The sequence below is a fragment of the Apodemus sylvaticus genome, chromosome 8, assembly GCF_947179515.1.
Source record: "Apodemus sylvaticus chromosome 8, mApoSyl1.1, whole genome shotgun sequence".
In the NCBI taxonomy this organism is placed as follows: domain Eukaryota; kingdom Metazoa; phylum Chordata; class Mammalia; order Rodentia; family Muridae; genus Apodemus; species Apodemus sylvaticus.
In genome coordinates, this window is record NC_067479.1 from 83463042 (window position 1) to 83535130 (window position 72089).

General features: G+C 42.0%; 2 protein-coding genes and 3 pseudogenes across 2 annotated transcripts; 1 reads left to right on the forward strand and 4 right to left on the reverse strand.

Moving 5' to 3' along the window:
• The first annotated feature begins 5389 nt into the window (after positions 1–5389).
• LOC127691704 (glutaredoxin-related protein 5, mitochondrial-like) lies at positions 5390–6082 on the forward strand. Its single transcript, XM_052191736.1, has one exon. It carries the CDS (start codon positions 5405–5407, stop codon positions 5861–5863), a length of 459 nt encoding a protein of 152 aa, XP_052047696.1. The 5' UTR covers positions 5390–5404; the 3' UTR covers positions 5864–6082.
• Positions 6083–18098: 12016 nt separating this feature from the next.
• On the reverse strand, positions 18099–18946 carry LOC127691070 (protein TMEPAI-like; annotated as a pseudogene).
• Positions 18947–32419: 13473 nt separating this feature from the next.
• On the reverse strand, positions 32420–38569 carry LOC127690783 (uncharacterized; annotated as a pseudogene).
• Positions 38570–41275: 2706 nt separating this feature from the next.
• On the reverse strand, positions 41276–41824 carry LOC127690785 (protein TMEPAI-like; annotated as a pseudogene).
• Positions 41825–51729: 9905 nt separating this feature from the next.
• On the reverse strand, positions 51730–54985 carry LOC127690988 (uncharacterized). The gene is made up of 4 exons (XM_052190557.1): positions 54832–54985; positions 53843–54005; positions 52602–52733; positions 51730–51922 (listed from the first exon to the last, which is right to left on the reverse strand). Exons 1-4 carry the CDS (start codon positions 54971–54973, stop codon positions 51730–51732), a joined length of 630 nt encoding a protein of 209 aa, XP_052046517.1. The 5' UTR covers positions 54974–54985.
• Positions 54986–72089: the final 17104 nt, after the last annotated feature.

Sequence of the window (72089 nt, forward strand, 5' to 3'; positions counted from 1 at the left end):
GAGTCGCCCCTAACAGTTGCTACAGCACTTGTAGTTGTTTTGAAGGCATGAAATGTTCATGAAGAACAGCTGAGGCTTGGCAGAGTGAGTGGCCATGGAAGGCCATTGGTGAAAGTGCAGCCTCAGTTGCAGTTGATGGCCCTGTATTGAAGGGGTAATGAGAGAGAGAGAGAGACAGAGAGAGAGAGAGAGAGAGAGAGAGAGAGAGAGAGAGAGAGGGAGGGAGAGAGAAGGGAGGGAGAGAGAGAGAGGGAGAAAGAGGGAGAGAGAGAGGGAGAGAGAGGGAGAGAGAGGGAGAGAGGAAGAGGGAGGGGGAGAGAGACAGAGACACACACAGAGAGACAGTGATACAAACAGAGACAGAGAGACAGAGAGACAGACAGAGACAGGCAGAGAGAAAGAGAGAGGTGGGAGAGGGAGGGAGGGAGAGGGAATGGGAAAGACTGAGACAGACACAGAGTGAAATAAAGCAGACAAGCAGTAAGAGACTCAGAGACAAAGAGTTAGATTGAAAGACAGAGACAGAGACCTGGACTGGCATGAGGTTTTAAAACTCCAAAGCACACCTATGTGACATACCTACTCCATCAAGGACATATCTCCTAGTGTTTCTAAAACAGTTCCATAAACTAGGTAGCACACATTTAAATATATGAGCCTTTGAGGGCCATTTTTATTCAAACCACTCCATTTATGATAAAGCTTTTTTAATTTCTCAAGCTGACTATGGAGTTATTAGAGAAATACTGTTGTGTTTCAACTATTGTTGTTCCACACGATCATTCACAGAGCAGTACTTTATAACTGTAGTGAAATTCATGACTATAAAGATACAGCATGGATACTTTCTTCATCATGGCATTGGGATCCACAGAGTTTGACACACTATGCACATCAAAAGCACAATTCCCTGTGTAGCTCTGCCTGGCTGGGAACTAATTATGAAGTATAAGCCACACGATACTTGAAGATGTCCCCTCCCACCTGCTACATCTCGTGTTATAGGACTGTGAGCCACACATGAATACAGTAGGTTCTTTTGAGAGAAAAATTAGAGACTATGTTTAATTCATAAGAACACATTAATTTTACTCAATACCAGCTTAAACTGTTGGAGTCAATGTATACAGTATATAGACTTAGCAAAACAGCAAATTAAATACAGTAACAAAAAGATAAATACCAAAACTTCAAACAAAAGCAAAGAAAACTAAATACCCCAAACAATCAAAATTCTAACCCAAAACCAAACATAATAATTAAGTGAAGCAGCATTTTACTGCTGCAGATTTTAAGCACAGTCCTACAGGCTGTTGTTGCTGGCCTTCGAAAAATTGTACAAAGGCAGTCAATGGTGATAAGAATCTCCCCAAGATGAAAGTAGGCATACCTCAGTTAGGGGAGGGAGGTGCTGATGGAAAGTCCTTCCAAGGCTATGCAAGAGACATGTGACAGATGGTACCTCAAAGGTTTTCAAGATCACATGACTGATCACCTTGAAATAATTCTTGATGACCCAGGACCATCAAAAGTTGACCTTGTCTGGCTCCCAGACAAGGGAGCTCAGCAGATCTTGATGTCCCAAGCACCTCTCTGAAACCCTCCAAACCTGCAAACTCAATGGACTAGAGGCTAGACAAAATAAAGGCATCTTCACATATAAGAAGTCAAAAAAGAAAAAAAAATGCAACCTGAGATGACCATGGTTGCAGGGATGAGATGCAATGGTGGTTCACTTGCTTTCCACACTCAGTGCTCTTGGTGAAGAGTTGTGTCTGAGGGAGATCTTGACATGGTCTTTGCCCCATTCGAGCTCCTGTTGCAATATTTCAGACCTAGAGGAGGAAGAGAAAAAGGCCTGCTGAGAACTTGCCATGTCAGCTCTCCAGCAGACACCAGGTTTACTCAACAGTGCAATGCAGTAAGACCTTTCAGCTGAGGTCATGTCCTATATCCCCAAAGGAGAATGGCCAAAGAGGACCAGGCCTGGATGTTTTGCACACCTTTAAAATATTGCTTGATAGGAACTGTGAACTACACATGGTGGTGGACTTAAAGTAAAATATCACATTTCTCCAAAAGTTCATTCATAGTATATTGAACTATAACTGTGGTACAATGTCTGAATTGAAAATTATTAACAGGCCTTCGCAGAAGCCTACCCAGCACTGAAGTAAAGGCTTTTATTATATCTACATTGCAGAATCCTGACTGGGTTCCACAGTCAACTCATACATCTGTGAATCTCCAGAGAATCCATCTTCCAGGAAATCTATGCACGCTGAAGAGATACTATAATCAGCAAGTGTGTGCTGCATGCAAATCTTCCCAAGAATAAGCATTGAAGTTTAAAAGGGATATTGATAAAGAAAAAAAAATGAGATACCCCTGCTATGTTTATGGCTCCTTTAGGATTATTTGTGGGGAAACTTAAGGGACAAGTGTCTCTCCTCATACCAGAGAGCTCAAAAGGAAAGAAGGAGTAGAAAATCACCAGAAACTCCATGGATCACAATTATTTCATGGACAGAAGTTCTTTTCAACTGAATTATAACAATAATCTTAGGCTCTCCTAGCTGACTGAGGCAGAGAACCATGAAGAAGAACAGAGACTCCCACCAAAAAATAAAACACTTTTCCAGGTACAGGAAATTAACTTGGGTCCTGACAAGTCATCTCAGAGACATCTAAATGACTCTGCATCACACAAGCCTTGCACACACAAACACACACACACACACACACACACAGTCCTTAACACACACAAGCACATGTATTCACAGAAAGTATTGTACTTCATTGCTGAAACATGCTTGCATTCCCAGGTAATGAAAATAAAAGACATTACTGAGTATACTGCTTCTCCACCATTCGAAGTTCTCCCAGCACTCCTCCAGGATCCTTTTATCTCAGAGCGAATGATTTTGAATAACAGCAGTAACAGAGGGCTAGAGAGAGAACACAGGGTTTGTGCTTCAGACTCTTAAGTGTCTGAGGCAGCCCTGTTCTAGCACTTTACCATATATATGGTCCTTTGGCTTGATACAGATGCAATACCAAGGAACTCAATCATTAAAATAATAACACCCTGGACAAATTCCATGGCCAGGGAAACCTGAGTCAAATGTAGTCAAAGTTGGAAAGAAAATGATAGTAGGCAATAAAGAAAACAATCTGCAATGCTGAGAAGATGCACTGAGCTGCCTGACCTTCCAGGATGCAGGCAGGATTCGCCAAGAGCAGACAAGGGACACAATAACTAACCCAGCCTTTTTGATTCTCAGGAACATAGATTTTGACACAGCAGCCTCTTCCATTTCTCCATGTACCACAGTCTTTTGTTTTCCTTCAAATGATTTCAATACACACAAATACTTTTTCCTCTACAAACCCTTGAAAATCTGACTTTACACCACTTTTGTCTCCTTATTTTCTAATGAGCTAGGTGGAGAGGCCTGATGATGGGCTGCCGTATCTGAAGTTTCCCTGATGCAAAATAAAAAGGGAGAGGACTTTTCTCATTAACGGTGTTTTCTATTTTTATTAAAGATATTTACTTACCTAGTGAATATATGAATATATACATATAAATATATACATATATGCACAGACACAAGTGCAGGTCTTTACACACATGCACACACACACAAACACATACATACAAAAATACATGAGTACACACTTGTATATACAGGCACCTACAACAAGGACCTACCATTACTCAAATACACAACATGAATATGCTAAGACACACCTGGGCAAAAGCACAAACACATACAAACATCCCTGCCCCGGTCCCACACAGATCTATAAAAAGACTGCTATGTTTCAGCACATTTACTAGTGGAACCTAAGCTGTGTACAAGGCTCTTAGACTAATGCAGGCTGTGTTGCCCAGCCAGGACTTATTTCCTTGTCAGGAATTTTTTCCATGCACAAAATTGCTGATGCTACAAGTATGTTATAAGTTATGCAGAAACACACTGGCCCATGGAAGTTTTAATGTTCTATCATAGAGGGTTCCAAGATCATCTTTAAGCAAGCTCCAAGATGAAACATATTGTGCTCTCTAAACCTACCTTGGCTACTTCTCTGAAGACCCTGGTAGTACCAATTAACACAGTTCTCCACGGTTATTATCCAGGAACTTTACAACACATTATAGTTCATGTGTTTAAAAAAATCCTGAATGTCAGTCAGAGAGGCAAGTGAATTAATAGGCAATGATTTTTCTGAAATGCATCACTCTGCAAAATGATGAGAGGGAATCTGTACTGAAGCAAGCCATGCCTGTGATATACTCAGCATAACAGTATCAGCAGAGGGATGCACCCGGATTCCATGAATCATCTTGGTGAAACCAATAAGAGACACCATGAATTTCTAGGGGGTCATTTAGGACAAGGAAGACAAAGAATTTTCATTTTTAATTTTAATATATTTATATAGTTTGACTTTATTTATTAGTAATGACTTTAATTAAGAAAGAGTTAGATTGGGGCCTTGCCTTTTGTCTTAGGAGGGGTTGTGGCCCAAGACCCTCTGAGGGAGGAGCCACAGGGCAGAGCAGAGGACCTAGTTCCTAGATAATTCCACAAGTAGCATCCTGAGGCACCACTCCATACCTTAGATCTGGAAGGGGTTGCTGTCAGGGTGCAGGAACTCCTATGCCTACAGTGGCAAGCTAATGGTGGCAGACTGGGATGGGAGGAGAGGGGAAGGCAGGAGGGGAAGAGGCCTGGAAAGCCCCTGATCCCAGGGTCTGTGTGGCCTCTGCCACAGCTGATGCCATCCACAAGGTAGGGAGACAAAGAGCACTGTGTGAAGGTCCCAGGGCAGTGGAGGGACCCAGACATGGAACTTCAGGAAGACACTTGGTCTCTGGGGCTACTGGATTCTGAGGACCAGCAGATGGCTTGGCATGAGAACCCAGGTGGTGTAGCCTACTGGTCCCTTGGCTAACCACACTGCTTTCCCACCAGGCAAGGCAACCAACTTTTATGACACCTGAATGACTGAATTTGCGCCCCTTGACCTACAAGTGCCCCAAACATTCATGTAACAATCAGAGTCTGGTGTTCAGGTCCCTAAGGGTCCTTTTAAATAGGACTGCCCAGATCCTTGGAGCCCTATTTTGTCTCATGTCTGCAGCTAGCTGTTGTTGAAATTTGCTTTTGTGTGCTACATCCTGCTCTGGCTCCAAGAGTACTGTGTCTGCCTTGTGGTTCTTCCTCACATGGGTGGACCTCCAATCCCAGGGTCTGGAAGTTGTGATGTATGAGGAAAAGACTAGGAAAAGTCATCTGAGGTCACATAGTCAGATTTGGGAAGGGTGGGCTGAGCTAAATATGAAATTATTCACTTGTAAAATTTGGACATGTGGGACGGTGGACAGCGAGCGGGGATGAGCGCGTCCCTGAGCTGGGCGGCGGCGGCTCTGCTGCGCTGGGGGCGCGTCGCGGGTGGCGGAGGCCTGCCCGGAGCCGGTGTGCGGGCGGCGAGCTCGGGCAGCCAGGCGGAGCAGCTAGACGCGCTGGTGAAGAAGGACAAGGTGGTGGTGTTCCTCAAGGGGACGCCCGAGCAGCCCCAGTGCGGCTTCAGCAACGCCGTGGTGCAGATCCTTCGGCTGCACGGTGTCCGCGACTATGCGGCCTACAACGTACTGGATGTCCCGGAGCTGAGGCAAGGTATTAAAGACTATTCCAACTGGCCAACCATCCCGCAAGTGTACCTCAACGGCGAGTTTGTGGGGGGCTGTGACATCCTCCTGCAGATGCACCAGAATGGGGACCTAGTGGAGGAACTGAGAAAGCTGGGGATCCGCTCTGCCCTGACTGACGACAAGAACCAGGACTCCAAGTGAGGGCTCCGGTCCTCGCGGGCACAGCGCCCTCTCCATCCTCCGGGCGGGAAAGCCTTACTGCGTGGTGGTGTCCTGTTGCTGTGCCGCCTGCCCTGGGCCTCCTGGCTTGCAGTCGGGCAGGTGCTTTTACTTTAGTCTTTGGCTCAGAATCCCCTCTGGTGAACTTAGAACCACTGCACTGTAAATCAATGGCGTGACCCTGTGTGGCTGTAACCCTAATCTGTTCTTACGCTGACATCATTCTCTGCCGGCTTCGGGAGTCAGTCCTGATCATGTAGTTTGGGTTGTAGGCCCCTGATGTTTTTGTAACTTCCTCTCTAAGGGAAATGATGGACAGAGAAGAAAAAAAAAAAAAGATTTGGACATGTGGTTTCTGATTCTTTAATAAGGCATTGTTGGGTTGAAAACTCCCTGGTGGCTTACATGGAGCCCAGGTTTGTTGAGTAAGAGCCACCCTGGCCACCAACACCCTCCTCCTTCTTCCTAGTGATTCCAGCCTGATGAAAAGAAAGCCCATGAATAGGAACAGTGGGACAAGGAGTGTGTCTGACACCTGGAGGAAAAGGCATTGGATTCCTCCATGATAAAAAAATTGATGCTTACAAAAAGAAGAAGAAGCAAAAACAATAAAATGTTTGCATAAAAATATACTGAATGGAGTAATGGATAAAGAAAATGTGGTATATTTACACAATGGAATACTACTCAGAAATTAAAAACAATGATTTCATGAAATTTTTAGGCAAATAGTTGGAACTGGAAAATATCATCCTAAGTGAGTTAACCTAATCACAAGAGAATACACATGGAATGCAATCACTGATAAGTGGATATTAATTAGCCCAGAAGCTCTGAATACTCAAGACATAATTAGCATATCAAATGATTCCCAAGAATTAAGGAAGAAGAGGGCCCTGGTCCTGGAAAGGCTTGATCCAGCATCATAGTAGAGTACCAGGACAGAGAAATGGGAGGGGGTGATTGGAGAATGGGTGGAGAGAAGAGGGCTAATGGGACATATGTGGAGGTGGGAACTGGGAAAGGGGAAAGCATTTCGAAAGTAAACAAAGAATATACATATATCTGTATATATATCTATATTCTTTGTTTACTTTATTTGTTATACATATATATTATATATATATATATTATATATATATCGAAAGCCACCATGTTCTTCCTCTTTATGTCCAGATGAACATTGTGACAATAACTAGAGACCAAATGATACAAGGAGCTCTATCTAGTAGGTGACAGAATATTCCAAGATGCTGGTCAGACAGCTTAAGCAAAGCAAGAAAGTTTCAAGTTCAGGGAGAGACCTGGGCACAAGGGACTATGTTACAGAAAGACTGAACAAAACCACATGTGAATACCTGGCCTCTCAGCACATTCACCAATATACACATTTGTATTTCACGTGCACGCACACACATGCATGAAAGCATGCATGCACACACACACACACACACACACACATATACACATATACTCACTCACATGCACATACATTCGCACACTGTACAGAAATCATAAGTGAGCTGGAATCTATAAAGAGACTACAATGGTGGAGGAGCAGTTGAATGTAGACTATGAAAAGCTGATGTTTCAAGTGAGATTCAGGACTCAGCTATCCATGCATTGGGGACTAAAAATGCTTAGGGAACACACATCTTAGACTATGTTGAGTTTGTTAAATTTTAGTTTTAAAGCTTCACATCCCTCACACCAACCCTCAACCTGAGAGAAGTCTTTCACACATCCTTGTTCATCCAGTCAGCTCCACAATATAAGCTCTTGGAAAGAACTCTAGCAACTCTGACAGAAATCAGGACTGTCAGGATGCTACTCAGGCTCTTTCAGTGTGAACCAATCTCTAGGCAGGATAAAGAGAACATCCTGCAAATGCCCTCAAATGACTCCTACAAAGCAAATGAGCTAATGACATGACTTTTTCTATCAAAGTTCTGTTCTACTACAAGGGAGGCACCCACATAGAACCTTTCTAACACAATGGCATGTAGGTGTGAAATGTGTGTTCAAACTATACATCATAATAAACTGCAGCTTTAACTTCAGCAGGAGGATCTACTTGTCTATTGTCCAGTGTCCTACAAGAGGCTAACTCCACAGAAAGTCTTGTAATTAATAGGAGAAATGAACAACTGGATGAGACATAGTAGAGCGCCTAGATAAGTTTCAGGATGCTTAAATGGAACTGACTCTGTTTATGATTAAACAGGAGAGCAACCTGCCCGTGATGCTTCATTCATCCTACCTGCTGCTGCTTGGTAGTAGGTCATAAAATATCTTGAAGGCTTTTATACACAAAATGTTTGTTAACTTGGTGTCCTCTTCCAGTGCAATCTGCTCCTGTAGCACATGTCTGTTCTCAGTCCACAACATCTTGACTTTGTGCTTTTGATGGTTATATTCACCCAGGAAGTGTTCATTCCTCATCCTGAGCCGAAAACAAAATGTGGTGACTCCCAGGGAGCATCCATCTTCCTCCGATACCTCCAAGTACCAACCCCCTTCAAGGGGCCCTGATCTCCAGACAGTCTCAGTCTACAGTCCAGATTAGCCATGAAATATCTCATGGAGGAAGTTCAAATGCAGAGGACAGCCACATTACAGAAGACACAAGGTAGTTCTGAAAACACTGACTGCAATAGGAGACATGTATCTTCCAGAAGAGGACATGGGCCCCATGTGTACTAATGTCTTCATGGTGTTAAAAACCACCTGTAGTTAGAGAGCCAGTCTTCTTTAGGAAAGGATAATATACCCAAAATTTCCACAATCTTTCTTTGTGTCTCACGTAAACCAGATATATAAATCTACTTTCACACCCAAAGAAGCTCAAGGTTGATTGATATCCCCATCATTGTGAAAATCTTTTCTATCTCATGAATTCTGAAATGGAAAGTATAATAGTTTGAGGGGAGGTAATGCTTTGAAGGAGGCAGGATTCCTTTTAAGAGGTATGCAGTATATATAACCTGAGTCCTCACTTTGTTTCAAAGACAAGAATGGGCAGACATACTCTGTGCCTAATAGTTGGGTCATGACCATGGTAATCACTTACCAGTACATTTGATTTTCTTTACTTAGCTCCTTGCACTTGGATAAGGCTACACTGAGCTCTTGTGGCATTTTCTTGAGGTCGGTCATCATTTCGTGGTATTGCATATTAAGCATGAATGACTCAAAGTTTTTCCTGTGGGAAGGCAGGGCACAAATAGCAAATATTCCCATGAACTAAGGATATAAGTATCACATCACTTCAAGCTTAATGGTCAATTATTCCAGCCCATATAAGCCACATCCTTCCTCCTTGGTACTGGTTCTCCCAGGTGCTTATTAAACTTACTACTCTTTGCCTGGGTACAGTAGAGCCAAGGAAGTAAGAGAAGGGAGCTGGCATGCTTTAGCTCCCTGAGAGGTCTTGAAGGAATGGACTAGCTCTCCAACAACTTTCCAGGAGCCTGTGCCACTGGTCTGGGTCCCCCTTAATCCTGTGATGACTCTTCTTCTGTTTTCAGATAATGAATGGTCAGTCATTGGTTCTTTTGTGCATTAATTTCCAAAGGACTTAATCAATATGTATAGGGAAAAGGCTTTATAACATACACCAGAAGTTTTCAATGTTCTCCCAAGGTGAACACAGAGGTCACATGCTGTGCTGCTGGAAATGAGGCTCCCTGGCCTCATCACTACCATTACGTAGAAACTGAGTCAGACAAAACCACCGCACACAACACAAACTCCACAGATCATTAGTGGAAAACACACACACACACACACACACACACACACACACGCACACGCACACGCACACACACACACATACACACACACAAATACAATTAGAATGTCATATAAATACAATAATGTGGCATCATCTCAGGGTATCATGAACAAAACTGGAGAAAAGCAGACAGCCAATCCAAACACAATGAGAGGCAGCACCTGGGACCATGCTCCTGTAGCTCTTGACTGGACGAATTGTACCCAAAGCAACTCTAGGTCAATTACAAAAGTGATTTACATAAACACACAGTACTTAGCATCTCCCACAAACAAACACCTGTCCAGGCTTCTAAAAAATGCAGGAAGAGCGCTCGCATACTACTCCTCTTCTCCCTCTAGACTGTTAATCATGCCACAGGCTTCGATATACTTTTGGAGCAATCAAAAGAGTCTGTGACCACATCTCCTCTGAACTTCAAGTTCTGTGTTGAACATCCAATTGGCAAAATAAATTTGACCATGAGGTTACTTTGGAGCTATGGCCTCCTGTGATAAGAGAAAACCTGGGGTTAACAGAGAGGGCCCAAGATAGTCAGCAAAACCTGGGCACAATGACTACCTGTCATTCAAATCCTGGTTAGTGTAATGGGCCAGGTTTTCCTGGAGTTCGTTTCTCTCATTTTCCATCTTCTGGAGATTCACTTTGAGCTTGTCCAAATTCTCCATTCTCTGCTCCTCCTCATTGATGTTGGACGGTTGTGATGATGCCTTCCCAACAGACCCTGTAGGTAGATCAACACTTTTAAACTTGTAGAGATGATAAGACAGGGAATAGAGAAGCCATGCTTACTCCCAAACATAAGACCAAGGAAGAGGAAATTCTAGAGACACAGTGAATCCCTGAAAGAAAAGGAAATCATCTTCAATGTGGACTGCTCAGCTATGTCCATGTTTCCAACCACCTTCACTAAACATAAGCCTCACTCACTACTGCAGGCCCCCTAGCAGTGAATTATATAAACAGGCCCAGGCAAGAAGAATTAGAGGGCATTGGCAGCTCTTATCAGACAATGTAGACCATAATGCTTGGCACAAAGAGAGTGACCATAAACACCAGCACCTAACATCTCCCACAAGTGAACACCTGTCAGGGCTTCATAAAATGGGTGATGCAAGCACAGTCACTATACTAGCCCATATAATGAGTCAAGCTACATCATATTTTTGCAAAACCAAAGAGTCTGAGACCTTGATTCATGAACAGGGGAATATCTCTCTCTGTCCTTGGCATCACATATTCATATAACCTATAGTAAACTATTTAGGATGAGGGTTTTTTTTTAATTTCTCTAATCACCAACTCGCTATCTTGACAGCAACCTTGTACTATTCTCATAGAGCTTCTCCCTGACATAATTTGTCATTCAGGCAGAAATTAAGATCTCTCAGCAAAGCAACTGTAGGCGTGTCGATTCCTGCCTCTGCAAACCAATCATCTGAAATTCTTGACTCTGGGTCTGCTTTTGAGTAATGTTGAGGATCCAGGTGAAAAGCCCTATTCCTGGAAGGACCATCTCAAGCCCACCTCCTCCAGGAAGCTCCCTGACCCTTTCCCAGGACTCACTGTGCCTTCCCCATGACCATTTCCTCCTTCTTAAATTCCAGCATGACGGAAGAACAGCCTCCTTCTGCCTCTTCTGCCTAGGCCTGATCTCTGTCTGTATTCTATTCTCCCTTCGAAATATCCTGCGCAGCATGGACAGCATGCCTGCTTCTGAACCCATTAGGCTCTGAAGGAATATGCCACAGGCAGTTGGTGTCACCACAACACTGGTGACATCACAGAAGATTCTAGGATTCTCCTGGATACAAGAGATTGTCCAGGGAAGTGACTACTGATGATGTCACGAGGAAGTACTATGGCCTACCTGCTAACTAGCTCTCCCCATATTGGCCAGTTTCTGAGGTGCTCTTTCCTGGGGTGGCTCTTTTGACCCAGGAGATAGCCCATGGAACATTCTTCTTCCAAAGCTAGGGATTTCTCTCTACTTCATTACAAGTCAAGCACTTTGGATGGGGAGACTTTGTTAGGGCCTTGGCATGGGCAGCTCATCTTCAGTAGGACCTAAAGCTCTTGGATACTTGGATGAGGAAGATTCTTCTCCATTATAAATCTATTTCCGTGGTCCATTCATGTAACATTTTGTTTAACTTCCCAGGTTGTCTTGTTTCCCAGAGGCCACAATCATTCTCCTGGAACTTTAATTTTATGCAAGTTGGATTGTATTTTTATTGTGCCCTTGCCTAGGCAGGAGACATTGTTTCAATATATAAATATATGCTTTTTGTTGAAATCTGTGTTTTAGAATCCTGTTTTTCAAATGAAACTCCTTTGTTCTTATTAATATGGTAACTCATTTACAAGGGACTATCAGGTTGTAATGTTTATGTCCATTCATTAAAAGATAAAATCCAGCATTCTCCATTTCTCAATTACAACCAGACAAAGTAGGCTTCTGTTAGCAAAGTTCAACAGGGATATTGGATTGCTGCTCTGTAGTCCTACTAACCCTTCCCTTCTCCAGTATCTACCTGTCTGAGTCCTAGTTCCAGGCCTGAGGCTCTTGTGGGTTGGACTATGATCCTGCACTCAAAAAATATCTAAGACTGAATAGGATGGATAGGGGTTAGAAAGAACTCAGGTCCGGTGAAACCCAATCTAATGGGTCTATAATTTCAGGAGGAACTCCTTTTGGTATTGTCAGCTGTGGCTTTTGCCTTCTTGATCTCGGTGTGCCAAATCTGTGGTAAAATACCATCTAATCTTTGAGGTGTAGGAGTGGAAACATCATGTAAGTCCTTTCTAAATTGATTGTTTTTTTTGACTACCACCTTCAGCCATGTAGAATCACTATAACAAGGTTCAAAGGTGTCTGTAGAGATGTTGGGGAAGTCAGAAGTCCAGTCTGTCTCTCAGATAGTCAGATGAATATCGTTTATGGAGAACTGGAGGGCCTAAACAATGAAAAAGAAATAGAGTATGGCTAACTGATGATCTCTGAGCCTGGAATAAAATTGGAGAGGCATTCCAAACAAATACTTTAAGCATGAATCCCTCCCTGTATTTGGATAGAAGAGGCCCAAATTAAGAAGGAAGCCCATCTACCATTCCATGGACTCTCCTCAGAGTTCTGTTGTGTGCCCATTAATGAACTTTCCTTTATTTCTATGGGACCAGAATTGTGATGTCTGCATGCACAATGAAGGTTCCATCTATTCATAAATCATTTACTGGTAATTGACAAGTTTTGGCTATGAACACTCAGCTATTGTCTGAAACTATTCCAAAAGAGTGGTAAAATTCCAGTACCTGGCAAGGTTTTGAGCATTTTGAGATTAGTGAATATACCTTTTACCTAACCAGAGAAAGTATCATTGAAAACAAGCATGTACTCTTATCCTCTGCTACCAGACCACATATCACTGACGTCAGTTTCCCACAATTGACCATATCTCTGGCCCCTCATATGTAGCCAATTCTGGGAGAATTATCTCTGGTTACCTTTATTTTACTATAAATCTGACATATTGCATATATAAATCAGGTCAGGATATCAAGTCTAATTATAACATATTTTGTTCTGAGAAATTGAAAAACTATTGTGTATAGTAGTCAGATAGCTGGTGAAGGTTAGTTACCAGAGCCCTGCAAATATTTTCTGGCAGAGTGAACCCACACACCTGTGGTCACAAAGCAGCTAAAACTATCCAGTAGATAAAAGATAGCCTTTTCAACAAATGGTGCTGGTTCAACTAGTAGCTAGGATGTAGAAGAAGGCAAATTGATCTGTTCTTACCTCCTTGTACTAAGCTCAAGTCCAATTGGATCAAGGACCTCCACATAAAACCAGACACACTGAAAGAAATAGAAAAAAAACTGGGGAAGACCCTTGAGCACATGGGCACAGGGGAAAATTTGCTGAACGGAACACCAATAGCTTATGCTCTAAGATCAAGAATTGACAAATAGAACCTCATAAAATTATAAAATTACAAAGTTTCTGTATGGCAAAGGACACTGTCAATTCAACAAAACAGCAACCAACAAATTGGGAAAAGATCATTACTACTCCTCCATCCAACAGAGGGCAGAGATTCCAGAGAATAGAATAACTTTTTTAAAAATGGGGTACAGAGCTAAAAAAAGAATTTTCACCTGAGGAATATCAAATGGCTGAGAAGCACCTAAAGAAATGTTCAACATCCTTAGTCATCTGGGAAATGCAAATCAAAACAACAGTGACATTTCACTTCAAACCAGCCAGATTGGCTAAGTTAAAAATAACTCAGGAGAGAGCAGGTACTAGAGAGGTTGTGGAGAAAAAGGAACACTCCTCCACTGCTGGTGGGATTGCAAGTTGGTATAACCATTCTTGAAATCAGTATGGCAGTTCCTCAGAATACTGGGCATGATATTACTGGAGGACCCTGCTATACCTCTCCTGGGCATATACCCAGAGGATTCCCCAGCATCTAGTAAGGACACATGCTCCACCATGTTCATAGCAGTCCTATTTATAATAACCAGAAGCTGGAAAGAACCCAGATGCTCCTCAACAGAGGAATGGGTAAAGAAAATGTGGAGTATGTACACTATGGAATAGTACTCAGCTTTAAAAACAATGAATTCATGAAATTCTTAGGCAAAATGGGATTACTTGAAAATATTATCTTAAGTGAAGTAACCAAATCACAAAAGAACACACATGGTATGGCATCACTGATAATTGGATAAAAGCCCAGAAGCTTGGAATACCCAAGACACAATTCAAGGTCCATTTACTGTGGCCTATTTGTTGATGTTGGTAGGGATGGCTACCGGGTATTACATAACCAGTCAGAGGGCTCATCCTTGGAATACTAATTCTACCTTTCTCATTGTGGCTCTTTGAACACAATTCTTTATTTACAGCTGGAGCCTTGTGAAACCACTCCATCCCCATGGCATGTCAGCTGCTGTTGTCATTGTTTGGTCTTATTTGAGCAGCCCTATTGTTCAGATTTCTCCCCCCCCCCTTGGTAACAGTTTATTTTCAAGTTGGAAAAGGCATCTGTAACTGAGTGCCTCTTTGGGAGGTTGGGGGGTTCTGACTCAGCTGTAACCCAGAGGGACAACACAGTTCCCCTTCAGCAGGGAATATTTAACTGTTCACAGTCTGTCTGGACAGAAACATCCATTGGCTTGCGTGCAGGAGGCCCTGGGAACCTGGCTTACCTCCACAGTGGGGGTCTCTGAGACCGGGGTCTCTGGGGGACACACGATAGCTGCTCTACTCAGGCTGAAACTCAACATTTCTCCAAGTCTCAACACACTCTAGAAGTTTTCATCCAACAAGCACTGATATATAAAAATAGTGCAAAATCTTAATATTTATACAAATAGCTTTAAACCCCTGATTTGTAGGATTTTTTTCTTTACAAGGTAATATACATTTTCAGAGTTGGCACTCAAAAATTGCCAGTTTTTTCCTCTTCTATTTCAGAAACCAACTTTCTTTTTGAATAAGTCTCTTATTCAAAGAGGGGTGATCTGGGAAAGGGGAAATCATTTGGAAAGTAAACAAAGAATATAGAAAATAAAAATATTTAAAAAAAATAAAAAAATAAAAATAAAGCCAAAACCATACAGTGGAAAAAAGAAAGCACCTTCAACAAATGGTGCTGGTCTAACTGGCAGTCTATATGTAGAATAACTTAAATTGATCAGTATTTATCACCCTACACAAAACTCAAGTCCAACTGGGTCAAGGACCTCAACATAAATCTGTAAACACAGAATCTAGTAGAAGAGAAAGTGGGAAATACCTCGAGCACATTGGCATAGGAGAAAATTTTCTAAAAAGAATACCAATGGCTTAGGCTCTAAGATGAACATGGGACCTCTTGGAATTGAAAACCTTTTATAAGGCAAAGAACACTGTCAATAGGACAGCATGGCAGCTTACAGATTGGGAAAAGATCTTCATTTATCCTACATTCTACAGAGGACTAATATCCAAATATATAAAGAATTCAAGAAGTTAGATTCCAAAACACCAAGTAATGCAATTACAGTTGGAGTATAGAGCTAAACAAAGAATTGTCAACAGAGGATTTTGAATGGCTGAGAAACACTTAAAGAAATGTTCATCATTCTTAGTCATCATGGAAATGCAAATCAAAACAACCTTGAGACTCCACCTTACACCAATGAGCATAGCAATGATCAAATTTTAAGGGACAACACTTGCTGTTGAGGATGTTGAAAAAAGGAACACTCCTCCATTGCTGTTGGGATTACAAACCTGAACAACCACTCTGGAAATCAATCTATTGGGTACTCAGAAAACTAGAAATAGTTCTACCTTAAGACCCAGCTATACCACTTCTGAGCATATACCCAAAAGATGCTCCATCATACCACAATGACATGTGCTCCAGTGTATTCATTGTAGCCTTATTTGTAATAGCCAAGAAGTGGAATCAATTCAGGTGTTCCTCATCACAAGAATGAAAACAGAAAATGTGGTTCATTTACTCAATGGAATACTATTGAGGTATTAAAAAACAGGGATATCATGAAATTTGCAGGCAAATAGATGGAACTAGAAAATATCCTGAATGAGGTAACCCAGTCCCACAAAGACATGGATAATATGTACTTACTGATGAGTGGATATTAGCTAAAGAGTACAAAATATCCACAATAGAGCTCACAGACCCAAAGAAGTTGAACAAGAAGGAAGGCCAAAGTGAGGATGCTTGAATCTCACTTAGAAGGGAAAACAAAACAGACATTGGAGGCAGAGGGAGTGAGGAACCTGGGTAGGAGAAAGGAGGGAGAGGGGAGCATAATGGAGAGTAGGTAGGAGGAGCGACAAGAAAGAGGCTAAGAAGGCCAGAGAATGAATTGAAATATGTCGATGCTGGGGGGGGGGTTAGGTCTAGGAGTGGATGGCATTTATAGCAAGTCCCAGAGACTTGGGACTGGGGAGGCTCTCAGGGCTCAATGCACATTACCTTAGCAGAAATGCCCAATGCTGGTCATATAGAACCTGAAGATACCAACTCCAGGACCCACAGTGGAGGCATGGGGAAACTAGCTTACCTACAGAAATTTTGACCAAAAATTGTTCCAATCTAAAAGAAATGCAGGAACAAAGATGGATCAGAGACTGAACAAATGCCTGATGAACAAATGCACCAACTTTGGATCCATCCCAAGGGCAGGCACCAATACTGACACTATTACTGATATTCTGTTGTGCTCGAAGAGCCTAACATGGCTGTCCTCTGAGAGGATCTACCTAGAAGCTGACTGAGACTGATACAAGTATCCATGGTCAAGCACCAGCTGAACAGTTAGGAGAAGGAAATGAAGGGATGGCAACCTCACAGAAAGACCAACAGTGTCAGCTAACCTGGACAGTTGAGAACTCCCAGTGACCAAGCCACCTTCCAGAAAACATAAAGGGGCTGGGCTGAGGCCTGAGGCACTTCTATAGCAGAGGGTTGTTTTGTTTAGACTAGGGGAGAGGATGTCTAATCCTATAGAGACTTGATGCCCCAGGGTGGGGGATGCCCAGTAGGGTCACCCTCTCAGAGGTGAAGAGGTGGCATGGATGGGGGAAGAACTCTGAGAGGAGAGGCTGGATGAGGGGCAGCATTTGGGATGTAAATATATAAAATAATTTACAGAACAGAAAAAGAAAAAAGAGGGAATTCAGTTGTATCTTTTGAATTATGTGAACACTGTTTAATTAGCATAAAGTCTGGCTGGATCTGGCATTAACAGATTTGATGTTTGGTGGATTGACATTGGAAAGTCATTGAACATTGTATTTAATATGTTCAGGCATGTTTAAGGCACATGCCAGTGAAAAGGAACTGAAGTACAAATTCAAATTAAATAAATATAACAAAAATACTATTAAAAATCTTCCTTTTCTCCCACATACAGAATTCTCTCTCTCTCTCTCTCTCTCTCTCTCTCTCTCTCTCTCTCTCTCTCTCTCTCTCTCTTTCTCTCTGTCTCTCTCTCTCTCTCTGTGTGTGTGTGTGTATATAATATTGCACATCTTAATCAAAGGTTTTCTGCAAATATGTCTTTAAAGTTAAGTAAAGCCATCATAGACAGAAGAAATTAAGCATTCACCCATGGAGCTCAACTAAGAACAGTGAAGAAAAGTCTAGTGGAGCATTTTCTCTTTTGCCTTCAAGACACACAGTACTCATCAAAGAAACATGGTATCCTTTTCCTTTTTCTTTTGCAGGCTTCTTGAACTTCTGCTTCCAGACCACACAGAACACATAAACATTCATACAGAGACAGGAGAACTACCACATGCCACATGGCCTGTGTCCCCTGACTTCCTCTCTCTTCTCTCTTAGAAAGTGCGGAATATTTTCTGTGGTTTTGCCTACAGGTGCCCTGGTCTCACTCCTAGAGGGGGTGACCTTTCTGTTTCTCCTTCTCCTCTTATCTCACTACATTGTCATCATTCTGGATAGCATGGCAAAATGCAGGCAGACATGGGAGCACATTAAGGGGCAATGTGAGGGTGATGGAGCTGGGCCCCATCTAGCAGGGAAGATGACTACCTGCTACCTTGCTGGTGCTGGGAGGAGGAGCCAGGGTAGTGACAAATGACCTCACTGTAGGTGGGAGGCGGCCCCTCCATGCACCCACCACTGCTATTGCAGGTGGCACTGATGGATGCCTCTGAGTTACTGAGTTACTGCTGGGAGGACAGGGGCCTCCCACATGGTGCTGTCTATAAGGTCACTGTGGACAGTGGTTGGGAGGTTCACAGATTCCTGGTTCAGCTCCAGCTGTTGCTCAGGGTCCTGTAGCTGGAGGGAGCAGGGGCCCTGCTAGAGTGGAGGCTCCTCCGATCACAGAGTGAGATGGTGGGGGCAGGGTGATTTCCTGCTGCAGGTAGGGGTAGGTGGGCTGGAATCTGCTCCACTGGACAAAGGGAATCAAGGCAAGGCAGTCAGTGGGCCGAGGCCGGGCATAGACCTGCAGCTCCTGCATTCTTCCTGTCAGCTTACTCTCTGAGGGCCAGAGGCACCCTTCTGAATTCAGTCTGTCATCTCTTCCCCTGGCCTGGCTGTGTCAGCTGCTGAAGGAGCAGGCTGACAGCTTGTAGTGGCTCAGCAGGTACATGATCATCATCACCACCATCACCATCATCATTATGAGGATGACCAAGATCTCCATGAACTCCAGCTCCTTGATCTCCATGCTGGGAACAGAGAGCCCTGGCAGTTGCACACCCAGGAGACACTGGGCTGCCTGGTGGCTGTGGTGGCAGTGGTGGTGGTGCGGTTGACCCCCATCAAGCAGTCATGGGCAGCATAAGGCATGAGGTGCAATGCAGAGGGTGCAGGGGTCAGCCCTGTTTGCCCTGCCAGGCTTGGGCCAGGCGAACAGAGATCAATGTGGTGCAGGCTCCTTTCGCTGCCAAGGTTCCATGGCAAACTGGGTACCCTGGCCGAAGAGAGGGAGTCCCGGGGAGGCATGCCCTGGATGTGCCACTTGCAGCATGCGGGTCACTGGTGGGTGGCCAGGGCACAGGGTTGCCAGGCTAGTTTGAGCACCAGGCATTCAGCAGATGAGCACCTCTTCCAGCTCATTAAAGACCAAGGACATCGTTTGCCTTGTTGAGATTTTGTCAGATATTTTTTTTATGGCAAGTTTTTAAAAAAATATTTTTAATTGGATATATTCTTTATTTTCATTTCAAATGTTGTCCCCTTACCTGGTTTCTCCCCCAGAAAATCCCCTAACACATCTCCCCTCACCCTGATCACCAGTCCAGCAACTCCTGCTTTCCTGCCCTGCCATTCCCCCTATTCTGGAGTATTTAGCCTTCTCAGGACCAAGAGCCTCTCCTCCCTTGGATGTCCAATGAGGCCATCCTCACTGGATATGCATCTGCAGCCATGGGTACCTCCATGTGTACTCTTTGGTTGATGGTTTAGTCCCTGGTAGCTCCAGGGGGATACTGGGTGGCTCATATTGTTGTTCCTCCTATGGTGCTGTAACCCCTTCAGATCCTTGGGTCCTTTCTCTAGCTCCTCCATTGGGGATCCTGTTCTCAGTTCAATGGTTGACTGAGAGTACCCCCTCTGTATTTTTCGTTCACTGGTAGAGCCTACCAGGTGACAGTTATATCAGGCTCCAGTCACCAAACACTTGTTGGCATCCACAATAGTGTCTGGTTTTATAACTATATGGGATGAATCCCTAGGTGGGGCAGTGTCTGGACGGTCTTTCCCTCAGGCTTTGCTCCACATTTTGTCTCTGTATCTCCTCCTGTGGATATTCTGTTCTCCCTTCTAAGAAGGACCAGAGTATCCATACTTTGTTCTTCCTTCTTTCTGAGCTTCATTTGATCTGTGAGTTCTAACTTGGGTATTCCAAGCTTCTAGGCTAATATCTACTTATCAGTGACAGAATAGCATGTGTGTTATTTTGTGATTGGGTTACCTCACTCAGGATGCTGTTTTCTTGTTCCATCCATTTGCCTAACAATTTCATGAATTCATTGTTTTTAATGGCTGAGTAGTATTCCATTGTTTAAACGTACCACATTTTCTGTATCCATTCCTCTTTTGAGGGACATGGATGTAGCTTCCCTGTCATATCAAGAAGACATAGTCTTACTGAAGACTTCCTAGTCCTCAGGCTCTTACAACATTTCTGTCCCTTTTTTTGAGATATGGCATCAGTGTAAGGTATAGGGATTATGTTGTAGATGTATCAAATGGGGCTGGGCATCCTTCAGTCAGTGGTTACCTGCATTTTGACAAGCTGTGGCTTTGTAGTGTGGTTTTTGTCTGCCACAATAAGAAGCTTCTTTAATAAATGGTAAGAGCTATACTTATCTCTGGATAGAAGGATGCATATATTCAGAATACACTTAGGATCTGTATTGGTTTAGCAAAGCAGTAGTAGCATATCCCTGAAGATCCTTGTGCTGACTACTCACAAACAGTTGCCTAGGTTTCCAGCTGGCATTTTGCTTCTGTTGAGCTGACCTTGAGTCTAAATAGACAGTTGTTGGCTTCCACCAAGATATAAGTACCACTTTTGCACCTTTGGAGAGAACTTGCCAAGTTCACAGACTTTACATCTAGATAGGAGTATTGACTGCTTTCCTTTCTAAACAGCTTGCTTATTTCCCCCTGGTAGTGTGACAACACTTCTTAGAGTTGAGGCTTTTGTTTCAGACAATGCTAAAGTCTTCAAGTCCTATGTTCAAAACCTGTAGTGTCTTCAACAACAGGGACTTACCTTCAGATCCTAGGAAGCAACCAGAAGACATCACCTTCTATTCAGGACCTGACCCCTACCTACAGTGGCCTGATAAGCCTACAGTTGATCAAAATCCGGAGATCTTGAGACAGGAAGCAAGGTGGCATGGAAAGAGTGAAAGAGTCCACATGCTGCAGTGATTGTGTTGAAAAGAGATGCTAGGAAGGCAGCTTCAGTGAAACAGCTCATTTAATGAGGGGATCAAAGGCTATTTAAACCATTGGAGAGTGTGTAAAAACTTTTTTAGTTTTTTAAATTAGATATATTCATTATTTACATTTCAAATGATATCCCCTTCATGGTTCCCCCATCCCTGAAAGTTGCTTAAGCCCTCTCACCTCCCCCTGTTCACCAATCAACGCCCTTCCACTTCCCTGTCTAGGTATTCCCCTACACTGCTGCTTGGAGCCTTTCCAGGACCAGGATCCTCTTCTTCCTTTGTCCTGGGCATCATTTGATGTGTGAATTATGTCTTGAGTATTCCAAGCTTCTCTTCTAATAACCACTTACCAGTGATACCATGTGTGTTCTTTGTGATTGGGTTACCTCACTTTTGATGATATTTTCCAGTTCCACACATTTGCCTAATAATTTCATGAATTCATTGTTTTTAGTAGCTTAGTAGTGTTCCATAGTGTAAATATACCACATTTTCTGTATCCATTCCTCCGTTGAGGCTCTGTTTCCAGCTTCTGGCTATTATAAATAGGGCTGCTATGAACAAAGAGCATGTGTCCTTATTACATGCTGGTGAATCCTCTGGGTATATGCCCAGGTGTTATATAGCAGGGTTCTCCGGTAGTATCATGCCCAGTTTTCTGAGGAACCTCCAGACTGATTTCCAGAGTGGTTGTACCACCTTCCTTGCAATGCCACCAGCAGTGAAGGAGTGTTCCTCTTTCTGCACATGCTAGCCAGCACCTGCTATCATGCCCAAGTTTTCTGAGGAACAGCCAGACTTATTTCTAGTGTAGCAGTAAGGGGAAAAGGTCAAGTAACATATAAAGGTCCACCTATCAGAATTACACCAGACTTCTCACCAGAGACTATGAAAGCCAGAAGAGCCTGGGCAGTTGTCATACAGACCCTAAGGGAACACAAATACCAGCCCAGACTGTTATATCCAGCAAATCTCTCAATTGCCATAGATGGAGAAACATTGTATTCCATGACAAAAACAAATTTACATAGTATCTTTCCACAAATCCAGCCCTGCAAAGGATAATGAATGCCAAACACCAACAAAAGGAGTGAAACTAAACACTAGATAAAGCAAGAAACTAATCTACTTTCAACAAACCCAAAAGAAGATAACCACACAAACATAAAAATTATATCCAAAATAGCAGGAAGCAACAATCACTATTCCTTGATATCTCTTAACATCACTGGACTCAATTCCCCAATAAAAAGACTTAGAATAACAGACTGGATATGTAAACAGGACACAACGTTTTGCTGCATACAGAAAAGACATCTCAGTGTCAAAGAAAAACACTACCTCAGAGTAAAAGGCTGGAAAAAAGTTTTCTAATCAAATGGTCCCAGAAAACAAGCTGGAGTAGCCATTCTAATATCCACTTCATACTCATCAAAGGAAAAATCTATCAAGAATTCTCAATTCTGAACATCTATGCTTCAAATACAAGGCCACCCTCATTTGTAAAAGAAACTTTGCTAAAGCTTAAAGCACAGATTGTACCTCACACAATAATTGTGGGTGACTTCAACACCCCACTCTCCTCAGTGGACAGATCAGGGAAACACAAACTTAACAGAGTTGCAATGAAACTAACAGAAGTTTTGGACCAAATGGATTTAATGGATATCTATAGAACATTTCATTCAAAATCAAAAGAATATGCATTCTTCTCAGCACCTCATGGTACCTTCTCCAAAACTGAACATATAATTGGTCTCAAAACTGACCTCAACAGATATAAAAAGCTTTCGTATTAACTGTATCATTGAATAGGGCCAGTGTGCTCAGTATGCCTCATTAGCATAAGATGTAATTCCAGGTGCTTCTGGACGTGACCTTAAAAGGTAAAAGGAAGTTTAACCTGGCTACCTGGATAAGTGACCTCCCATGGTGGGCAAAGGCAAGGCACAGGGCTACATGCATTGGAACAGGTAGGACATGGACGGGGAGGGCGCAATCCTATTGCTGCCAATCTGAGGATGAGATGTCCAGGATTTGGTCAGGCCTCAACAGACTCTTGCTTCAGGCCTGCTTCCTTCAGCCCCAAGTGCCCTGGCCCCACAGCATCAATAGTCCATAATTCTTTGAAAGAGTCTTGGAATCTCGTGACAATTATCAGACCTTGTACTTAAATATTTATATTAGATAACCTATGGCTCTTGATGAAGACTTGTAACCCAGTGGTATAGTGATCTCTTGCTCTCTCTCTCTCTGTCTCTGTCTCAGTGTGTGTGTGTTTGTGTGTGTGAGTGTGTATGTGTTACACAATTTTATGTAAATATAAAGTAATCTGACTCCTTAGGCTATCTCAAGCACTTGAGTGTTACTTATTCCCCTGTCCTTCTGTATTGTTCACCTCTCCCTCTCAGATTAAACCTCTTCCTGTTTCTCCCATTTTCCTGTTCCTGTCTCCTATCACCTGTCTCCTATTAGCACATGGTTTAACATTTTTTGTTTCATCTGGTTACTCCAGAATAATAATGAGGGTTTTGCAGTATTCTACTCTCTCCAGAACACAGGTCATTTGGACAAAGGATAAAGAGAGTTACATCAGAATCAAATGACATCACACATCAAATGGACCTAATAGATGCATGTAGAATATTCTGCCCAAGTACCAAAGAATATGCATTCTACTCAACAACCCAGGGCTCTTCTCTAAAATAGACAGATCCTGGGCTACAAAACAAATTTGAGCAAAATTGAAATAACTCCATATATCCCATTGCAACATAGTACAGTAACACTTAAAGTCAACAGCAAACACATCTCTTGTTTGTACAAAACTCATGGCAATTAAACAACTCATTATGGAGTAATGAATTATCAAAGAAGAAATCAAGAAAAAAGTAATTTTCCAGGAAAGCACAACATAACAAAATTTCTGGCACAAGTGAAAATCTGTTCTACAGGGGAAATTTATATCGCTTAATTTTCCACATTAAAAAAATTTTTTTTCTTTATAAGTCTGGGATGTCAGGCCATCAACCTGTGCCACTAGTTGGCAGTGTCAATTTTCCCTACACAGTTAATCCTCTTTGGAAATGTCCTCACAGACACATCTGTAGGTTTACCTCATTCACATTCCAGGTAGTTCTTAATCCAGTCAAGTTGGAAACACAAATTAATCATTAAATGTGTATTTGGAACTGGAATATATGGCATCAGACAGGCAGGAAGTCACAGTGCTAGAGCAGTAAAAGAGAAATCACAACTTCATGCTCAACCAGATGGAGGGATATAGGAAAGGCATGAGCCTCATGAGATACACACACACACACACACACACACACACACACACACACATACACACACACACACACAGGCATAAACATGCGCTCATGAGTACTAATTGTTTTTTTTTATTGAATATTGTCTTCATTTACATTGCCAGTGGTAAAACCTCTCCCGGTTTCCCCCCTCCCCCAAACCCCCAAACCCTCCTAAATCCCCTGCTTCCATGTATATGCCCTTCCACCCAGGACACTCCCACCTCCTCCCCACTCAGTTTCCCTTTGTTGGGGCATCTGTTGAGCCTTTACCTGACCAAGGACCATTCCTCCCACTGATGCCCAACAAGGCCTTCCTCTGCCACATTTTTGGCTAGAACTATGTGTGCCCCTTGGTTGATGGTTCAGTCCCTGGGAGTCTTCGGGCTTCTGGGTGGCCGAAATCATTACTTCCCATGGGGCTGTAAGACCCTTCAGATCCTCTCGACCACCCTCCAGCTCCACCATTGGAGACCCCCATGCCCAGCCCAATAGTTGGTTGCTGGCATCTGCCTCTCTATTAGTAAGGCTGTGGCAGGGGCCCTTTGGAGACAACCATGGCATGCTCCTTTTGGTATATATTTCTTGTTGTCCATGGTAGTGTTGGGGTTTGTTGACTGTTTATAGGATGAATCCCCAGTTATGGCAGTCCCAGGGTGGCTGTTTCTTCAGTCTCTGCTCCACACATTGTCTCCCTTATTGCTCTCGTGAGTATTTTGAAACCTTTCCTCAAGGAACCAAAGCACCCTCACTTAAGTCCTCCTTCTTCTTGAGCTTCCTGTGCCTGGTGAATTGTAACTTGTTTATTTTGAGCTTTTGGGCTAACATCTACTAATTAGTGAGTGCATACCATGTGTATTCTTTTGTGATTGGGTTGCCTCACACAGGATGACACTTCCTACTTCCATCCATTTGCCTAAGAATTTCATGAATTCATTGTTTTTAATAGCTGCGTAGTACTCCATTATGTATATATAACACAGTTTCTATATCCATTCCTCTGTTGAGAGACATCTGGGTTCTTTTAATCTTCTGGCTCTTGTAAATAAGGCATCTGTGAACATAGTGGAACATGTGTCCTTATTACATATAGGAGCATCTTCCGGGTATATGCACAGGAGTGGTATAGCTGGGTCTGCAGGTAGTACTATCTGATTTTCTGAGGAATTGCCAAACTGATTGCAGAGTTGTTTTACCAGTCTGCAATCTCACCAACAATGGAGAAGTGTTCTTTTTCCCCACATCCTCTCCAGCATCTGCTGTCCCCTGAGTTTTTCATGTTAGCCATTCTGTCCAGTGTAAGGTGGAATCTCAGTGTTGTTTTAATTTGCTTTTCCCTGATAACTAAGGATGCTGAACATTTCTTTGGGTGCTTTAGAGCCATTCATATTTCCTTCAGTAGAGAATTCCCTCTTTAGCTCTGTACCCTGTTTTTTAATAGTGTTATTTAACTCTCTGGAGGCTAACTTCTTGAGTTCTTTGTATACATTGGATATTATTGGATGTAGGGTTAGTAAAGATCTTTTCCCAATTTGTTGGTTGCCGTTTTGTCCTATTGACCGTGTCCTTTGCCTTACAGAAGCTTTGCAATTTTATGAGGTCCCATTTGTCGATTCTGGTTCTTAGAGCATAACCATTGGTGTTCTGTTCAGGAACTTGTCCTGCCTGCCCCATGCGCACTGATTCTACATCCCTTACATGTTCCCATTTCACAACAGAAGATCTGGCCCTGCCACCCTCACCTGCAGTGAGGTGTCCTGAATGCAGGGGAGTTGTCCTTCTGTCCTTACCGTTTGCCATCTGAGGTAGACAGGAATGCTCTCCCAGAGACAAGAGAGCAGGACCGCTTACCCACCCCCTGACCAGCTGTGGCTCTCAGAGGATCAGGCCCAGCACATCACCTGGGCAGCACAGCAGAGCTGGGCCAGGTTGCAGAAGCAACAGTGAGCCAGCCCCAAGAATATGAGCACAACAGCGATGACTCTGCCACTTGTCTGCTATGAGGTGACATGGCCACAGGAGAGATGCTCTCCCCCACCTCCCCAACCGTGTGCCAGTGAGGAGAGCTGGGCCTGGGTCCATGAAAGTGTTACAATTGTCCCTGCTCCTCACCAGCTGAAGCACTCATGACAGTGTTCCCTGCACATTGCCTGGGCAGTAGAGTAAGATGGTCCTTGTCTAAGGGTATTTAGTAACAGCAACAGGAAAAGAAACTAAGTCCCCATGGTTTTGAACTCGTAAATTCCAGAATTGAGGATAAACATTCTGTATTGACTAAGGCATCCACTTTGTAGTACATGGTTATGGTAGCTCCACAAATAAATGTGGGACTTTTCAAATGGCTTTTCTACAAACATTTGCTGAAGTTTATTTGAGGGAATGTGGTGTCAACTAACACTGACAGGAGATCTGTTTGTTTCCTGTAGATTGCACCAGACTTGTGTCTCTGCTATTTGTTCAAGGGCTTTTTAATTTTTCAAAAAGATGAAGAGCTCCTGGGGAGGACTCAGTCAATTTATTTGACTAAGAACCACCCCCAAAGATGTATCCACAGGCCACCCTTGGACAATTGCTTGTTGAGAGTCTCCTCCCAGATGAACCAAGGTTAGGCCCAAATGACAATGAAAGCTATCCATCACAGACAGGAAGTTTATGGTTACAGCAAGTACTTGTTTGTCAAAGACATTTACATGCTGCTCACTATGTATTCAAAGCTGGTAGCTGTCCTTTTTGTACCAAAGAGTAAGACACTTGCTCTTTTTCAGTTTAATTAGGCTGCTGCGTCCTGCCATGTTGCCGAAGCTGGCCATGAACTCTTGCCCCAGCATCCCAAATACCAGGATAACAGTCCTACACTGCTCTGCTCAGGTAAGATGGTGCTTTAAAATAAACCAGGAACAAATTAAGAGCTTTTATATTCTGACTATTTGGATGAAAAGTATCTTCACTTACATACTCTGTTTTCTCCATAATCCATAATCTTTCTGCATATGAGTATTTATCAACTTTATAGGTATCTGATGAGATAAGTGTTTTCAGGATGATATGGTAATGGACTTTATGCCTGTCAAGATAAAATTAAAGAATCAGGAGCTGCTTCTACCAAAAACCAAAACAAGAAAACATTAGGTTAAACTAAAAATTGGAGTTCATAGGTCCCAAATAAAAGAAATGATAAATGATTTGATAGTTGTACATTATATTCTTGTACTGAATTTTCACAAAAGCACAAAGTTGCATGCCAGTTAAAAAGCCTTGTGAACTTACCTTTGGCAACTATCCTACTAGATAAACAAAAATGTTATCTTGGTTAAAACATATATTCCTAAATCCAGTGTGGAAATATAAATAACATGTTTTCCCACAGTGGAAAGACAAAAGTTTATCTCAGAGACACAGGAGTGCTAGGGTTGCCTAGTGTAGTGCAGTATAGTGCAGTGTAGTATAGTGTAGTGTAGTGCAATATAATGTAGTATACTGTATTGTGTAATGTAGTGTGGTGTAGTATAGTGTGGTGTAAGATAGTGTAGTGTACTGCAGTACACTGTAGTGGTAGTTGCTTCATGTGCCTGAGGTCCTGGGCTCCCTCTCCAGTACCATGCACTTGGAAAAGCAGAAAGCAAATAACAGTTGTCAGATCTTGGGGCAGATGTTGAGAGGGTGATGGTGGACTGAGAGTTGCCATCTTGGTTACCACGATTCTATAGAAGAACTTTGGTGGGCAGCAATTGGCCACATATCTCAAAGTAACTGCTAAAGAGGAATTGGTGTGTTCTCAACACACACATACAAAAATAATTTGATAGGTGCCTGACTTGATGGCTGTGCCAATTTCCATCTTCTGGCAACAGCATATAATGTTTGGGGAGTGTTTATGAGAATTCAGTGATGAACAACACAAACAGGATAACCCAAACCTGGCCCTGGGCTTTTCATTTGATTGTTTATGGTGTTTAGAAGATGTATTGTCAGACTATACCCGGGTAATTCCATTTAAACCTCCTTTATATGGGTTTCTATATTATAAAGCTTCTCCCATTGTAGGTTTCCATATGGCCTTTCAAAAGGCTTCACTCAGTTATCACACCTCCATCCTATCTTGCCTTAGTGTGGTTTTGCTTCTTGCCTTGCAGCCCAGGTGTGGGAAAGCTACTGGGACAACCAAATGCAGAAATGATAGACTGTATTTACCCTAAGCCCATTGTCTGGTATTGACCTTGATGGAAATGTAGATACACTGCTTGGGGGGATGCCTTTGGTGAGGGAGGTTGAAGGTCATGTTTCTTGATTCCCTGTAGTCCCCCTGAACCTGCAAACCACACAGAAGAGTACTGATGGAAGCATCTGGTGTCCATGGGCCTATGATGAAGAGCATAGGACCAGGGGCTTCCAAACTCCTGGGCATCCAGACTCTAAGGGTCTTAGGGAGTTGGCAGCAGAATTAGGGTGCTGACCTGCAAAGAGACTAAGGAAAGGGATTCTCAGAACCTTGGACATGAAGTCACTGCTACATGTCATGGAGGAGCTGAGAATAGAAGAGGCCAGCAGACTGAGGATAATCCCTGAAACAGGGGAATGGGGAACTCTGGCTTAGCTCAGTAGGGGCTAGCCCAGGAATATGGAGGGGTCTTCTGCAGGAGACTTAAGTGGCAAGGCTCTGTGGACAAAGGCTTTCTCCATGTTCCCCATAGTTGTTCTTAATGAGAGAGACAGTCTTTGGTTCTGAACTGTTTAGTGAGTGCTTATCATGGAAATGTGTACAAACCATCTCCTCAGGTTGGATCAGTAATTAAATACCTTGTAAGGAAAGAACACCCAGGAAGGTAAGCTTATTGGCAGAACCCTACCAATTTCTAGATACCTCAGTAGCATGGAGAACTCTATTCTTAGCTAAAGGAGCCTAGGGCATGTTCCTATGCAGAGATTTTGTTCATGTGACAGAGGCCTGGTAGGAAGCTGGTGAATCATTTGCTGTCTAGTCTAGCTTCCGGGACTTCCAACCCATCAGCTTTGCCAATTTCCTGATATGACCTACTATGTCACATCTTAGTTTGGGTTTTATTGATGTGGAGAGACACCAGAACCAATGAAACTTTTCACTGGGGCTGGCTTACAGGTTCAGAGGTTCAGTCAGTTATCTTCAGGGCAGGAAGCATGGCAGCATCGAGGCAGACAGCACTGGAGAAGAAGCTAAGAGCTCTGTATCTTGCTGTGAAGACTCTCAGAAGAATGTCTTATAGGCGGGTAGGCAGAAGGTCTAAAACTCCACCACTCCACAGTGACACACTTTGCAACAAGGCCACACTTACTTCAACAAGGACACAACGCTTAAAAGTCCCACTCCCAGAGTCAAGCATTCAAACCACCACACCCCTCTACAATCTCCCACATTTAAATCTTTCTTTCCCACTGTTTCCTTTTTCTACTTCGCAAAATCGGTGTTCTACCATTTTATTGAAATATCCTTCCATAATACCTCACTAGGACATTACCTCCTATGGGTATTACAATTTAAATACACATTTCTAAAAATTGAATGTTACCATCCACATAAGACACAACATGTGGCATTTGTCTTTCTGAGTCTGGGTTCTATCCCTCAGAATGATTATTTCTGGCTCCATCCATTTACCTGTGAAATTCATTTTTTCACAGCTCAATTCCATTCTTTATATGGACCACATACTCATTATCTTTTCATAAGTTAAATGTCATCCCTCTGGGGTCTGGGACACTATAGCTTTCCTGGCATCTGGGACTTTTTGCTTGCTAATCCCAGTTCCCCTTCCTGTTCACACTGCTTTTCTTGTGTCCGACAATATTAGGTATACTGCTTCTTCATTTTCATTGAATTATAGAAAGTGTTTCATTTCTTTCTTGATTTCTTCCCTGACCCATTTATCATTGAGTATACATTTTTTTCTGTTTCCATGAGTATGTTGGCTTTCTGTTGTTCTTGTTTTTGAAGTCCAGTCTTAGTCCCTGGTTTTATGTTAAATGTCTGTTATTCATGCAATCTTCTTGTATCTGTTATGGCTTGTTTTGCATCTGGTTATATAGTCAGTTTGGAGAAGGTTCCATGGGATGATAAAAAGAAGGTGTCTTAATCAGGGTTTCTATTCTTGCACAAACATCATGACCAAGAAGCAAGTTGGGGAGGAAAGGGTTTATTGAGCTTACACTTCTATGCTGCTGTTCATCACTAAAGGAAGTCAGGACTGGAACTCAGACAGGTCAGGAAGCAGGAGCTGATGCAGAGGCCATGGAGGGATGTGTCTTACTGGCTTCATCAGCCTGTTCTCTAATAGAACCCAAGAATACCAGCCCAGAGATGGTACCACCCACAAGGGGCCCTTCCACCTTGATCACTAATTGAGAAAATGTGCCACTGCTGGATCCTATGGAGGCATATTCCCAACTGAAACTCCTTTCTCTAGGATAACTCCAGCTTGTGTCAAGTTGACACATACAACCAGCCAGTACAGAAGGTATAATTTTTTTCCCGATTGGAAGTGAAATGCATTGTGAATATCTGCCATATCCATTTGGTTCATAACTTCTCTTAGTTACACTGGATCTTTGTTTAATTTCTGTTTCAAAGGCCTGTCCCCTGGTGTGTCTGGGGAGTTGAAGTATCCCATTATTATGGGGTTTAATGTGTGTTTTGAGCTTTACCAAAGTTTCTTTTAAACTTCTGGTTGCTATATCAATTGATGCAGAGGAATTCAGAATTGAAACTTCATCTTCGTAGATGTTTCCTTGGATAATTGTGAAGTATACTTTCCCATCTGTTTTTAGTACTTTTGGTTGAAAGTCTACTTTCTTGAACATTACAATGGCTTCTCCAATTTGTTTCTTGAGAGAGAGAGAGAGAGAGAGAGAGAGAGAGAGAGAGAGAGAGAGAGAGAGAGAGAGAGACAGAGAGAGACTGAGGGAGGGAGGGACAGAGGAAGAGAAAGAGATGTGGGGTAGGGAGGGAGGGAGAGGGAAAAGGAAAAGGAGAGACTGAGAGAGACACAGAGTGACAAAAGTGAGAGACACAGAGACAGAGAGATAGATTCAAAGACAGAGACAGGCACTGGCATGAGCTTTTCAAACACCAAAGCACACCTCCAGTGGCATACCTTCTCCAGCAAAGACATATCCCCTACAGTTTCTAAATCAGTTCCATGAACTAGGTAGCAAGCATTCAAATATATGAGCCTTTGTGGGCCATTTTTATTCAAACCACTCCATTTATGATACACAAGATTTTTAATTTATCAAGCTGAATATTTTTGTTTCCTGAGATGTATTAGAGAAATACTGTTGTGTTTCAACTATTTTTGTTCCATGTGATCATCCACAGAGCAGTACATTATAACTGTAGCTAAACTTATGACTATAAAGATACAACCCGGATACTTTTTTCATCATGACTTTGGGATCCACAGAGTTTGACACACTGTCCTGGCTGGTTTTGTGTGTCAACTTGACCCAGGCTGGAGTTATCACAGAGAAAGGACCTTCAGTTATGGAAGTGCCTCCGTGAGATCCAGCTGTGGAGCATTTTCTCAATTAGTGATCAATGAGGGAGGGCCCCTTGTAGGTTGTGCCATCTGTAAGCTGGTGTTCTTGGGTTCTATAAGAGAGCAAGCTGAGCAAGCCAGGGGAAGCAAGCCAGCAAGAAACATCCTTCCATGTTCTCTGCATCAGCAACTGCTTCCTGACCTGCTAGACTTCCAGCCTTGACTTCCTTTGGTGATCAATAGCAATGTGGAAGTGTAAGCTGAATAAACCCTTTCTTCTACAACTAGTTTCTCGGTTATGATGTTTATGTAGGAATAGAAACCCTGACTAAGACAACCACTACCCACATCAAAAGCACAATTCCCTGTGTAGCTCTGCCTGGCTGGGACCTAATTATGAAGCCTCAGTCACATGATACTTGAAGATGTCTACTCCCACCTGATACTTCTACTGTTAGAGGACTATGAACCACACACGAACACAGTAGGTTCCTATGAGAGAAAAATTAGAGGTTATGTTTTACTCATAATATTACATTAATTTTATTCAATACAAGCTTAAAGTGGGGAGTCAACTTTCATAGATTTTGCTAAACAGTAAATTATATACAATAACAGAAAGATAATAAATAAATACCAAAACTTCACATGAAAACAAAGAAAAGCAAATATCCAAAACAGTCAAAACTCTAACCAAAAACCAAACATTATAATTAAGCTTAACATCATTTTACTGCTGCAGATTTTAAGCAGAGTCCTAAAGCCTATTGCTGGCCGTGGAAAAATAGTGCAAAGGCAGTCAGTGATGATAAGAATCTCTTCAAGATGAACATAGGCATACCTCATTGGGGGGCAGAGAGTTGCTGATGGAAAAGTCCTTCCAAGGCTATGCATGTGAAGTGTTACAGACCATACCTCAAAAGCTGTCAAGTTCACATGACTGATCACAATGAAATAATACTTGATGACCCATCAGGATCAGCAAAAATTGACCTTCTCAGACTCTTCCTGAATGCCAGCAGATCTTGATGTCCCTAAGCACTTCTCTGAAACCTTACAAATATGCACCATTGTTGGAAAAGAGGTTAGACAAAATAAAGGCATCATCACCTATAGGAAGGAAAAAGGAAAAAATGCAGCCCAAGAAGGCCGTGGTTGCAGCGATGAGATGCAATGGTTGTACACTTGCTTTGCACACTCAGTGCTCCTGGTGAAGAGTTGTGTCTGAGGGAGATCTTGACATGGTCTGTGCCCCATTTGAGCTTTTGTTGGAATCTCTCAGACCTAGGGGAGGAAGAGGAAAAAGGCCTGCTGAGAACTTGCCATGTCAGCTCTCAAGCAACTCCAGGTTTACTTAGCAGGGCAATGCAGTAAGACCCTTCACCTGAGGTCATTCCTGTATCCCCAAAGTAGGACAAAAGAGCACCTGGGCCTGGATGTGTTTCTCAGTTTAAAAAATTGCTTGATACTGAACTATGAACTACACTCTGTGCTGGAGTTAAATTAAAATAGGACATTTCTCTAATATTTCATGCATATTATATATCCAGTGAAGGCACAATGGACAGAAGTGGACCAGCCTATTCCTGCCTCTTATTCACTGTGTCTCAGGGGCTCCAAAGTGAGTGGCATCTTCCAGTCGGCCCTCCATTTTCCATAGCCTGTTTGACTTTGGAACCAAAGCTATGAGCCCAGCCAACTAGTAAATCTCCATAACCAGGATGCTGAGAAGATGCACTGAGCAGCCTAACCTTCCAGTGCACAGGCAGGATTCACTGTGCTCTTGTCCCAAGAGCAGACAAGGGACACAATGACTAAGCCAGCCTTTATGATTCTCAGACACATAGATTTGACAGATCAGCCTCCTGCATTTCTCCATGTACCACAGTCCTTTCTTTTCCTACAATGGATTTCTATACCCAAATACTTTTTCCTCTACAAACCCTTGAAAATCTGACTTTACACCATCTTGTCCCCTTATTTTCTAATGAGATAGATGGAGAGGCATGATGTTGGGCTGCTGTAGTTGATGTTTTCCTGATGCAAAATGAAATGGCAGAGGACTTTTGTCATTAAAGATGTTTTCTATTACCATTTAGGATGATTTCCTTGAAGATGTCTGCTGATTCTATAAGTATATTAAAGCTCTACTGACACAATTATATCTTCACATGATTCAGGGTCTTAAAACAGAGGGTTCCAAGATCATCCTTCAGGAAATTGCAGGATGATACATATTCTGCTCTCTAAACCTACCAGCTACTTCTCAAATGACCCTGCGAGTAAAAATAAACACAGTTCTCCATGGTTATTATTGAGGAACTTTGCATCATATTGCAGTTCATAAGATATAAAAACATCCCAAATGTCAGTCTAAAGGAGGCTAGTGAATTAATAGGCAATGATTTTTCTGAAATGGAGCACACTGCAGAACTATGAGGAGGAATCTGTACTGAAGAAAGAAGAGAATGTTACAGGAAGACTAGACAAAACAACTGGTGAATACATGGACTCTCAACAAAACCAACAATATACACATTTCTACAAACATGCATTTCACACACTCACACACTCACACACTCATACACTCATACACACACACAAACCCTACAGAAATCATAAGTGACCAGGAATGTTTGAAAAGATCACAATGGTGGAGGAACAGTGGAATATAAACTATAAAAAGCTGATATTTCAAGTAAGTCTCAGGACTCTGCTATCCATCCCTTGAGGACTGAATATGCATAGGGAACACACTTCTTAGACGGTGTTGAGAGAGTTAGAGACATTTTATTCTTGAAGTCTCACAAGTATCACACCAACCCACAGCCTGAGTGAAGTCTTTTACATATCCCAGTTCATCCAGTCAGCTCCACAATATAAGCTCTAAGAAAGGATTCTAGCAACACTGACAGAAAACAGGACTGGAAGATGCTATTCAGGCTCTTTCAGTGTGAACTAAGATCTAGGCAGGGTAAAGAGACCATCTTCCAATGCACTCAAATGACTCCTACAAAGAAAATGAGCTAAAGACCTGACTTTATCTATCAAAATTCTGTTCTACTACAAGGGATGCACCCACATAGTACCTTTCTAACATAATGGCATGTAGGTGTGTAATGTTTGTTCAAACTATACATCTTAATGAACTGCAACTTTTACTTCAGAAGGAGGATCTGCTTGCCTATCCTCCATTGTCCTGTAAGAGGCTAACTCCACAGAAAGTCTTGTAAATGATCAGAGAAATGAACAACTGGATGAGACATAGGAGAGTGCCTGGATAAGGTTCAGGATGGTTACATGCATGGGCTTGACTGTGTTTATGGTTAAACAAGAGAGCAACCTGTCCCTGATGTTCATTCATCCTACCTGCTGCTGCTTGGTACTGGAGTCATTCAAAATCTCACTGTCTTTTATACTTAAAATATTTGTGTGCTTGGTGTCTTCTTCCGGTGCAATCTGCTCCTGTAGCAGTTCTCTGTTCTCAGTCTACAACATCTTGACTTTGTGCTTTTGATGGTTAGATTCACACAGGAGTTGGTGATTACTGATCCTGAGCCAAAAACAAAACTGTTGACTCCCAGAGAGCATCCATCTTCTTCCTACTCCTCCATGTACCAAACACTTCATGGGCCCTGATCTCCACTCAGCCTCAGACTACAGTCCAGATTAGCCATGGAATATTATATATAGGAAATTCAAATGCAGAGGACAGCCACATTCCAGAAGACTCAAGGGATTTCTGAAAACACTAGCACCAGTGGGTTCTCATGTATCTTCCAGAAGAGGACATGGCCCCATGTGTACTAAGGTGTCCATAGTGTTGAAAATCTTTCTGTAGTTAGAGAGGAAACCTTCAGTAGGAGAGGAGATGACAACACAAATGTTGAAAATATTTCTATGTGTCTCATGGCAACCGGAATTATAAATCTCCTTTCAGAGCCCTAGAGGCTCACTGTTGGTTGATATCTCTGTGATGGTGCAAACCTCTCCTATCTCAAGGATACTGAGTTGGAAAGGACAGAGGCTGGAGGGGCACACAGACACTTCACACTTGGTCAAAATGGGTTCAAGAGGTAAACAACCTAGAGCCTTGCTTTGAAGGAGGCAGGATTCATTTTAAGAGGCAAACAATATATAATCTGAGTCCTTACTTTGGTTCAAAGACAAGGATGATCAGACACATTCTGTGCCTAGTGCTTGTGTCATGACCATGTTAGTCACTCACCAGTACAATTGATTTTCTTTAGTCAGTTCTGTGGAGTTGGACAAAGCTTCACTGATCTCTTGTGGTATTTTCTTGAGGTCGGTAATCATTTGGTGGTATTGCATCATAAGCATGAACTTCTCAAAGTTGTTCTTGTGGGAGGGCATGGCCCAAGGAGCAGATATTCCCATGAACTGAGGACACAAGGATCAAGTCAATTCAAGCTGAATTGTAGACTACCCCTGACCATATAAACCATATCCTTCCTCCTTGGTATTGGCTTTTCTAGGTGTTTATTAAACTTATTACTCCTGGCCTGGGGCCAGTAGATCCAGAGAAGTAAAAGAAGGGAGCTGACATGCTTTACCTCCCTGAAGAGGGCTTGAAGAAATAGACTAGCTCTCCAAAAATTTTCCAGGAGCGTGTGCCACAGTGCTGGACCACCTTAATCCTGAGAAGACACTTCTTCTATTTTGGTTTAATGAATTATCAATCATTGGATCTTTTGTACATAAGTTTCCAAAGGATATAATCAGTATTTACAGGGAAAAGGCTGTATAACATACAACAGGAGTTTTCAGTGTGTACGCAATGTGAACACAGAGGTCACTTGCTGTACTGCTCAAAGTGACTCTCCATGGACTCATCACTATCATTACCTAGAAAATGTGTCAGGCAAAATCTTAGGGCTCATCACAATACACAGACTCCTCAGATAGTAACTAGAAAACACACACACACAAACACACATACACAACCAAACCTAATTAGAATGCCACATAGATAAAATGATGTAGCATCATCTCAGAGTATCATGAACAAAAATGGAGAAAAGCAGTGACAACCTGCAACCAATCCAGACACAATGAGAGAAAACACATGGGACCAGGCCCCTTTAGGTATTGACAGGACCAGTTACACCCAAATTATCTCTAGGTCTACAGTAATGATTTATCATAATCACATTGTACTTAGCATCTCCAACAAAACAACGCCTGTCCATGCTTCTAAAAATGCAGGATGAGAGCTCACACACTGCTCCCCTTATCACAGACTGTGATTCATGCCACAGGCTCTGGTATACTTTTGTGGGAATCAAAAGAGCCTGTGACAACCATCTCCCATGTGAACTTCAAGTTCTATGTTGAACATCCAATCAGCAAAATAAATTTGTACATGAGGTCAGCCTTGAGTTGTAGCCTTATATCATAAGAGGAAATCTGGTGATACAGAGCAGGCCCAAGAGAGTCAGCAAGGAACTGGGCACAATGACTACCTGTCATTCAAATCTTTGTTACTGTAATGGGCCAGGATACCCCGGAGTTGTCTCTCTCATTTTCCATCTTCTGGCGATCCCTTTTGAGCTTGTCCAACATCTTCACTCCCTGCTCCTTCTCATTGATGGTGGAGGGTTGTGATGATGCCTTCCCAACAGACCCTGTAGGTAGATCAACACTAGTAAACTTGTAGAGATAAATTGACAGGCAATAAAAAACTATGCTTAGTCCCAAACATAAGCCCAAGGAACAGGAAATTCTACAGACACAGTAAATGCCTGAAAGAAAAGGAAATCATCTTCAAGCCGGACTCCACAGCTATGTTCAAGCCTGCTTCAAACCACCATCACTAAACATATGCCTCGCTCACTACTTCAGTGCCCCAGCCCTGAAAGTATAAGCAGACCCAGGCAAGAAGCATTGGAGGCCATGTAAGCTCTTATCTGACACTGTAGTCCATAATGCTTGGCATAAAAATATTGATCATAAACACCAGCACCTAACATCTCCCACAAGTGAACACCTGTCAGGACTTCGTAAAATGGGTGATACAAGCTCACACTGTACTACACTAGCCCATATAGTGAATCAGACCACATCATGTTTGTCCGAAACCAAAGTGTCTGAGACCTTGATTCATGAGCAGAGGAATATCCTTCCCTGTCCTTGGTGTCACATTCTCATGTAAACTACAGGAAACTATTGAGGATGAAGGGCTTCAATACTCTATCCTGACAGCAATATTTTGCTATTCTCACAGAATTTTCCCATGGCATAATTTGCAACTCAGGATATTAAGATCTCTGGGCAAAACAACTGCAGGCTTGTCAAATCCTGGCTCTCTGCAAAACTAATCATCTGAAATTTTTGAATCTGAGTCTGCCATTGAGTAATATCAAGGATCCAGATCATAAGCCCTACTCCTGGTTGGACCAGCTTAAGCCCACCTCTTCCAGGAAGCTCCCTGACCCTTGCCTAGGACTCACTGTGCCTTCCCCATGACCATTTCTTCCTTCTTGTTTCCCAACAAGACAGAAGACCAGCCTCCTTCTGCCTCTTCTGCCTAGGCCTTGTCTCTGTCTGTATTCTATTCTCCCTACGAAATATCCTGCACAGCATGGACAGCATGCCTGCTTCTGAAACCAGTGGTCTCTGAAGGAATAGCCCACAGGCAGCTGGTGTCACTACAACATTGGTGATGTCACAGAAGATTCTAGGGTACTCCTGGATACAAGAGATTGTCCAGGAAAGTGACTACTGATGATGTCATGAGGAAGTACCATGGCCTACCTGCTAACTACCTTGCCCCATATTGGCCAGTTTCTGAGGTACCTTTTCCAGGAGTCCCTCTTTTGACCTAGGGGAGAGCCCTTGGTACATTCGCCTTACAGAACTAGGGATTTCTCTCTGCTTCATTACAAGTCAAGCACTTTTGATGGGGAGACTTTGTTAGGGCCTTGGCATGGTCAAGACCCATCATTGCTAGGACCTAAAGCTCTTGGATCCTTGAATGAGAGAGATTCTTCTCCATTATAAATCTGATCCTGGTGTCCATTCATGAAAAGTACAGTCCAAGTCTCCATGTTGCCTCCTTTCCCAGAGGCCATAATCATTCTCCTAGACCTTTAATTTGATGCAAGTTCAATTGTATTTTTTATTGTGCACATGCCTTGAGAGGAGATGGTGTTTCAATATATACAGACATGTGTTTTCACAAAATATATGTTTTAGGATCTCATTTTGCAATGAAAGCTCCATGTTCTTAATATAGGAATGCAGGTGCAAGGAAATATCAAACTATACAGTTTATTTCCCTTTTTTAAAAGATAAAATCCCACATTCTCCCTTTCTCAGTTACAACCAGACAGAGAAGGCTTCTGTGAGCAAAGGTCAACAGGGACAATGGGTTGCTGCTCTGTATAGTAAAAAGCATTTGACAAAATTCAGCATCCTTTCATGTTAAAAGTCTTGGAAAGAACAGGAATTCAAGGCCCATACATAAACATAGTAAAAGCAATATACAGCCAACTGGTAGCCAACATCAATCTAAATGAAGAGAAACTTGAAGCAATCCCACTAAAATCAGGGACTAGACAAGGCTGCCTCCTCTCTCCATGTCTTTTCAATATAGTACTTGAAGTTCTAGCTAGAGCAGTTAGACAACATAAGAAGGTCAAAAGGGATACAAATTGGAAAGAAGTCAAACTATTTGCAGATGATATGAAGGTTTGGATGCTTTTAATGACAACTCATATTTCCATAGGGGTTGCGGGACTGTTTAGATAGTGTACATTATCTTTGTTTAGCCTTAGTATGTGGTTTTTAGCTGGAGAGATAGCTCAGCAGGTAAGAGTCTTGGCCGCTCCCCCAGAGGTCTTGAATTCAATTCCAGGCAACACAGGGGGGCACACAACAATCTCTAAGGGGCTCTAATGCCTCCTGCTGGCCTGTGGGTATATATGCAGCAGAGCACTCATCCCTTTAAAAATAATAAAATAAAATGTTCCTTCTGATCTAGATTTTCCAGAATTGTTGAGCATAGCATTTTCTTGTAAGACAGGATAAGTTTTTTATTTCCTCAGTTTCTGTTGTTATATCTTCCTTTTCATGTCTGATTTTGTTAATTTAGGTACTGTCTCTGTATCATTTAGTTGGTTTGGCTAAGGGCTTATCTATCTTGTTGATTTTCTCAAAGAACCAGCTCTTGGTTTTTTTTTTTTTGATTCTTTGTATCTTGCTTTTTATTTCAGTCCTGAGTTTGAGTGTTTCCTGACATATAATTCTCTTAAATATGTTTGCTTGTTTTCATTTCTAGAATTTCAGGTGTTCTTTGAAGGTCCTGGTATAAGATGTCTCCAAATCCTTTTGTTTTCTCTATCAACAACTTACTCATTTTTCTTTAATAGGATATTTTATTTATTTACGTTTTAAATCTCAACCTCTTACCATGTTTCCTCTCTGCAAACCCGCTATCCCACCCCCCCTTACCCTACTTCTATGAAGGTGCATCCCCACCCACCTCCCCACTACTGCTTCATAGCCCTACATACCACTATATGGGGCATCAAGCATTCACAAGAACATGGGCTTCCTCTCCCTTTGATGCCAAATAAGGCCCCTTAAGTTCTTTCCCTCTATCCTCTAACTTCTCCACTGGGCTCCCTGTGGGTTGCCAGGAAACATAGGCGTCGGTATTTGTCAGGATCTAGCAGAGCATCTTAGGAGATAGCTGTATCACTCTACTGTCAGCAGGCACTTCTTGTCATCCACATTAGTGTCTGGACTTGGTGGCTGCATGTGGGATGGATCTCCAGGTAGGGCAGTCTCTGAATGGCCTTTCCTTCATTCTCTGCTCCATTCTTTGTCCCTGCATTTCTTTAGACAGGAGCAATTGTATGTTACAATTTAGGAAATGGGTGGGTGGCACTTTCCCTCAACTGGGAGACCATGCCTAACCTCTGAAAATGGTCTCCATAGGTTCTCCCTCCCCTTTGTTGGGCATGTCAGCTATTGTCATCTCTCTGGGATCCTGGGACACTATTGATTTCCTGGCATCTGCCCCTTTTTTGTTGCTAACCACAGTTCCCCCAGGCACTCAGTCCTGTGGATTTTCCTGTTCACATTGCTTTCCTTGTGTCCAAAAATGTTGGGTATGCTGCTTTTCCATTTTCATTGAATTATAGAAAGTCTTTAATTTCTTTATTTCTTCACTGATCAATTTATCACTGAATAGATAGTTTTTCTGTTTCTATGAGTATATGGGCTGTATGTTTATGGGCCTTGTTTGAAAATGTGTGTCACTGTGGAGGATGGGCTTTGAGATCCTTCTCCTACTCACTTATAACATAGTCTGTATAACTCACTGTAGTTGGGAGGCGGCCCTTCCATGTGCCCACCACTGCTGTAGCAGGTGCCACTGAAGCCCCTGAGTTATTGAGCTATTGCTGAGGGGGTGGACAGGGGCCTCCCAGCATGGCACTGTCTACATGGTGGGCTGGAAGCTGCTCCACTGCATGAAGGGGATCACGGCAAGGCAGTCAGTGGGCCGAGGCTGGGCATAGACCTGCAGCTCCTGCATTCTTCCTGTCAGCTTACTCTCTGAGGGCCAGAGGCACCCTTCTGTATTCAGTCTGTCATCTCTTCCCCTGGCCTGGCTGTGTCAGCTGATGAAGGAGCAGGCTGACAGCTTGTAGTGGCTCAGCAGGTACATGATCATCATCACCACCCTCACCATCATCATTATGAGGATGACCAAGATCTCCATGAAATCTAGCTCCTTGATCTCCATGCTGGGAACAGAGAGCCCTGGCAGTTGCACACCCAGGAGACACTGGGCTGCCTGGTGGCTGTGGTGGCAGCGGTGGTGGTGCGGTTGACCCCCATCAAGCAGTCATGGGCAGCACAAGGCATGAAGTGCAATGCAGAGGGTGCAGGGGCAAGCCCTGTTTGGCCTGCCAGGCTTTGGCCAGGCTAACAGAGATCAATGCGGTGCAGGCTCCTTTCGCTGCCAAGGTTCCATGGTGAGCAGGGTACCCTGGCCGAAGAGAGGGAGTCCCGGGGAGGCATGCCCTGGATGTGCCACTTGCAGCATGCGGGTCACTGGTGGGTGGCCAGGGCACAGGCTTGCCAGGCTAGTTTGAGCACCAGGCATTCAGCAGATGAGCACCTCCTCCAGCTCATTAAAGACCAAGGACATCAGTTGCCTTGTTGAGACATTGTGAGATATTTTTTTATGGCAAGTTTTTTTAAAAAAAATTTAATTGGATATATTCTTTGTTTTCATTTCAAATGTTGTCCCCTTACCTTGTTTCTCCCCCAGAAAATGCCATAACACATCTCCCCTCACCATGCTCACCAGTCCAGCAACTCCTGGTTCCATGCCCTGCCATTCCCCTATTCTGGAGTATTTAGCCTTCTCAGGACCAAGAGCCTCTCCTCCCTTGGATGTCCAATGAGGCCATCCTCACTGGATATGCATCTGCAGCCATGGGTCCCTCCATGTGTACTCTTTGGTTGATGGTTTAGTCCCTGGGGTACTGGGTGGCTCATATTGTTGTTCCTCTATGGCACTGCAAACCCCTTCAGCTCCTTGGGTCTTTTTTCTAGCTCCTCCATTGGGGACCCTGTGCTCAGATCAATGGTTGGCTGAGAGTGTCCCTCTCTGTACTTTTCATGCACTGGCAGAGCCTCCCAGATGACGGCTATATCAGGGTGCAGTCAGAAAGCACTTGTTGGCATCCACAATAGTGTCTAGTTTTGTAACTGTATATGGGATGAATCCCTAGGTGGGGCAGTCTCTGGACAGTCTTTCCCTCAGGCTCTGCCTCACATTTTGCCTTTGTATCTCCTCCTGTGGGTATTTTGTTCTCCCTTCTAAGAAGGACCAGAGTCCATACTTTGTTCTTCCTTCTTTTTGAGCTTATTTGATCTGTGAGTTGTATCTTGGGTATTCCAAGCTTCTGGGATAATATCCACTTACCAGTGAGGGAATACCATGTGTGTTCTTTTGAGATTGGGTTACCTCACTCAGTATTCATTTGCCTAACAATTTCATGAATTCATTGTTTTTAATAGCTGAGTAGTATTCCATTGTGTAAATGAACCACATTTTCGGTATCCTATCCTGTCCCGAAGGACCTAGTTATGCGGGACAGGGGCGGATGGTGGGGGTGGGGAAAAGTCGAGGAGGACCAAGCCTGAAAGAGAAAGGGGCAGGAAATTAAAGCGAGACCAAGCAAAAAGGGTGTCTTGTCAAGGCCTCTTTAATGAAAGGCTGAATTGCTGATTATGAACACAACATGAGAGGAAGTAGAGAGGGGCTGAGGGGGAATGCTAAAGGAACAGAAAGAGGAAAGGTCATCTGGGTCAGATGTTGACTGTGGCTCAAATATCTAGCAGTTTTTCTGGAATGCTGGGTCTGCAAAACATCCCCAGGTGACCGGCCAAGATAAGGATCAGTTGATTCTCAGGATCAGCATTGTGTGAAGGAGAGGGTGTTTCAGCTGTTAACCAAAAGGTCAGTGAATTCTCACGATGAGATGGTTTCCCAAGACATAGTCTTACTGAAGACTTCCTAGTCCTCAGGCTCTTACAACATCTCTGCCCCTTTATCTGAGATATGGCATCAGTGTAAGGTATAGGGATTATGTTGTAGATGTATCAAATGTTACTGAACATCCTACAGTCAGTGGTTACCTGTATTTTGACAAGCTGTGGCTTTCTAGTGTGGTTTTTGTCTGCTGCAATAAGAAGCTTCTTTAATAAATGGTGAGAGCTGTACTTACCTCTAGTTAGAAGGATAAGTATATTCAGAATACACTTAGGATTTTTACTGATTTAGCAAAGCAGTAGTAGCATATTCCCCAAGATCCATGTTCTGACTACTCATAAACAGTTGGCTAGGTTTCCAGTTGGCATTTCACTCCTGTTGAGCAGCCCTTGAAGCCAAGTAGACAGTTGTTGGCTTCCACCAAGATATAAGTACTATTTTTGCACCTTTGGAGAGAACTTGCCATGTTGTAGTTCACTTACTTTACATCAAGGTAGGAGTATTGACTGCTTTCCTTTCTAAACAGCTTGCTTATTTCCTCCTGGTAGTGTGACAACACCTTCTTAGAGTTGAGGCTTTTGACTCAGACATTGCTAAAGTCTCCAAAACCTATGTTCAAAACCTGTAGTGTCTTCAGCAACAGGGCCTTACCTTCAGATCCTGGGGAGCTACCAGAAGACATCATCTGCTCTTCAGGACCTGACTCTACCTGCAGTGGCCTGATAAGCCTACAGTTGATCATAATCAGGAGATCTTGACATGGAAAGCAAGGTGGCATGGAAAGAGTGAAAGATCCAAAGGCTGCAGTGATTGTGTTGAAAACAGATTCTAGGAAGGCAGCTTCAGTGAAATGGCTCATTTAATGAGGGGATCAAAGGCTATTTAAACATTTAGAGGATTTGTGAAAGCTTTCATATTGCCTGTATATCATTGATAGTGCCAGTGTACTGAGGATAAATTATTAGCATGAGGTGGAATTCCAGGTGCTACTGGACAAGACAAGTATCCAGGAAAAATAAAGTTTAACCTGACTAAGTGACCTCCTATGGTGGGCATAGGTGAGGCACAGGGTTACATGCTTTGGAACAGGTAGGACATGGGCAGGGACTGAGCAATCCTATTGCTGCCAATCTGAGGATGAGATATCCAGGGTTTGGACAGGCCTCAACAGACTCTTGCTTCAGGCCTGCTTCCTTCAGTCCCAAGTGCCCTGGCCCCACAAGCATCAATAATGTATGATTCTTTGAAATAGTCTTGGAATCTCATGACAATTCCCATGCCTTTTGCTTGAATATTTATATTAGATAGTCTGTGGCTCTTGAGGAAGACTTGTAACTTACTGGTATAGCTCTTCCCCCCACCTTTTTCTGTGTTATACAATTTAATGTAACTATGAAGTAATATGTCTCCTTAAGGATATTTCAAACACTTTAGTGTTACTTATTCCTAAAATTCCCCTGTCCTTCTGTATTGTTCTCTTTTCCCTCTCAAATTAAACCTCTTCCTGTGTCTCCCATTTTCCTATTCCTTTCTCCTATCACCTTTATCCTGTTAGCCCATATTACTCCCATGGTCTCAATTTACATTTTTGTTTCTTCTGGTTACTCCAGATTAATATGAATTGAATAATAATGAGTTTTGGCAGTACTCTTCTCTCTCCAGAACACAGGTCATCTGGACAAAGGATAAAAAGAGTAACAACAGAATCAAATGATATCACATATCAAATGGACCTAATAGATGCATGCACAATATTCTCCGCAAGTACCAAAGAATGTACATTCTACTCAACAACCCAGGGACTCTTCTCTAAAATAGAGCAGATCCTGGGCTTCAAAGCGAATTTGAGCAAAAATGAAATAACTCCATATATCCTATTGTAACATGGTAGTTACACTTGAATCAATAGCAAACAAATCTCTTGTTTGTACAAAACTCATGGAAATTAAACAACTCATTGTTGAATAATGATTTATCAAAGATTAAATCAAGAAAAAAGTAATTTTTCCAAAAAGCACACCACAACAAAATTTCTGACACAAGGTAAAATCTGTTCTACAAAGGAAATTTATATCTCTTAAGTTCCCACATTAAAAAAATATTTATTTCCTTTATAAGTCTGGAATGTAGGCCATCAAACTGTGCCACCAAATGACATTTACATACTACCCACTATGTATTCAAAGCTGGTAGCTGTCCTTTTTATACCAGGTCATAAGACACTTTCTCTTTTTCAGTTTAATTAGGCTGAGTCCTGCTATGTTACCAGAGCTGACCATGAACACTTGCCCCAGCATCCCAAAATCAGGATGAGAGTCATACACCACTGTGCTCAGGTAAGCTGGTGTGTTAAAATAAACCAGGAACTAGAAAAGAGCTTTTATATTGTGAGTATTTTGATGAAAAGTATCTTCACACACACTGTTTTCTCCATAATCCATAATCTTTCTGCAAATGAGTATTTAGCAACTTTATTGGTATCTGATGAGATAAGTATGTTCAGGGTGGAATGGTAATGAAGTTTTTATCTGTCAGGATAAAATTAAAGAGTCAGGAGCTTCTTCTACCAAAAAACCAATAAACTATTTGTTCAAACTAAAAACGGGTGGTTCATAGCTAACAATGAAAAGAAACTATAAACGATTTGATAGTTGTAAATTGTGTTCTTGTATTGAATCTTCACAAAAGCATAAAGTTGCATGCCAGGTAAAAAGATTTGTGAGCTTAGCATTGGCAATCATCCTGCTAGACAAACACAAAAGTTATCTTGATTAAATCATATTTTCCTAAATCCAGTGTGGAAATATAAATAACATGCTTTTTCTTTTTTTTTCTTTTCTATATTCTTTGTTTACTTTCCGAATGCTTTCACCTTTCCCAGTTCCCCCCTCCCCATCGGTGTTATTAGCCCTCTTCCCTCTGTCCATTTCCCAATCACCCCCTCCCATATCCCTGTCCTGGTATTCCCCTACAATGGTGGATCAATTCTTTTCAGAACCAGGGCCCTATCTTTCCCTCTTCTTGGGTATCATTTGGTATGTCAACTGTGTCTTGAGAATTCAGAGCTTCTGGGCTAATTAATATCCACTTATCAGTGATTGCATTCCATGTGTATTCTTTGGGATTGGGTTACCCATATACCCAAAGGATGCCCTGGTATGAAGTAAGGACACATGCTCCTCTATGCTCATAGCAGCCTTATTTATAATAGCCAGAAACTGGAAAGAACCCAGATGTCCCTCAATGGAGGAATGGATACAGTAAATGTCGTATATTTACACTATGGAATACTTCTCAGCTATTAAAAACAATGAATTCATGGACTTCTTAGGCAAATGGTTGGAATTGGAAAACATGTTTTCTCAAAGTAGAAAGTAAAGACATATCTCCTAGTGTTTCTAAAATAGTTCCATAAATTGGGTAGCAAGCCTTCAAATGTATGAGCTTTTGAGGGCCATTTTTTATTCAAAGCACTCCATTTAAGATACAGAAGGTTTTTAATTTTTCTCAAGTTGAAATTTTTATTTCCTGGGATGTATTAGAGAAATACTGTTGTGTTTCAAATACTTTTGTTCTACATGATCATCCACAAAGATGTACATTATAACTGTAGCTAAACTTATGACTATAAAGATACACACTGGATACTTTTTTCATCATGTCTTTGGGATCTGCAGAGTTTGACAAACTGTACTGGCTGGTTTTGTGTGTCAACTTCACACAGGCTGGAGTTATCACAGAGAAAGAACCTTCAGTAGGAGAAGTACTTCCATGAGATCTAACTGTGGGACATTTTTGCAATTAATGCTCAAGGGGGTAGGGCCCATTATAGGTCATACCATCTCTGGCCTGGTATTCTTGGGTTCTATAAGACAGCATGCTTAGCAAACTTGGGGAAGCAAGCCAGTAAGAAACATTCCTTCATGTCCTCTGCATCAGAAACTGCTTCCTAATCTGCTAGAATTCTACTCCTGACTTCCTTTGGTGATCTGTTGATCAACAGCAATGTGGAAGTGTTAGCTGAATAAACCCTTTCCTCCAAAACTTGTTTCATGGTTACGATGTTTGTGCAGGAACAGAAACCCTGATTAAGACAACCACTACCCACATCAAAAGCACAATTCTCTTTGTAGCTCTGGATAACTGGGACCTAATTATGAAGCCTCAGCCACATGATACTTTAAGAGGTCCATTCTCACCTGATACTATTACTGTTAGAGGATTGTGAACCACACATGAACACAGTAGGTCCTTATGAGAGAAAAATTAGAGATTATGTTTTATTCATAAAAATTCATTAATTTTATTCAATATCAGCTTAAAGGGGCAGTCAACTTATGAAGTATATAGACTTATCTAAACAGCAAATCAAATACAGTAACAAAACAATAGGAAATACCAAACCTTCAAACGAAAACAAAGAAAAACAAATACTCAAAACAATCAAAATACTAACAAAAACCCAAACATTATAATTAAGCTAAGCATTATTCTATTGCTGCAGATTTGAAACAGAGCCCTATAGCCTGTTGCTGGCCTTGGAAAAATAGTACAAAGGCAGTCAATGGTGTTAAGAACATCTTCAAGATGAAAGTAGGCATACCTCATTGGGGTAGGGGGGGCATTGCTGATGGAAAAGTCCTTCCAAGGCTCTGCCCGTGATGTGTTATAGATGATACCACAAAGGCTTTCAAGTTCACATGGCTGATCACTATGAAATAATTCTTGATGACCCATTAAGATCAGCAAAGAATGACCTTCTCAGACTCTTCCTGAATGCCCAGCAGATCTTGATGTCCCTCAGCACTTCTCTGAAACCTTCCAAGCATGCACCCTTGCTGGAACACAGGCTAAACAAAATAAAGGCATCATCACATATAGTATAGCAAAAAGGAAAAATGCAGCCCAAGATTGCCATGGTTACAGGGATGAGATGCAGTGGTTGTGCACTTGCTTTGCACACTCAGTGCTCCTGAAGAAGTATTGGGTCTGAGTACCCTGTTTGTGCTTCTGATGGAGTATTTCAGACTGAGGGGAGGACGAGAAAAAGGCTTGCTGAGAACTTGCCATGTCAGCTCTCAAGCAAACTCCAGGTTTACTTAGCAGGGCAATGTAATAAGACCCTTCAGCTGAGGTCATTCCTGTATCCCCAAAGTAGAAGGACAAAAGAGAACCTGGGCCTGGATGTGTTTCTCAGATTAAAAAAATTGCTTGATACTGAACTATGAACTATATACTGTGATGGAGTTAAAGTAAAATACAACATTTCTCCAATATTTCATGCATATTATATATCCAGTCATGGCACATTGGACAGAGGTGGACCAGCCTGTTCCTCCCTCTTATTCAATGAATCTCTGGGGCTCCAAAGTGAGTGGCATCTTCCAATAGGCCCTCCAATTTCCATAGCCTGTTTGACTTTGGAACCAAAGCAATGAGCCCAGGCAACTAGTAAATCTCCATAACCAGGATGCAGAGTGAAACTTTTCTGCCTGTAAGGAGATTCTGTTGGGAATATTTTGAGGAAAATAAGCCTCATTAGTAGCATGCATTATCACACTGGCAATAGTCCTGGAAAGGCTGAACTGCAATGTAATTTTTACTCCTTTACTGATGGACATCTCCATAGTTTCTAGTTTGAAGTTGCTATGAAACCTAAATCTAAAACCACCATCTGCCCTTATTTCTCTATGGACACCTACTTCTGGTTCTGGGATTGCTGTCTCATTGGGGATTGCAGTTCAACTTCCTGAAAAATTGTACATGGCATCTCAAAGGGATACACCATTCGACACCACCAGCAATGTCTGAGGATAATCATTTTTTCCGAACACTCCTGGAGGATGATTTTAACTCAGAGCAAATTATTTTCAATAACAGCTGCTACAGAGAGCTGCAGACAGAACACAGGGTTTGTGATTCAGACTTCCAAGTGTCTGAGGCAGCCCTGTTCTTGCACTTCACCATGTATATGACCTTTTGGCTCGGTACCGATGCAATACCAAGGAACTCAATCATTCAAATTATAACATCCTGTAAAATTTCCATGGCCACAGAAAACTGAATTAAATGTAGTCAAGGTTGGAAAGAAAATTATAGCAGGTACTGAGGAAAACAAACTAGGATGCTGAGAAGATGTACCGAGCCCCCTGACCTTCCAGTGCACAGGCAAGATTCTCCAAGAGCAGACAAGGATCACAATGGCTAAGCCAGCCTTTATGATTCTCAGCAACATAGATTTGATAGAGCAGCCTCCTCCATATTTTTATGTACCACAGTCCTTTGTTTTCTTAGAAATGATTTCTATGCACAGAAATACTTTTTCCTCTACAAACCCTTTAAAATCTGACTTTACACCATCTTGTCTCCTTATTTTCTTATGTGATAGGTGGAGAGACATGAAGTTGGGCTGCTGTATTTGATGTTTCCCTGATGCAAAATGAAATGACAGAGGACTTTTCTCATTAAAGATGTTTTCTTTTACCATTTAGGATGTTTGCTTACCACGTGAATATATGAATATGTACATATAAATATATATAAATATGCACAGAGACAAGTGAAGGTCTTCCCACACATGAACGCACACACACACACACACACACACACACACACACACACACACACAAGAACTTGAACACACAGCTGTATATACAGGCACCAACAACAAGGACCTACCATTATTCAAATGCACAACATAAATATTCAAACATATAAATGGACAAAAGCACACACACATACACACCCACCCATCTCCCACACAGAGATCAACAAAAATACTGGTATGTTTCAGCACATTTACTGTCACTTGAGGAGGTAGTGGAACCTAAAATATGTATAAGGCTCGTAGACTAACCTGGGTTGTACTACCCAGCCAGTACTTATTTCTGAGTTAGGCACTTTTTCCATGCAGATGCTTGCTAATCCTATGTATGTTATAAGCTCTGCAGAGACAAGTGGATCCACACACCATTCAGGATCCTAAGACAGAGGGTTTCAAGATCATCCTCCAGCAAACTCCAAGGTGAAACATACTCTGCTCCCTAAGCCTACATGCTATTCTTGAAAAGACCCTGGTACTGCCAATAAACACAGTTTTCCACTGTTATTACCCAGAAATTTTACAACACATCACAATTCATATTATATAAAAAACATCCTGAATGACAGTCCAAAGGAGGTGAGTGAATTAACAGACAATGATTTATCTGAAATGCAGCACTCTGCAGAACTATGAGGGGGAATCTGTACTGAAGCAAGCCATACCCATGATATACTCAGCAAGTCTCAAGTTCAGTGAGAGACTTGGGCTCAAGGGACTACGATACATAGAGATTGACCAAAACCACAGGTAAATACATGGACACTCAACACAACCAACAATATACATATTTGTACAAACATGCATTTCACACACTCACAAATACACAAACACACACATACAAACACACACACCCAATTCTTCACACACTCACATGCACTTACACACACTCCTACAGGAATCATAAGTGAGCAGGAATGTATGAAGAGACCACAATGTTGGAAGAAGATTTGAATATAGTCTATAAAAATCTAATGTTTCAAGTGAGACTCAGGACTCTGATATCCAACTCTTGGGGACTGATACTGCTTAGGGAACACACATCTTAGCCTATGGTGAGAGAGTTGGAGACATTTTATTCTTGAAGTCTCACATGTCTCAATCCCAACCCCAGCATGAGAGAAGTTTTTCACACATCCCTGTTCATCCAGTCAGCTCCACAATCAAAGTTCTAGGAAAGGATTATAGCAAAATGGAGAGATAACAGAACTGTCAAGGTACTATTCAGACTCTTTCTGTATGAAACAAGATCTAGGCAGGGTATAGAGACCATCTTGCAGTGCACCCAAATGACTCCTACAAAGCAAATGAGCTAAAGACCTGACTTTATCAAAGTTCTGTTCTACTAAAATGGATGTACCCACATAGTACCATTCTAACATAATGGCATGTAGGTGGGTAGTGTTTGTTCAAATTATACATCATAATGAACTGCAGCTTTTACTTCAGCAGGAGGATCTGCTTGCCTATCCTCCAGTGTCCTGTAAGAGGCTAACTCCACAGAAAGTCTTGTAAATGATCACAGAAATGAACAACTGGATGAGACATAGGAGAGTACCTGGATAAGGTTCAGGATGGTTACATGGGCTGGCCTGTGTCTATGTTTAAAGAAGAGAGCAACCTGCCCCTTATGTTCATTCATCCTACCTGATACTGCTTGGTACAGGGGTCATTCAAAACCTCGCAGCCTTTTATACACAAAATGTTCGTTAGCTTGCTGTCTTCTTCCAGTGCAATCTGCTCCTGTAGCAGTTCCCTTTTCTCAGTCCACAACATCTTGACGTTGTGCTTTTGATGGTTATATTCACTTAGGAGTTGGCAATTATTGATCCTGAGCCAAAAACAAAAATGGTTGACTCCCAGAGAGCATCCATCTTCCTCCTACTCCTCCATGTACCAACCACCTTCATGGGCCCTGATCCCCAGTCATCCTCAGACTATAGTCCAGATTAGCCATGGAATATTGCATAGAGTAAAGTCAAATGCAGAGGACAGCCACATTCCAGAAGACTCAACGTACTTCTAAAAACACTGGCTGACACCAATAGGTTCTCATGTATCTTCCAGAAGAGGACATGGGCCTTATGTGTACTAATGAGCCCATGGTGTTAAAAACCTGTCTGTAGTTAGAGAGCAAACCTTCTCTAGGAGAGAAGACACCCAAAATGTAGACAATCTTTCTGTATGTCTCACAGAAACCAGAAGTATAAATCTCCTTTCAGAGCCCAAGAGGCTCAAGGTTGATTGATATTTCCATGATGGTACAAATGTTTACTATCTCAAGGATACTGAGTTGGAAAGGAAAAATGGCTGGATGGGCTCACAGACACTTCACACTTGTTCAAAATGTGTCTAGGAGGTAAAAAGCCTAGAGCCTTGCATTGAAGGGGCAAGATTCCTCTTAAGAGGCAAACAGTATATAACCTGAGCCCTCACTTTGGTTCAAAGACAAGGATGGGCAGACACATTCTGTGCCTGGTGCTTGTGTCATGACCATGTTAGTCACTCACCAGTATGAGTGATTTTCTTTAGTCAGTTCCTGGCTCTTGGACAAGGCCTCACTGATCTCTTGTGGCATTTTCTTGAGGTCAGTCATCATTTGGTAGTATTGCATTGTAAGCATGAACTTCTCAAAGTTGTTCCTGTGGGAGGGCATGGCCCAAGGAGCAAATATCCCCATGAACTAAGGATACAGGGATCAAGTCAATTCAAGCTGAATCGTCAATTACCCCAGCCCCTGTATGCCACATCCTTCCTCCCTGGTACTGGTTCTCCCAGGTGCTTATTAAACCTGTTACTCTTCACATGGGGCCAGTAGAACCAGGGAAGTAAAAGAAGGGAGCTGGCATGCTTTAGCTCCCTGAGAGGCCTTGAAGGAATAGACTAGCTCTCCAACAACTTTCCAGGAGCCTGTGCCACAGGACTGGGTCCACCTTAATCCTGAGAAGGCACTTCTGTTTTCATTTAATGAATTGTCAATCATTGGAACTTTTGTCCATAAATTTCCAAAGGACATAATCAGTATTTACAGGAAAAAGGCTTTATAACATACACCAGGAGTTTTCAATGGGAACACAAAGTGAACACAGAAGATACTTGCTGTCCTGCTCAAAGTGAGGCTCCCTGGATTCATCAAAATCATTAGAAAATGAGTTAGGGAAAATCTCTGCCCCATCACATACTACAGACTCCTTAGATCATAAGTGGAACACACACACACACTCAGAAACAATGAGAATGCCACATAGATGCAATGGTGGGGCATCATCTCAGAGTATCATGAACAAAATTGGAGAGAACAGCGATGAAATGCATCCAGTCCAGAAATAATGAGAGGCAGCATGTGTGACCGGGCCCCTCTACATATTGACAGGACTAATTGTACCCAAAGAACTTCCAGGTCTATTACAATAACGATTTATCATAAACACACAGTACTTAGCATCTCCAACAAATCAACACCTGTCCAGATTTCTAAAACTGCAGGGTGAGAACTCACATACTACTCCCCATATCCCAGACTCTGAGTCATGCCACAGGCTCCGATATACTTTTGGAGGCATCGTAAGAGCCCGTGAACCCATCTCACTCCTATCTGAATGAAATTCAGGCTCTGTCTTGAACATCCAATCAGCAAAATGAATTTGGACATGAAGTCAGCCTGTAATTGTAGCCTGCTATGATAAGAGGAAATCTGGGGTTAACATAGAGGGCCCAATAGAGTCAGCAAAGAACTGGGCATAATGACTACCTGTCGTTCAAGTCCTTGTTAGTATAATGGGCCAGGATTCCCCTGAGTTCATTTCTCTCATTTTCCATCTTCTGGAGATCCCTTTTGAGCTTGTCCAACCTCTTCATTCTCTGCTCCTCCTCATTGATGGTGGAGAGTTGTGATGATGCCTTCCCAACAGACCCTGTAGGTAGATCAACACTAGTAAACTTGTTGAGATAATAGGACAGGGAAATTGAGAAACTATGCTTAGTCCCAAACATAAGCCCAAGAAACAGGAAATTCTAGAGACACAGTGAATCCCTGAAAGAACCGAAAATCATGTTTGAGCTAGACTCCTCAGCTATGTCCCTGTTCCCAACCACCTTCACTAAACATAAGCCTTACTCACTACTGCAGTCCCCCTAGCCCTCAATTGTATAAGCACACGCAGGCAAGAAGCACGGGAGGGCACTGTCAATTCTTGTCTGACAATGTAGTTCATAATGCTTAGCACCATCAGATTGACCATAAACACCAGCACCTAACATCTCCCACAAGCGAACACCTGTCAGGACTTCTTAAAATTGGTGATGCAAGCTCACACTCTACTACACTAACCCATAGAGTGAATCAGGGCACATCATTTTTGTTCAAAACCAAAGTGTCTGAGACCTTGATTCAGGAGCAGGGGAATATCTTTCCCTGTCCTTGGTTTCGCTTACTCATGTAAACTACAGGAAACTGTTGAGGATTATGAGCTTCAACACTCTATCTTGACAGTGACATTTTGCTCTTCTCACAGAGCTTCCCCCTGACATAATTCACAAATCAGGAAATTAAAATCTCTGAGCAAAGCAACTGCAGGCTTGTAAATTCCTGGCTCTCTGCAAAACTAATCATCTGAAATTCTTGAATCTGGGTCTGCCATTGAGTAATATCAAGGATCCAGTTCATAAGCCCTACTACTGGTAGGACCCGCCTAAGCCCTCCTCTTCCAGGAGGCTCCCTGACCCTTGCCCAGGACTCACTGTGCCTTCCCCATGACCATGTCTTCCTTCTTGTTTCCCAACGTGACAGAAGGCCAGCCTCCTTCTGCCTCTTCTGCCTAGGTCTGGTCTCTGTCTGTATTCTATTCTCCCTCTGAAATATCCTGCGCAGCATGGACAGCATGTCTGATGCTGAACCCAGTAGGCTCTGAAGGAATACCCCAATGGCAGTTAGTGTCACCACAACACTGGTGACATCACAGAAGATTCTACTGTTCTCATGGATACAAGAGATTGTCCAGGGAAGTGACTACTGGTGATGTCACTAGCCATGTACCATGGCCTATCTGTTAACTAGCTTGCACCATATTGGCCAGTTTCTGAGGTACTCTTTCCTGGAGTATCTCTTTTGACCCAGGGGCGAGCCCTTGGCACATTCTCCTTACAAAGCTAGATATTTCTCTCTGATTTAATACAAGTCAAACACTTTTGATGGGGACAGTTTGTAGGGCCTCAGCATCAGCAGGTAATCATTGTTAGTACCTAAAGCCTAGGGTCTGTGGATCAGGGAGATTCTTCTCCATTATAAATCTAATTCTGGGGTCCATTTATGTAACGTAACATGCAGTCCAAGTCTCCAGGTTGCCTTCTTTCCCAGAGGCTACAATAATTCTCCTGGACTTTTAATTTTATGCAAGTTCAATTGTATTTTTTTTGTTGTTGTTCACATGTCTTAGGAGATATTGTTTCAATATAGATAGATATGTGTTTTCATGAAATCTGTGTTTTAGGATCTCAGTTTTGCAATGAAAACTCCCTGTTCTTATTAATATAGAGACTCGGGTACAAGGGAATATCAATTTATAGAGTTTATGTCCCTTCTTTAAAAGAAGGGGTGGGTGGGAGGACAGGGGAAGAGAAGGGGGCTTGCGGGACTTTCGGGGAGTGGGGGGGCTAGAAAAGGGGAAATCATTTGAAATGTAAATAAATTATATCGAATAATAATAAAAAAAAAAGTTGTTAAGCAAAAAAAAAAAAAAAAAAAAAAAGATAAAATCCCGCATTCTCCCTTTCTCAGTTACAACCAGACAGAGCAGGCTTCTGTGAGCAAAGGTCAACAGGGACATTGGGTTGCTGCTCTGTAGTCCTATTAGCTCTCCCTTCTCCAGTATCTATCTGTCTGAGTTCCAGTTCCAGGTCTGAATCTTTTGGGGGTTGGACTATGATCTGCATTCATAAGATATCTACAACTGAATACGATACATAGGTGTTAGGAAAGCCTCAGGTATGCCAAAACCTCAATGTCAATGGTTCATAATTTCAGGAGATGCTTCTTTTGGCATTATAGCCTGTGACTTCTGCCTTCTTGACCTGTGTGTGCTGAATGTATGGTAAAATACCATGTATCCTCTTAGGTATAAAAGTGGATAATCATGTAAGTCCTTTTCATATTGATTGTGTTGTCTTTGACTACCACCTCCAGCCATGTAGAATCACTACAACAAGGTTCAAAGGTGTCTGTGGAGATGTTGGGGAAGTCAGAAGTCCAGTCTGTCTCTCAGATAGTCAGATGAATAGACTTTATGGAGAACTGAAGGGCCTGGAAAATGAACAAGAAATAGAGATTGGCTCACTGATGATTTCTGAGCCTGGGAAGGAATGGGAGAGGCATTCCAAACAAATACTGTAGGGATGAATTCCTCCCTGTATTGGATATGATGGGTTACAAGTAAGAAGGAAGTCCATCCACTCTTCCCTGAACTCTCCAGAGAGATTATAGCATTTCCACTCATGAACTTTTCTTTATTTGCCTGGGACCATTGTGCTCCATATGCACAATGAATGTTCCAACTCTTCATAAGTTATTCACTGTTAATTGACAAGTTTTGTCTATGAAACATCAACTGTTGTCTGACAGGATGCCAAGGGAGTGGTAAAATTGTGGTTCCTGTACCTAAAATTGGTTTTGAGCATTTTCAGACTAGTGGATAGACCTTCTACTCAACCAGAGAAAGTATCATTAAAAACAAGCAAGTACTGTTTTCCTCTGCTCCCAGGCCAGATATCAGTGAAGTCAATTTCCGACATTTGACCTCATCTCTGGCCCCTTATATGTATCCAATTCTGGGAGAAGTGTCTCTGTTTACATTTTTTTAGTATAAATCTGACATACTGTGTAGAGAAATTGGGCCAGGATGAGAAGTCTAGATATAAAATACTTTGTTCTGAGCATCTGTGAAACTGTTGAGGACCCCAGTCAGATAGCCTGGTGAAGGATAGTTACCAGAGCCCCGCCAATGTTTTCTAGCAGAGTGATCCTTCTCTCCAGTGTCCAACAGCATCCTTTGGGTTCAACTACCCTTTGACTATTTTTACATCTCCTCTTTCCCCTTGGTTATACTATGGAGTCTCAGACAGCAGTGGGTCACAATATGTTAAAAGAATGTTAGTGGACCCCAGTGTTCTTTGGTCCAATTTTTGGACAGCTAATTCAGTGAGCTGGTTACCTCTGGTGTCAAGGGAGTCATTAAGTTGATGTCCTCAGCATTGGAACCAAGAAGCTTGTGGAGGAATGCAAGTAGTTTCCAGTAGAGTCAAGAATTCCTTTGTTTCCATTGTGCTTTCTGCTAGAAGTGATGAGCCCTTCTTCTCTGTAGATCATAGCATTCACCTGTGCAATAACTGAAGCATAGTGACTTGTGGTATGCAATAACAGGTCTTCTTTTTCACCACGCATTTGGAATATAAGTCTTGGGTCCAAATCATTTCACTTTCAATAACTGCTGAAGACCTGTGTACCTGGTTCCACATTTAACGAAGATGTTCCCATCCATGTAGAGCATTGCATCAGAATCTTTTATGTGATGCAGGGGTGTCTCTTAGATCTAGACTGATGCCTTTCATCCTGTTTGTTTTCTCATACAATTCTTGATGAACTTCTGTGGGTCATCATCTGGCAAGATGGTAGCTGGATTGATGACAGTGGGTTTTTCAAACCAGACTCCAGGACCTGCTATTGTTTCACACATGCAATGAACAGCCAGGGTTCTGGTGTTCCTTTGAGAAGAATCTCAACTGCATGGGGTGATGTAAGTATAAGATGCTGACCCAGAGTTCACTTCTCTGCTTCTTTCACTAGAATACTGGTGGCCATCCCAGCTCTTAGACAAGTGGACCAGCTTGAGGATATAGGAGCCAATAGGCTGGATAGGTTTACTACACAGTGATTCCATGGTCCTATTAAGTGTGGTCCCACACCCTTTTTTTAGTAACTTTTGTTTCATGAATGTGTAGATGACAAACCTGGAATGCATCTGTAAGTACTAGGTTTGGATCCAAAATCACCTGTCTTTAAAGTCTCAAATATGATATATGTAGACTCATTCCAAATTAGAGAATAAATTCCCTCATTTGTGCTGGTGTTTTTTGGTTTGGACTTTATTTTTTTTTAATTTATTTTCCGTATTTTTTGTTTATATTTCAAATGATTTCCCCTTTCCCTGTTGCCCCCTCCACATAAGTCCCATAATCCCTCTTCCCTCTGCCCATTCCCCAATCATCCACCTCCCTTTTCTCTGTCTTGGTCATCTCCTACAATGCTACATCAAGCCTTTCTCCTCCAGGGCCCTCTCTTTCCTTCTTCTTAGGAATCATTTGATATGTTAATTGTGTCTTGAGTATTCAGAGCTTCTTGACTAATATCCACTTATCAGTGATTGCATTCCATGTGTATTCTTTTGTGAGTATGTTACCTCACTTAGGATGATATTTTCCAGTTCTAACCATTTGCCTAAAAATTTCATTAATTCATTGTTTTTAATTGCTGAGTAGTGTAAATTGTGTAAATATACCTCATTTTCTGTATCCATTCCTCCACTGAGGGACCTCTGGGTTCTTTCCAGATTCTGGCTACTATAAATAAGACTGCTGTGAACATAGTGGAGTATGTGTCCTCACTTCATGCAGGGAATCCTCTGGGTATTTGCCCAGAAGTGGTATAGCAGGGTCCTGTGGAAGTGTCATGCCCTGTTTTCTGAGGAACTGCCAGACTGATTTTCAGAGTGGCTGTATCAGCTTGGATGTTTTTAATAACTACTTCTATTTCTATAGGGGTTTTGGGACCATTTAGATAGTGTACCTTATCTTGATTTAACTGTGGTATGTGGTTTTGGGCTGGAGAGGCAGCTCAACAAGTAGGATCCTTGGCTGCTCCTCCAGAGGTCCTGAATTCAATTTCTGAACACCCACAAGGGGGCACACAACAATCTCTAAGGGGATCTTATGCCCCCTTCTGGCATGTGGGTTGTATATGCAGCAGAGCATTCATCCATTTAAAAAACAATAAAATTAAAGATTCCTTTTGATCTAGATTTTCTGGAATTGGTTAGCATAGGCTTTTCTTGTAAGACAGGATAAGCTTTTTTATTTCCTCAGTTTGTGTTTTTATGTCTCCCTTTTAATTTCTGATTTTGTTAATTTAGATACTCTCTCTGTGGCTTTTAGTTGGTTTGGCTGAGGGTTTATCTATCTTGTTGATTTTTTTTTTTTGATTCTATCTTGCATTTTGCTTCATTTTTGTTTACTTCAGTCCTGAGTTTGAGTATTTCCAGACATAATTATCTTAAATATGTTTGCTTGTTTTCATTCTAGACATTTATCATGTGCTTTTAAGATGCTGGAATAAGATGACTCCAAATCCTTTTTTTTTCCCCTATCACCAACTTACTCTTTTTGTCTTTAATTGGATATTTTATTTATTTGCATTTCAAATCTTAAGCTCTTTCCAGCTTTTTCCTCTGCAAACCTGCTATCCCATCACCAGTTATACTACTTCTATGAGGGTTCACCTGCCACCTACCTCCCCACTCCTGCTTCACTGCCCTAGCATTCTGCTACATTGGGGCATCAAGCCTTCACAGGACCATGGACTTACTCTGTCATGGATGCCAAATAAGGTCTCTTACACCCTTTCCCTCCATCTTTTTAATTCTCTACTGGGCTTCCTGTGGGTTTCCGGGGAACATAGGCATCTGTATTTGTAAGGATGTAGCAGAGCACCTTAGGAGATATCTGTATCAGTCTACTGTCAGCAAGCACTTCTTGACATCCACAATGGTGTCTGGATTTGGTGTCTGCATGTGGGATGGATCCCCAGGTAAGGCAGTGTCTGGATGGCCTTTCCTTCAATCTCTGCTCCATTCTTTATCCCTGGATTTTCTTTAAATAGGAGCAATACTGGGTAACAATTTTGGAAATGGGTGGGTGGCCCTTTCCCTCAACTGGAGGCCATGCCTAACCTCTGGATATGGTATCCAAGGTTCTCCCTCCCCTTTGTTGTGCATGTCACCTAATGTCATCCCTCTGGGGTCCTGGGACGCATTTGCTTTCCTGGAATCTGGGACTTTTTGGTTGCTAACCCGATTCCCCAAGGCACTGAGGCTGCTGTTGCACTTGAGGCAGTGGGGTTCAGAACTGAGGCTTCCGCATGGTAGATATTTCCTTTTATGAGTATGAAGTGTACTTCCCCATCTCTTTTAATAACTTTTGGTTGAAAGTCTACTTTCTTGGACATGACAGTGGCTTCTCCATCTTGGTTCTTGAGATTATTTGCTTCAAATTTTTTTTGTGGCACTTTCTTCTAAAGGAGTGTCCTTCTTTGCTACTGAGGTAAATTTCTTGTCTTCAGCACAATGCTGCATACTATTTCTGTTTCCAGTTTCTTAGCCTATATCTTTTTATTGGGGAATTGAATCCCTAGATGTTGAGGGATATTGAAGAGAGTTTATTGTTAATTCCAGTCATTTTTGTTTTCATGGTGGTATTGTGAGTGAGAGAGATTCTCTTCTTTGGGGGTTCTTGTGAGATGATTCACTTCTTGCATTTTCTTGGGTACAATTACACTACTCTGTTGGAATTTTCCTTCTAGTATGCATTTAGCGATGCATTGGTAGAAAGAAATTGTTTAAATTTGGTTTTGTGACAGAATATCTTGGTATCTCTATCTATGAGGATAGAGAGTTTTGCTTCATATAGTAGCCTAGGCTAACATTTGTGTTTTCGTAGGGTTTGCAGGAAATTTGTTCAGGTTCTTCTGGATTTTATCATCTATGGTGAGAATTTTGGTGTAATCCTCGTAGGTCTGCCTTTATAAGTTAGTTGACCTTTTTCCCTTACAGTTTGTAATATTTTCATTCTTTTGTTTGTACGTTTACTTTTTTGATTAATGTGTGACAAGATGATATTTGTACAGGTCCAATTGATTTGGTATGTTGTAGCCTCCTTGCACATTCATGGCTGTCTCTGTTTTTAGGTTAAGGAAGTTTTCTTCTATTCTTTTGTTGAAGATGTTTTCTACGCCTTTGAACTGGTAAACTTCACCCTCTTCTATTTCTATTAATCTTATGTTTGACCTTTTCCTTGTATCATGAATGTTCTGGATTAGGAGTTTTTACACTTTGTATTTTCTTTGACTGACTTTTCAATATCATCTATGATATCTCCTCTGCCTGAGATTCTCATTTCTATCTATAGAATATTATTCTATTGGTGATGCTTGCATCTGTAGCCCCTGATCTACTTTTTACATTGTCCATCTCCAGGGATACATCAATTTGTGATTATTTTAATTTTCTTTCTCTTTTTTATTGGTTATCTTCTTTATTTACAACTCAGATATTATCCACCTTCACAATTTCTCCTCCACAAAAAATATCAACTCCACACCTACACCTGTCACTATGAGGATGCTCCCTCAAACCCTTACCCACTCCTGCCTCCATGCCCTAGCATTTTCCTACATTGGGTAATCTGTCCTATACAGTACCAAAGACCTCCTCTCCCACTGATGCCAAATAAGGCAGTCCTCTGCTGCATATCCAACTGGAGCTATGGATCCCACCATGTGTACTCTTTGTTTGGTGGTTGTGAGATGATTCATTTCTTGAGTTTGATCTTGGCTCCCAACCCTGGGATCTTTGGGTGTTCTAGTTGGTTGATATTGTTGTACTACTTAGGGAGCTGCAAACACCTTCAACTCCTTCATTCCTTGCCCTAACTTCTCAATCAGCTTCCCCATGTTCAGTCTGATCTTTGGGTGTAGTCTTCTGCATTTGTATTGGTCTGTATCAGGCAGAGCATCTCAGGAGAGAGCTTTATCAGACTTCTGTCAACATCAGGCTTCTTGGCATCAGCAGTAGTGCCTGGCTTTGGTGTCTGCAGATGGGACGGATCCCTGGGTGGTAAAGTCTCTGGTTGGCCTTTCCTTCAGGCTCCACACCACTTTTTGTCCCTGCATAGATTCTGACAGGAGGAATTCTGGATTAATATTTTTGAAGTGGCTGTCTGACCCCATCTCTCAAACAGGAGACTCCATATCCATTGGATGGGGTCTCTACACCTTCTATCTCCCCTTTGCTGTGTATTTAAGCTAATGTCCTCCCTGTTGGGCCCTGGGAGTCTCTTGGGTCCCTGGCATCTGGGACTTTATAGTGGCTATCCACAGTTCCTACTCCCCCACAGATACAAACTTCCTTTAAAATTACTGACCCTCTATACTTCTCCCCCATTTCCTCCAATATCTGAACTGACACCCCTTTTACCACCCCCTGCTCTCTCCCTTCCAGAACTCTCTCTTCCTCCACTTTCCAATATTCTTTTCTTTCCCCGTCTCAGTAGAACTGTACCATCCACACATGGATGTGGTCTTCCTTGAAGAGGCCATTCTCACCTGATATTTCTATTGTTTTTTAATTCGATATATTCTTTATTTACATTTCAAATGATTTCCCCTTTTCTGGCTTCCCACTCCCCAAAGTCTCATAAGTCCACTTTCCGCCCCTTCTTCCCCCATCTACTCCTTCCCACTTCCCGGTTCTGGTATTCCCATATACTGCGGCACTGAGTCTTTCCAGAACCAGGTGACACTCCTCCCTTCTTCTTCGACATCATTTAATATGTGGATTATGTCTTGGGTATTCAAAGTTTCTAGGCTAATATCCACTTATCAGTGAGTGCATAGCATGATTAATCTTTTGAGACTGTGTTACCTCACTTAATATGATGTTCTCCTTCTCCATTTGTCTTAAGAATTTCATGAATTCATTGTTTCTAATGGCTGAATAGTACTCCATTGTGTAAATATAGCACATTTTTGTATCCATTTCTCTGTTGAGGGATACCTGGTTTCTTTCCAGCTTCTGGCTACTACAAATAGGGCTGCTATGAACATAGTGGAGCATGTGTCCTTATTGCATGCTGGGGAATCCTCTGGGTATATGCTCAGGAGTGGTATAGTAGGGTCTTCCGGAAGTGTCATGCCCAGATTTCTGAGGAACGGCCTGACTGATTTCTTTTTTTTTTCTTTTTTTTTTATTCGATATATTTTTTATTTACATTTCAAATGATTTCCCCTTTTCTAGCCCCCCACTCCCCAAAAGTCCCGTAAGCCCCCTTCTCTCCCCCTGTCCTCCCACCCACCTTTTCCCACTTCCCCATTCTGGTTTTGCCGAATACTGCTTCACTGAGTCTTTCCAGAACAAGGGGCCACTCCTCCTTTCTTCTTGTACCTCATTTGATGTGTGGATTATGTTTTGGGTATTCCAGTTTTCTAGGTTAATATCCACTTATTAGTGAGTGCATACCATGATTCACCTTTTGAGTCTGGGTTTCCTCACTTAGTATGATGTTCTCTAGCTCCATCCATTTGCCTAAGAATTTCATGAATTCATTGTTTCTAATGGCTGAATAGTACTCCATTGTGTAGATATACCACATTTTTTGCATCCACTCTTCTGTTGAGGGATACCTGGGTTCTTTCCAGCATCTGACAATTATAAATAGGGCTGCTATGAACATAGTAGAGCATGTATCCTTATTACATGGTGGGGAATCCTCTGGGTATATGCCCAGGAGTGGTATAGCAGGATCTTCTGGAAGTGAGGTGCCCAGTTTTCGGAGGAACCGCCAGACTGATTTCCAGAGTGGTTGTACCAATTTGCAACCCCACCAGCAGTGGAGGAGTGTTCCTCTTTCTCCACACCCTCTCCAACACCTGCTGTCTCCTGAATTTTTAATCTTAGCCATTCTGACTGGTGTAAGGTGAAATCTCCAAAATCGTCCATATAATTGGTCACAAGACAGACCTCAACAAATATAAGATCGACCTAATCCCATGCCTCCTATCAGATCACTATGGAGTAAAAGTGGTCTTCAATAGCAACAAAAACAACAGAAAACCCACATACAGGTGGAGCCTGAGTGATTTCTAAAGTGCTTCCACCATCTTTCAATCCCACCAGCAGTGGAGGAGTGTTCTTCTTTCTCCACATCCTCGCCAACACCTGCTGTCTCCTGAGTTTTTAAACTTAGCCATTATGTCTGGTGTGATGTGAAATCTCAGGGTTGTTTTGATTTGCATTTCCCTAATGATTAATGATGTTGAACATTTCTTAAGGTTCTTCTCAGCCCTCCGAAGTTCTTCATGTGAAAATTCTTCATTTAACTCTGTACCCCACTTTTTAATGGGGTTATTTGGTTCTCTGGGTTCTACCTTCTTGAGTTCTTTGTATATATTAGATATTAGCCCTCTGTCGGATTTAGGGTTGGTGAAGATCCTTTCCCAATCTGTTGGTTGACATTTTGTCCTTTTGACAGTGTCCTTTGCCTTACAGAAACTTTGTAGTTTTATGAGGTCCCATTTGTCAATTCTTGATCTTAGAGCATAAGCTATTGGTGTTCTATTCAGGAACTTTCCCCTGTGCCCATGTCCTCAAGGGTCTTCCCCAATTTCTTTTCTATTAGTTTGTGTGTCAGGTTTTATGTGGAGGTCCTTGATCCATTTGGAATTGAGCTTAGTACAAGGAGATAAGAATGGATCAATTCGCATTCTTCTGCATGTTGACCTCCAATTGAACCAGCACCATTTGTTGAAAAGGCTATCTTTTTTCCACCGGATGCTTTCAGCTCCTTTTTTGAAGATCAAGTGGCCATAGGTGTGTGGGTTCATTTCTGGGTCTTCAATCCTATTCCATTTATCCGTGTCTTAGTCAGGGTTTCTATTCCTGCACAAGCATCATGCCCAAGAAGCAGGTTGGGGAGGAAAGGGTTTATTGAGCTTACACTTCCATGTTGCAGTTCATCACTAAAGAAAGTCAGAACTGGAACTCAAGCAGGACCGGAAGCAGGAGCTGATGCAGAGGACATGGAGGGATGTTTCTTACTGGCTTACTTGCTTCCCCTGGCTTGCTCAGCCTGCTCTCTTACAGAACCCAAGAGCACCAGCCCAAAGGTGGAACCACCCACAAGGGGCCCTCATCACTTGATCACTAATTGAGAAAATGCCCCACAGCTGGACCTCATGGAGGCACTTCCCCAACTGAAACTCCTTTCTCTGTGATAACTCCAGCTTGTGTCAAGTTGACACACGAAACTAGCCAGTACAATCCACTTGCCTGACATTGTACCAGTACCATGCAGTTTTTAGTACTATTGCTCTGTAGTAAAGTTTGAGGTCTGGGATACTGAATCCCCCAGAAGTTCTTTTACTGTTGAGAATAGTTTTAGCTATCCTGGGTTTTTTGTTATTCCAGATGAATTTGAGAATTGGTCTTTCTAGCTCTATGAAGAACTGAGTTGGGATTTTGATGGGGATCGCATTGAATCTGTAGCTTGCCTTTGGCAAGATGGTCATTTTAACTATATTAATCCTGCCAATCCACGAGCATGGAAGATTTTTGCATTTTCTGAGATCTTTGATTTCCTTCTTTAGAGATCTGAAGTTCTTGTCATATAGGTCTTTCACTTGTTTGGTTTGAGTCACCCCAAGATACTTTATGCTGTTTGTGCTATTGTGAAGGGTGTCATTTCACTAATTTCTTTCTCAGTCTGCTTATCCTTTGAGTATATAAAGGCTACTGATTTGCTTGAGTTGATTTTGTAGCCAGCCACTTTGCTGAAGTTGTTTATCAGCTGTAGGAGTTCTCTAGTAGAGTTTTTAGGGTCACTTAAGTATACTATCATATCATCTGCAAATAGTGATAGTTTGACTTCTTCCTTTCCAGTTTGTATCCCTTTGACCTCCTTATGTTGTCTAATTGCTCTAGCTAGGATTTCAAGAACTATATTGAAAAGATATGGATAGAGGGGGCAGCCTTGTCAAGTCCCTGATTTTAGTGGGATTGCTTCAAATTTCTCTCCATTTAGTATGATGTTGGCTACCAGTTTGCTGTATATTGCTTTTACTATGTTTAGATAGGGGCCTTGAATTCCTGTCCTTTCCAAGACTTTTAGCATGAAAGGATGCTGAATTTTGTGAAATTCTTTTTCAGCATCTAACGAAATGATCGTGTTTTTTTTTTTTTCTTAGAGTTTGTTTATATAGTGGATAGCATTGATGGATTTCCGTATATTGAACCATCCCTGCATCCCTGGGATGAAGCCTACTTGATCATGGTGGATGATTGTTTTGATGTGTTCTTGGATTCAGTGGGCAAGAATTTTATTGAGAATTTTTGCATTGATATTTATAAGGGAAAATTGTCCTGAAATTCTCTTTCTTAGTTGAATCGTTGTGTGGTTTTTTTTATCAGCGTAATTGAGGATTTGTAGAAGGAGTTGGGTAGTGTTCCTTCTGTTTCTATTTGGTGAAATAGTTTGAAGAGTATTGGTGTTAAGTCTTCTTTGAAGGTCTGATAGAATTCTTCACTAAAACCATCTGGTCCTGTGCTTTTTTTGGACAGAAGGCTATCTATGACCCCTTCTATTTCTTTAGGGGTTATGGGTCTGTTTACATGATCTATTTGATCCTGATTTAATTTTGGTATTTGGTATCTGTCTAAGAAATTGTCCATTTCCTCCAGATTCTCCAGTTGTGTTGAGTACAGGCTTTTGTTGTAGGATCTGATGATTTTTTGAATTTGCTCAATTTCTGTTGTAATATCTCCCTTTCCATTTCTACTTTTGTTAATTTGGATACTGTCTCTGTGCCCTTTGATTAGTCTGGCTAACAGTTTATCTATCTTGTTGATTATTTCAAAGAACAAGCTCCTGGTTTTGTTGATTCTTTGTATGGTTCTTTTAGTTTCTACTTGATTGATTTCAGCCCTGAGATTGATGATTTCCTGTCTTCTTCTCCTCCTGGGTGAATTAACTTCTTTTTGTTCCAGTGCTTTCAGTTGTTCAGTTAATCTTCTAGTGTATGCTCTTTCCAATTTCTTTTTGGAGGCACTCAAAGCTATGAGTTTTCCTCTTAGCACTGCTTTCATTATGTCCCATAGATTTGGGTAGGTTGTGCCTTCATTTTCTTTAAATTCTAAACAATCTTTGATTTCTTTCTTTATTTCTTCCTTGAACAAGGTATCATTGAGTAGAGTATTGTTCAGATTCATGTATATGTGGGCTTTCTGGTTTTTTTTTTGTTATTAAAGACCACTTTTACTCCATAGTGATCTGATAGGAGGCATGGGATTATTTCAGTCTGCTTATATTTGTTGAGGTCTATCTTGTGACCAACTATATGATCGATTTAGGAAAGGTACCATGAGGTACTGAGAAAAAGGTATATTCTTTTGCTTTGGGATGAAAAGGTCTATATATATCTGTTAAATACAATTGGTCCAAAGCTTCAATTAGTTTCACTGTCTTCCTGTTTAGTTTCTGTTTTCCTGATCTGTCCATTGATGAGAGTGGAGTGTTGACGTCACCCACAATTATTGTGTTAGGTGCAATGTGTGCTTTGAACTTTAGTAAAGTTTCTTTTATGAATGAAAGAGCCCTTGTATTTGGAGCATAGATGTTCAGGATTGAGAGTTCTTCTTGCTGGATTTTTCCTTTGACCAGCAAGAAGTGTCCTTCCATGTCTCTTTTGATGACATTAATTTGAAAGTCAATTTTATCTATATTAGAATGGCAACTCCGGCTTGTTTCCTGAGACCATTTGCTTGTAGAATTGTCTTCCAGTCTTTTACTCTAAGGTAGTTTTTGTCTTTGACACTGAGGTGTGTTCCCTGTATGCAGCAAAATGTAGGGTCCTGTTTAAGTAACCAGTCTGTTAGTCTATGTCTTTTTATTGGGGAATTGAGTCCATTGATGTTAAGAGATATTAAGGAGTAGTGGTTATTGCTTCCTATCATTTTTGATGTTAATTTTATACTTGTGTGGTTATCTTCTTTTGGGTTTGATGAAAGAAGCTTACTATCCTGCTTTTTCCAGGGTATAGTTTCCCTCGTTGTAATGGTGTTTTCCCCCTATTATCCTTTGTAGGGCTGGGTTTGTGGAAAGGTATTGTGTAAATTTTGTTTTGTCATGGAATATCTTGATTTCTCCATCTATAGTGATTGAGAGTTTCGCTGGGTATAGTAGTCTTGGCTGGCATTTGTGTTCTCTTAGAGTCTGCATGAGCTCCGCCCAGGATCTTCTAGCTTCCATGCTCTCTGGTGAGAAGTCTGGTGTAATTCTGATAGGTCTTCCTTTATATGTTACTTGCCCTTTTTTTCTTACTGCCCTACGTATTCTTTCCTTGTTTAGTACATTTGGGGTTTTGATTATTATGTGATGGGAGGTATTTCTGTTCTGGTCCAGTCTGTTTGGAGTTTTGTAGGCTTCTTGTGTAATCATGGGCATCTCTCTCTTTAGGTTATGGAAGTTTTCTTCCATAATTTTGTTGAAGATATTTGCTGGCCCTTTAAGTTGTAAATCTTCACTCTCATCAATGTCTATAATCTTTAGGTTTGGCTTTCTCATTGTGTCCTGGATTTCCTGGATGTTTTGGGTTACAAGCTTTTTCATTTTGCATTTTCATTGACAGTTGAGTCCATGGTTTCTATGGTATCCTCGGCATCTGAGATTCTTTCTTCTATCTCTTGTATTCTGTTGTTGATATTTACATCTATGGCCCCTGATTTCTTCTGCAAAGATTTTCTATCTCCAAAGTTGTCTCCCTTTGTGCTTTCTTAGTTGTTTCTACTTTTGTTTTTATATCCTGGACATTTTTTGCTCAGTTCCTTCACTTGCTTCTTTGTGTTTTCCTGTAATTCTTTGAGAGATTTTTATGTTTCCTCTTTTATAACTTCTGCCTGTTGCTCAAAGTTCTCCTGTATTTCTTTAAGTGATTTTTGCATTTCCTCCTTATTGGCTACTAACTTCTGACCCATATTCTCCTGAATTTCTTTAAGTGATTTTTGTGTTTCCCTTGTAAGGGCTTCTAGCTTTTGATAATTTTTCTCCTGTATTTCTTTAAGAGATTTATTTATGTCCTTCATGTGTTCCTCTAACAGCATCCTTACCAGTGATTTTAAATCCAACTCTTGTTTTTCTGGCGGGTTGGGGTATCCAGGAGTTGCTGTTGTTGGAGAGTTGGGTTCAGATGCTGCCATAATGCCTTGGTTTCTGGTAGTAATGTTCCTACGTTTACGTTTAGCCATCTAGTTCTCACTGGTGTTAGATGGTCTTTTTGTCACAGGCTGGTGCTTCAAACTACTGTGGACCTTTAAGACTATTTCCACGACACTGGATGACTGGTTTTCCTCTGGCACAGATTTCTGATATGCTGCCTTCCTCTTTTGTGCCTTTGAAGCCCTCCTCAGTCTTGCCTCAAGCAATCTTATACTTGGTTTGTCACAGTGAACCAGGTGTTCCCGGACTGCTCTGTCATGGAGCAAAGATGGTGGCCAGGGGCCGGGGAGGTGGGGGGTCACTCCCTCTGTTGATGGGGCCTCACATTGGACACAGGCCCCATGACAGACTGGCTGGTAGATGAACTGCCTATGTGCTCAGGTCCTGGGCACAGGCAGACCCCTGGTGGTTTGCATCCCCAGAGATCTCAAGCTCAGGATAATATCGTACCTAGTGTTCCTCTTTCTCCACACACTCTCCAATACCTGCTGTCTCCTGAATTTTTAATCTTAGCCATTCTGACTGGTGTAAGGTGAAATCTCAGGGTTGTTTTGATTTGCATTTTCCTAATGACTAATGAAGTTGAGAATTTTTTAAGATGCTTCTCTGCCATCCAAAGTTCTTCAGTTGAGAATTCTTTGTTTAACTTTGAATCCCATTTTTTAATAGGGTTGTTTGGTTTTCGGGAGTCTAACTTCTTGAGTTCTTTATATATATTGGATATTAGCCCTCTATCCGATGTAGGATTGGTGAAGATCTTTTCCCAATTTGTTGATTGCCGATTTGTCCTCTTGATGGTGTCCTTTGCCTTACATAAACTGTAAATTTATGAGATCCCATTTGTCAATTCTTGATCTTAGAGCATACGCTATAGGTGTTCTGTTCAGAAACTTTCTCCCTGTACCGATGTCCTCAAGGGTCTTCCCCAGTTTCTTTTCTGTTAGCTTCAGAGTGTCTGGCTTAATGTGGAGGTCCTTGATCCATTTGGATTTGAGCTTAGTACAGGCTGTAGGTCTGTGCTGAAAATCTGCAGCAACAGAACGCTGCTTAGTTTGATTATTGTGTTTGGTTTTTGGTTAGAGTTTTGATTGCTTTGAGTATTTGTCTTTGTTTTCATTTGTTATTATTTATTATCTTTTCGTTAGTGTAATTAATTTGCTGTTTTTCTACCTCTGTATATTGTATACACTGACTCCCCATTTTAAGATGGTATTGAATAAAATTAATGTATTCTTTTTTGTTGTTCATTATTTTACTTATTTATATTTCAAACGCCCCACCTTCCTGTAGGGTTTTTTTTATTCGATATATTTTTATTTACATTTCAAATTATTTCCCCTAGCAGTATGTTATAAGCTTTGCACAGAAGTCTAATTTTAATTTTAAAATAATCATATTGTTTAACTTTTTGTTCATTACTAAAGACTTTAAATACAAAACAATAAAACTGGAGCCTGGCCTTCTGTTCTAGGAGGGGGCCCGGCCCGAGCCCCTCCCAGTGAGAAGCCATAGAGCCAACCGGAGTACCTGGTTCCTAGATAATTCCGGAAGTGGCATCCTGAGGCACCTCTGCATATCATAGAGCTGGTATGGGTTGCTGTTAGGCATCCAGGAACTCCTCTGCCTAGAGTGGCAAGCTAGAGGGTGCCGACTGGGAGGGGGAGGATAGGGCAAGGTTGAAGTGGACTCTGGGGAAAGGTCACTTCCGGCCTGAGCACAGGTCTCCCTGATCCCGGGGTCTGAGAAGCCTCTACCACCACAGATGCCAGCCCTGCCGCAGCGGAGAACAGAGCTGTGTGAAGATCCCAGGGAAGTGGAGGGACCCAGACGTGGAGCTTCAGGAAGAAGCTTGGTCTCCGGGGCCACTGGACCCTGAGGACCAGCTGAAGGCCAGTCGTGACAACCCAGGTGAGGTAGCCTCGGTGGTCCCCCATTCAACCACACTGCTTTCCCACCAGGCCAGGGAACCATCATTTTTAACTCTGGAGTGCCTGGACTCTTGCTCCTTGCCCTCTTAGAGCCCCATATTCCCTCCTGTCTTAGAAGGAGAGGATGGTGTTCAGGACCCTAAGGGTAATTTCTTTTTTTTTAAATTTTATTTGATATGTTCTTTATATACATTTCAAATGATTTCCCCTTTCCTTAAAACCCTCTCACAGAAACTCCCATAAGCCCTGTTCTCTCCCCCTGTTCCCCAATCCACTCCTTCCTGATTCCCTGTCCTGGTATTCCCCTACTCTGCTGCATCTAGCCTTTCCAGGACCAGGGGACTCTCCTTACTTCTTCTTGGGCACCATTTGATATGTGAATTGTGTATTGGGTATTCTGAGCTTCTAGGTTAATATCTGCTTATCAGTGAGTGCATAACATGTGTGTTCTTTTGTGATTGGGTCACCTCACTCAGGATGACATTCTCCAGTTCTACCCACTATCCTAAGAATTTCATGAATTCATTGTTTTTAATAGCTGAGTAGTATTCCATAGTGTAAATATTCCATATTTTCTGGGTACTTTCAATAGGACCACCCAGATCCTTGGAGCCATCTTTTGCCTCATGTCCGCTGCTAGCTGTTGTTGAGCACCACTTCTGTGCCCCATATCCTACTCTGGTTCTAAGAGTTCCATTTCTGTTTTGTGGTTGTTGCTCACATGGGTGGGCCTCCAAACCCAGGGTCTGGAAGTGGCAATTTATGGGGAAAGGACAGGAAAGGGAATCTGAGGTCACATGGTAAGGTTTGGGAAGTGTGGGCTGAGCTAAATAAGAAATTACTGAAATTTAAGTGTTGGCAATATGGTTTCTGATTGTTTAATAAGGCATTATTGGGTTGAAAACCTCACCTGTGGGTGACACAGAGCCCAGGTGTGTTGTGTAAGACCCATTCTGTCCCACCAACACCTTCCTCCCTCTTCCT

Bases quoted from the DNA above. Each gene is read 5' to 3' on its own strand.
- LOC127691704 (XM_052191736.1), top strand. From the start codon at position 5,405: ATGAGCGCGTCCCTGAGCTGGGCGGCGGCGGCTCTGCTGCGCTGGGGG.
- LOC127690988 (XM_052190557.1), bottom strand. From the start codon at position 54,973: ATGCTGTCCATGCTGCGCAGGATATTTCAGAGGGAGAATAGAATACAG. The intron at 54,006-54,831 runs GTGAGTCCTGGG...ATCTACCTACAG, and splicing joins ATGGTCATGGGGAAGGCACA to GGTCTGTTGGGAAGGCATCA. The intron at 52,734-53,842 runs GTAGTCATTATG...GCCCTCCCACAG, and splicing joins AACAAGGACTTGAACGACAG to GAACAACTTTGAGAAGTTCA.